The sequence below is a fragment of the Pholcus phalangioides genome, unplaced genomic scaffold (genome assembly GCF_987345545.1).
Source record: "Pholcus phalangioides strain wild (caught in Gottingen) unplaced genomic scaffold, Ppha-v1.0 ptg000027l_1, whole genome shotgun sequence".
In the NCBI taxonomy this organism is placed as follows: Eukaryota; Metazoa; Arthropoda; class Arachnida; order Araneae; family Pholcidae; genus Pholcus; species Pholcus phalangioides.
Window position 1 is genome coordinate 5,931,673 of NW_028301617.1, and position 72,089 is coordinate 6,003,761.

The 72,089-nt window shown below is 39.6% G+C and overlaps 2 protein-coding genes across 2 annotated transcripts; both read left to right on the forward strand.

The window, feature by feature from the left end:
* The first annotated feature begins 6,861 nt into the window (after positions 1-6,861).
* Positions 6,862-30,417, forward strand: LOC149068260 (uncharacterized). The gene is made up of 2 exons (XM_089251805.1): positions 6,862-7,029; positions 25,701-30,417. The coding sequence occupies exon 2, from the start codon at positions 26,311-26,313 to the stop codon at positions 27,370-27,372; it is 1,062 nt and encodes a 353-aa protein (XP_089107931.1). The 5' UTR covers positions 6,862-7,029; positions 25,701-26,310; the 3' UTR covers positions 27,373-30,417.
* A 4,755-nt stretch (positions 30,418-35,172) lies between these two features.
* LOC149068261 (uncharacterized) lies at positions 35,173-36,539 on the forward strand. The gene has a single exon (XM_089251809.1). It carries the CDS (start codon positions 35,287-35,289, stop codon positions 36,457-36,459), a length of 1,173 nt encoding a protein of 390 aa, XP_089107935.1. The 5' UTR covers positions 35,173-35,286; the 3' UTR covers positions 36,460-36,539.
* Positions 36,540-72,089: the final 35,550 nt, after the last annotated feature.

A 72,089-nucleotide genomic window follows, 5' to 3' on the forward strand; every position in this document is an offset into this window, starting at 1 on the left:
AAGAGTTGTTGCAAGTGGCGGTCGCTGACGTCTCGTGCGGATGTTTGGTCCTCGGAGCTCAAGTGTGTCCGAGTAGTGTTGTTACCGCCGTTCCAGAAGCATGGCTGCTAAATTTCATCTGATCAATTCGTAGTTCAATAAAGTTTTTTGTTTCCTTCATACCTAGAATTCTTCTATTCTGTCGCAGACGCGAACAGAACATTTTATTGGGTGCTCGGCCGGGGTTCCGAATCTGAATCAGATCATCTTGCCTGAAAATGCCGACTCAGACGGAAATCGTCAAGCTACGAGAATGAGAAAAGACCGCTCTCACCCGCATTGCCAGTTTCGCCGCATCACTGGAGGGCCCTACATCAACGGAAGCAGTCCTGGTGAGACTAGAACGGATTGACGATGCCTTCAAAAAGTTCATGGAGTATGACCAAGCCCTTATCCTTAAGTTATCGGAGATAGGTGAAGTCGAAGATCAGTATTTCGACGTCAAATCGAAGATAAACCGATTCATCAATTCCAAGAAGATGGTGGTGTTGGACTCCAACTACACATCTCAAGTCCAGAACCCAGTAGGTGGAACAAGTGGGTTCAAATTCCCGAAGCTGAACATTCCCGCGTTCAGCGGAGAATACATGGGATGGCCTAGCTTCAAGGACATGTATCTAGGAGTTGTACATAATAACCAAACTCTCGGCCCGATACAAAAGTTTCATTATTTGAAAGGACTCCTCGAGAAAGCTCCAGTCAATATCATCTGCCACATTCCGATCTCAGAGGCTAGCTATCAAGAAGCTTGGGGAAGGCTGGTCGAGCGCTACAGCAAGAAAAGGCAAATAGCCAGCTCGTTAGTTTCTACTTTCTTGAATCAGCCCAGGATCACCAGTGTGAAATATAACTTGCGATGAATAGCCGACACTTCCGAACAAGTCGTGCGAGGCTTGAAAACTCTTGGTGATGGGGCTGTCAGCCCAGACGTGTGATTGATACATCTGCTTCTCGAAAAGGTTGACGCCGATACTCGCCGATTGTGGTTCGAGAGGACCCTCGAGAAAGACTTTCCAGAGTTTCATCGATTTCCCTCTGTTGAAGATGTTATTAATTTATTATCATTATTATTATAACGAGTCGCGGAATGGTAACAGTATGGCATTCGAATGTCAGCTCGGTTGTTATGGCAACATGTCTCTGCTGGATTATTAAAGTTTAGTTATGTTCTCTCTCGTTCGTAATCGATGTAGCATCGTATCACTAAATATGGTGGCAGCGGTGTTGTAACTGCATCTTACAGCAGAGAAGAAGCCGAATTGCTTGGGCATGAACAAAGTAGCCTGGCGTGAACCGATCAGCCGACGGCCGCCACCTGTCCATGGTTTGCAATTACCAAGTCTCGCATTCGGAGCCGGAACCGTATCGAGTAGCGCTTTTCCTCTCGTGCTTAGATGACGACACCATGCGACCCTACGATGGTCTGGATTTCGTGTGATGATCGAAATGTGTCCGAGATCTTGGAGAAGTTCGAAGCTTTCGCGATCGGCCAGACAAACGAGACTTATGAGAGGACCCTCTTCAATAAGAGAAGCCAAAACGAAGGTGAGTCGTTCGATAACTTTCAACTTTTTTGGCGGCTCTTAGAAGCCAGATTAAAATATGCGGCTACGGCGACAAATGTATGAACTCGCTACTTAGAGATAGAATCGTTGTCGGAATCCGAGATTCGAATACTTATGCAGAGCTCGTTAAGCACAGGTCTCTATCGCTTGAGAAATGCATTGATCTTTATAGGACAGCAAACAAAGACACACGTGAGAGTGCAGTTCTGCGTTCACCTACTGAGGTGCATGCAGTCAAAAAAACCTAGTTCAGATCATCTTGCTCGGCACCGAATTCCTTGCACGCTCATCACAGACGGTGGTCCGCAATTCAAGAACAAACAGTTCCTAGATTTCGCGAATGGCTGGGGCTTCCGTCATCTCATGTCGAGCCCGGGGAACAGCCGCTCCAATGGTCAGGCAGAATCTGCTGTTAAAATTGTGAAATCTATCTTCAAAAAGTGTACTCGCTCAGGAGAGGACCTATACCTGAGCTTGACCTTCAGATATCACCTTGTATTCGTGTCCCAGTAGCTGGATTGGTATCTTTTCAGCCGACCACTACTCAAGGAACTGTCAGTTTGTGAATAACATCAAAATACGATCAACGGGAAATGTTTAACATGGATGCTTTTGTGCTAAAGAGTTTGACTGCTCCTCAACCATCTCCGGTGATCAAGTTCAAAGATCGTGACATGCTTGATAGTCTAAAGCTGGCTGATCCAACATTTTCCACTCCAAGTGATATTGATTTAATCATAGGGGCCGATCACTTCTCGATAATTCTTCCTGGTCAGGTGATGAATGCAAACAAGGAGCACATTGTCCAGAATTCGAGATTAGGATGGGTCGTTACTGGCAAAATCGACAATGTCTCTTCGGTTGTTGGGCTGACAGTGACAAATCTCAGCATGAACGACGAGCTGAAACGGTTTGGTGGGAGGTCGAATCAATGCCTTGTGTAAAGGTTCCTGAACCAACTCCTCAGGAGGAATTCTGTGAAAGACATTGCAAAGAAAATGTCGCGATCAACAAGAATGGACGTTTTGTCGTGAAGCAAACCGTTCCAATTGTGCAAATTGTTCCAATCTACAAACCTGATGTGAAATTGGGAAATTCTTTGACTCTGCATTTTCGCGTCTGCAGTCGCTGCAAAGAAAATTCAAGCACGACCCAGAATTTTCAATGGAATAAAGATCGTTTATGCAAGAATACGCGGATATGAATCACATGCACTTGGCTGATGATGACTGCCCGATGATCAGAAATTTTTTTCTCCCTCACCATGCTGTGCATAAACATTCTAGTTCAACCACAAAGTTGAGAGTCGTTTTGAGATGGATCGTGTGCTAGTAAGAATTCTATCTCTTTGAATTCCATTCTTGGTATTGGTCCCAAACTATAACGTGATATATTTGAAATATTGCTGACTTTTCAAGTTCATAAAATTGCATTTTCGGCAGATATTGCTAAAATGTACAGATACTTGTGTCTCCTGATCAATCATATCAACTTATTTTATGGCGCGACAATTCCTCTGATTCTGTCGCTGTGTACAAGTTAAAAACTGTCACCTACGGTTTGTCTTGCTCGTCGTTCCTGGCTACCAGATGCTTAACAATAATAAGCATTAACAGTCAAGGCGATTATCCGGATGCAGCGAGAATCATTTCTAATTACTTCTACGTAGATGATTTGGTATCCGGTGCAGATACTACGGAAGATGCCAAGCTGTTGTGCTTTTAAAAGATTAAATGTTTGCATTCTCTAGCATATGTTTGTTTCCTCTCTTTCGTTCTGCGTGCTGATGTAATTTTACTCTTGGCAATGTGTCGTATTTTTATTTGTGTTCAGATTTCAGATGATTCCTTCAACCCCTCGCACCTTTAACTCTCATCTCCGTTTCTCAAATTCGGAACCCTCTCGCCTCAAATGTTATCCCTCGTTCGTCAAATGTGTACCCCTCACCGTATACCATTACCAGATAAGAGGGTTTAAAAACTCTGCGGTACACCATGATAACACCTCACTCTTACAGTCGAGTTTGAGTCTAGTACTGCGATATTTTTCCTCTCTTAGTTAGTTTGGTTTTTTTTTTTCACTTAGATTTTACCGTTCATGATGTCTTTCATCAATTTTGGACTAAGTGAGGATGAACTCAACGCTGTGTTGCAGCTGTCAATACACCAACTGTCGTTAATTTTGACCGAAGCTGAATTAAATTAAATGTTTGAAAATGGGTGGATGTCTTTTAATGGCCGAATGCCCGATTCTTTAGAAGAGTTTTTCGAAAGAGGAAATCAATTGTTCGGCGTGAAGAGACCGTTGAAAGATTGTTATTCAACGGCAAAGAAAGCGAAAGTCGCTGTGAGTACTCTTTCTTTTAATTTAATTTCATATGATTATTTTCATAACCGTAACGTGTCCTCGCTCAGGATAACTGAGCTTGTAAAGAATTGATAATTTAATTCTCCCGTGAGACGTAGTTAATTCTAAGTACTCATTTTTCCAGGAATGTGAAGGGGGCTGGATTTCCCCGTTTAGAGCAACCCAAAAAGAACACGTGCGTTCTGCGAGAAGAATTTTCTCAAACCAATGTGACCTCGTTCGTCACCTTAAACTCCACACAGGGGAAAATATGTTATCGAGCGGGAAGTGCAATATAAGCACTTCTCCAGGAAAGACAACATGCGGAGGCACGAACTTACGTGTTCGAGCATCCAACGGGGTGAGGGTAGTAGGTCCGTTGACGCATCGCACATTTGTGAGGTTTGCGGAAAAAAGTTTCCGAAACAAATATCACCTTAACAGGCATGTCAAGCAGCACACATGTATAAAATGTGGAAGGTGTTTCGCACGAGATGACAGTAGGAAGGGAAATGAACTAACATGCATCTGCGAACCTCCAGTTATAGAACAACCAACCTCCTGCAGTAGTGGAACCTCCGCTTTCTGTAAGCGGAGGTAGAACCACAACAAGATGCGTTAAATACATTTTGCGTTATTACGATATAGAATCATCACCTGATAACGAGTTTAATTTGATGACATTTTTAAACAATACCCGGGATCAGTTGCGGGATATCTTGATCCGAAAATTAGAAGAAAGGAAGGGTGTAAAGTTTTACATAGTGGTTAATGTTTTATTTTCGAGACAATCCGAGTTGGGGGAAATAGAATGTTGGGGTTGTACTTTCAGAAGATGGGCTTGATAAGATAGACACCGCATTCAACAAGACCTTATCCTCATTCGACGAATACATCAATATGAATAGCGGAAGGATCTTCGAAAAAGTGTTGAACGTGTGTGTCCGTGCGCGCGATCGGCTCTTTTCCCCCTGTGTGAAGGTTGGGGGTTGCTCTATATCAGAGGAGAAGTCGTGGATGATGGTGGTTTTAAGAGCGACCCTTTTCCACCTTAAAAAAAAGTGGCTTTGAGTTGCGAAAGGGTACGGTGAGTAATCCGGCCGATTACTCTCTCACCCACATTATTTGCCGTGGTTGTAGAGTGCCAGGCCACGTGCAGCTCGGAAACGTAGGTGGCCCTCCGGCTAACACCCTCGAACAATTGCTAAACTTAACAAATAAGAAATTCGTTTTCTTAGGAAGAGGGAATTGTATTAAAAAACAATGTATTTTCTTTCAAACCGTTGCTGTGGTAAAGCCGATAGTTGTGTTCACTAGGATGAGGGTTATTCCGGAGCCATCTTTATCACCAGAACCATCCGTTGATCTTTAACCTTCCCCCCACTCATAGAGATGATGATGATGTACCGTGGTCGCAACGCTTTTTATAGTCAGAGGTGTCAATCGACTTTTGGCCCCCCTCCTCGCCAGAGAGATGATGATGCTGATGCACGATGGTCGCCTCCTCAACATGATGACGACGTATCTACGGAGCTATTTCCTAATAACGGAGAAACCTCAAGCTCCGAATTGGACAGATACCGAAGGATCTCATAGCGCAGATTGTCGCCGCTGCGTCAAACATCAAAAGCATACTTGGTATCTTCGATCGCGTCCGGGAATGGATTTTTACGTCGTTGTAGACTGTGCAATGACGTCAGCGACCACTACTTGCAACAACTCTTGTAGTGATTAATGAAATAAATCTTTTTTTGTAGTTATTATTGCCCTTTTTTGACGTTCCAGCGTGACGTCGGAACCTGCATGCGTTTTTCGCGATTTTCACCCTCTCAACGTGGTTTCCGATACCATGATCCATTTCAAATTTTGTTCCTCTCGATGCCTACTAACAGCCCTCTGAGTTTATCGGTCTATTTTAACGGAACACCTTGTATTTTTTTTTCTAACGTGTGGTTAGGTTAGTAAATGTAATCATATTTATCACTAATTCGTTAAAAAATAGGTAATCAGGATTTCTTAGCAGAAAGCCGTGATGACGTCAGTTTGTTGAGCCGGGCTCTGGATTTACTGCCACTTCTACGGGGGGGAATAGCCTCCGCACGATGACGTTTCACCTTTACTAAAAGCGTAAAGATAGAATCTTGGACCAATAGTCCTGGTGCTGAATCCACTGCCACTTCTACGGTAGAAGGACCTCCGCACGAGACGTTTGACCTTTAACAAAAGCGTAAAGAGAGAATTTTGGACCAATAGTTCGTTTTTTTTGGAGCACACTGTATGTATCTCAAATAGTTCTCATGTTTTTTTTTTATTGCAATTTCAAGTGGCGCTTCATTTCCCACCATTGGCGACTATGCTGCGATTTTAATACGACTTGGCAACTTTACTTACTTTTGGCGATAATTGACATCGTCCCGTATTTTGCTCGAGCGAATATGATCAGCAGAGCCGCAACTAGGGGGGGGGGGATCAGGCGGTTTTCATGCCCCGGGTGCTAGACCTGAAGGGGCGCAAATTTCATTCCGAAACTTCTATTTCAACATTAAAAGGGGGCGTCAAAATGCGATTGCCCCGGGTGACGAAGCATCTAGTTGTGGCCCTGATGGTCAGCATTGTAGTAATAGAATTTCTTAGTTGAGAAATTATTTTAATGGTCGATTTTTAAAGAACAAACGTGACGTTGCCTCTGTTGAAAAACCTGAACATTTTTGCAAGAAAGTTGGGACAGCTAAAAAAAACCAAAAAAAAACAAAAACCGGGTGTGTGTGTGTGTGTGTGTCCCGGTAATTGCGGGATGTATGGTTATAGGTTATGCATTTTTCGGGGGAGTTGTAGAAGAAATGCATCAGAAAAATCCGGTCTTTCCATTTTGTGTTCTTTATGGCATTCAGCCTTGGTTGCCAATAGCCCTGTATAATTATGGTAATTGTATATTTCAGCTTTTGATGTTTAACTACCGTGAGTTTTGGCATTGTTTATAAACATATAAATTAATAATCAGGCGTATGTAATTGATTATCGTGATGTGATAATCGATTCACGTGATTGTTTACGTTGCAGCAGAAAGAGAAAATATCAGGTCAGTTTCTTTGTTTTTGCGCATCAATTATCCCTTATCTCCCACACTCTTCTTGGCGACCAGGTTATTGTGGGTCACATTACCTTGGCGACCGATATTTTTTAGTTTTGAATTAATTAATTTTGTTAATTATCTGCCTTTAAAATTGGTTAAAATTCAATTAAATTTATTTTACGTCCTTGATTTTTTTTACCTAATTTTATTTTTTTCCTTTTGGGCCAACAGCAAATTATATTAATAGGTTTTGTCGCCAATGGGGTAGTGCGGTGTGATAAGGGGGTAAGTATAGTGACTGTGCGTGCCCCCCTCCCTACCAATATACTGCAGCAAGGTCCCTAGGTTGTGATATTTGGTGCCCCCCTTGCATTAATCTTCATGGAAGGGGCCCTGTATAGTTAATTTGTAAGGCGAAAAATAGGCATCAGTTCGGCAACGGATTGTAAAAGCTACCAATAGAGTGTCAAACCATATGAGCGATCAAAAAGATTGTCGAGAGAAAGCAAGCATGAGTGACCTAGAGAGTGTGACAAAAAGCAGGGTTGGATGTTTTGCCGGCAGAAAGGTATTTTTTCCCGGGACAGTGATAAAAACCACGGCGAAAAATGACAAAAATGTTTTTTAATAAAAAAAATTTGCCAAAATGCGCATTATATGTAATCATTACAGCAATCAACTTTATACTGTTGCATCGTGAAGACATTTTCAAATAAATAAATAGAGATATATAGTTATAATATGTTATAATGACCCCCACGTTATAACAATCATTCATTACAACGCCCTTAGAAAAAGTCACTTATGTTTTCTTACAGATGAAGGGTCATTATGTATAACAATATACAATTCTTTTCCATCGATTTTTTTAAATTGATACTAGGTATAAATAACTGTGGGAAGTATCGATTTGTTGTTATTCTTGGCAGAAAGATATTTTTGTTGTAGGACTTTTTACTCTGCTTTTTTCCACCTATATCAAAAAACTTAACAACCCTGATACAGTGAAATCTTGATATAATGATATTCTGTGGATGAAGAAAAAAATATTGTTTTAGAGGGATTTATTCATGGGCAGAAATATGGGGAGGGGGGGGCAATGCCCCTGTATCTCCGCCCATGAATAAATCCCTCTATATGGGAGGGCCCAGCGTCAAAGGTGAAGTCAACTGATCTAATGCATATATGTATAGATGAATTGACATCATGATCGTGCCCCCCCCCCCAGACTTCCAAGTCTATCTCCACCTATGGCTTTATTGCTATATCAAACATCATTGTAGTGAGGTTTCACTGTACAGTAATGCCCCAACTTACATGTGGCCCCCCACAAGGGGTGGGGTGACAAGGCTTCAGCCCTGGAGCCCGGGATGATTTTCATCATTTTTTTGTTTTTTCACGCTATAAATTCTATAAAGGGGCCCGTGAAAGTCTGGTCGGGGGCCCGTAAAATATCCCAACCTAGGCGCCCTGCTTCAGGATGTGGGAGCCATGAACTTACGTTACCCTGAGTTATGCGATTTCAGAATTACACGATTTTTGTGAAAAATTAACATTTCTGAAACTCAAGCGCCCCAAAGCAGAATGTTTAGCACTGTTCTGCGACGAGCCCTCTGCTGACTGGAAATGTTCTGTGGTAAAAATCCCCATACACGTAATAGTGGTTTTCTTGCACTTTTTCTTAAAATTCTTCCAAATTGTTCTGCAGCAGCGCTAACTGTTCTGTGACATACGTCACAGATTTTGGCACATTCTGCTTTGGGACTCAAGCGTAATCACTGGATTACTGCAGAGATAGTGGAGATCATTAAGTGATAATCAAGTAAAAAATGTGTTTTAGTCACATTGTATCTCTTGCGAAAGAAAAAAAAGTGTATGTATGTGGGGTCACATTCTTTACCACTGATAAAAGTCGGGCCTTTCTTTCTGCCATTAAAGAATAACAGGGTTATATTTACAAAGGGAAAAGAAACGCTTAGGGCATCAAACGGAAAGGGATATCGCAAAAGAAATCTAGTAATTTTTTCCCCTTGAAAGCCCCCCCCCCCTCTCGTTTGAGTTACCATCTGGTCTGGAGGGCAATACCAATAGTGCACACAAGGTGATTAGGCCTAGCCAGTGTGCTTCCCCCTATTGATAGCCTCTAGCATGGACATCTCTAAATGATGACTGCCCCGGAGTGAGGCAACTTCCACTGCTCTTTGGAATGTTAATCTGCATGCCTTCCTAGAAATCTGTCATGTTTCCCTTAGGAGGGGCTTGAGAACCTCTTCGAAATTTTCAAACACCACCATCTGAATCATTCTCTCATATAATCTGGAAGATGAATATACAATGTATAAATTCGGAATTTTGACAGTTTTTACTACTGAACTTCGAAAAAAAAGGTAAGACGCTCTCTCTGATTTTTTTCCCTCAATCTAATTACTAATTACACTACCGACATTAGCGGTATTTCGTTTCATGAACAGAGATTCATGCATAGAAACATTTAAGAGCGCAAAGGTCTGAAAATTTAGGATGTGGGCTAAGTTGCGTAGTAGTTCATTCTTTGATTAAGACAATGTGTTTGCGTACTATTAAATAAATTATATCTGAGGTTTAGACTGATTGCAGTTAGTGTTGTTAATATTCTGCGACCTATGTATATACACCAGGGTGTTTTTTTTTTATTTTAAAATTCAAATTTTTAGATTGCAATCTTGGATTTTATTTGTGGCAAGAAACTCTCGGTTTTAAACAATAAATATTGAAGAGCTCATATACAGTGAGTTCCACTTATAGTGTTTTTCACAAACTTGTCATAAAAAACGTTGTAGGCAGGAAAACGCCTTAAATGTGTGGGAGATTTCGATAAGGTTTAGTAAAAGTTTGGATTCCAAATTAGTACATTTTAAGAACGTTAAGCAGAATGTACTGTAGTAATTAATCTGCATTTTCAAATATAGTTCTAATGTATTTCAGAATGTTTTTCTTTATTTTTGGGAATCCCAGTATTTTATTCCTTTACTTCTATTATTTACATTAATTAAACAAAAACAGCAATAAAAGATTCGAAAAATGATCAAAGTTATCGAATTGCAACAGATATTTGATGAAGATGATGAAACACATAGGCGGAGATAGACTTGGAAGTCTGGGGGGGTGGGCACGGTCACTATTGCTGGAGGAAGCAAGATGATGATGATGTTGATTCATCTATACATGTATGCATTAGATCCCCCCCCCCCATATCTCCGCCCATGATGAAACACTTTGAAGTATATGTCAGAAATGTATTTGTGTTTTTTTAATATGATTCGAGCCACGACGTGTAAGCAGGTGGATTATGCTAATTATTATTAATGATTAATCACTTATAAATTTTGTCAAATTAATTAAAAGGCAATTCCCTTGTTATTTTTCCTTCCTTCCATAAATTATGCCTCTCTTTAGTACATATTTTAACCATTTTTAGTGCCTAAACTTTCAGGCTCTATTGATTATGATCTCAATTATCAATGTGTTCTGGAACTAATGAAAAAGATGAATGCAACAAAATGCGTTCTTTTCTGACCAATTTTTCCCCCTTCAAGGTTTATGTTCGCAAGTCAAAAAATTTATAAGTTGGGAGCAACTGCATACAATTTTTTTGGAGGGGCAGCAAAAACGTTTTGCACCGGGTTCAATTCCTAAGCTTGGCCCTGTCTGTAACTTTCAGTTAACTTCAGCTCATTGTTAAAATTTGTTTTCTTTCCCCCGAGCACGAGCAGGTCATTTCTTTTGATTGGTGAAGGTGTTATCAAAACATTCAAAGTATTTTCTCGTTTGCGCAAATTTCAAAGTACAAATACAACTGTCTTTTTTACCAGACTGGATTTCAGTTACAATACAAGTTAAATTTTTGAAGCCCCCATAGAAGAGTACCATAGCATTATAGTCGTAGTAAGAAAGAAAAAGACAGTTGTTCTTTCTATAATTTGGTCCCAAATAACTAACATGTATATGTATTTGTATTTAAAACTATATCTCGATTTACGCAGTTGTCCCACCCTATTGCATAACTTTGGAGTATTACTGTGCCATGTGTTTATTTTAAAAATTGGTTTGCTTTAGACAAAATTTGCTACTTTCATTGCAAACGCAATTGCGTGAACAGTAGAAGTATTAGATGTTTCAAACGCTTTTGTAAAACAATTTACACTCATTCTTTTGATTGATAAAATTACTATAAATGTATATCGTTGTTAATGTAATTCTTAAACCAGATTTTGTGTGTTTCAAACAATTTTTTTTTTTTTTGTATTAAACACTGAAATGATACTAGATATAAATAAATGGAAAATATTAATTTTTGATGCTTGACAAAAACCCATTATTGCCAGAACATTTTGTGCTGTAGTTTTATCAAGCAATGGCAAAAACTCAACAACTCAAAAATTTATTAATTCTTATATTGAAGTTTGTGTTCAAAACTATCTTGTTTGCATTTAGAAGAATAATCAAATGTACAATAATGCTTCACATGCATATTTGGGGGAAAAATCAATTTATGCCAAAAACACTGGTAAAAATATATTTTTGCCTGGACGGTTTTTACCACCTATTGCAAAAACTTTCCAACCCTGAAAAAAGTGACATAGATAGTGGGCAAACCATGTGAATGGCTTGGAGAATGAGCAAGGCAAGTGGGCAAAGGCGAGAATGACCAGGGCCGGCCGTTGAATCCTGTGTAAGGAGCCATTCAAGTATTACGTCAGCAAATTTTTAGCTATTTTGGACCCCCCCCCCCTGTTAGCAAAATTTTGCTAGCACTGCCCCTACCTCCTAACACATATTGGTGGGATCAGAAATGTACGCAGGAGAGGGAGCATAGGGGGCTCTTGAGCCTCCTTCCCCTCAGAGGAAAAAAAAATATTTTTTAATGTAAAAAACATTTTCAAAAATTTTAAATTTCAAAAGAAATTACTTTTATACATTGCAACCCACCCTTTAAGCCATATATAGTAAACCCTTGGCCACGGACAAAATGTGGCCCTGAAGGTTATCTGATGTGGCTTGTCACCCCCCCCCCCCATACCTAATTTTGTAAAAATTAATCAAGTGGTTCGTGGCACATTTTCAGATCACTGAAATTGGCCTCAAAGATCACTCCCACATTCAAAGATCACTTAAGTAACCCGCGACACAGTTCCAGAACACTTAAACGATCTGTGGCACATTTAGAGATCCCTTGAGTGCCATCTGGCACAGTTTTAGAGCACTTAAGCAGCCCTCAGTGCCATTCTACATCACTCAAGTTACTCACGGAACATTCCCAGATAACTGAAGTGATCTGTGGCATAATTACAGATCCCTTGAGTGATGTGTGTCACTGTTCCAGAGCCCTGACACATTTCCAGAGCACTTGAAGGATTAATGAAACATTTAGAGATCACTAAAGTGGCTCTTTAGGGAACTTATCAATGGGCAAAATGTTAGTTCAGGTGCCCAATTTTAACTATCCAAAGGTTTTTTTCCGCACCGAATAAGATGCTATTAAGAATATTTCATGTTTCCATAAAAAGTGGTTGATGACGTAAGCATCATCCAAACCCCCCCCCCCTGTCAGCAAATCAGAAACCCCCTCCCCATCGATGCTGACGTAATACTTGAATGATCCCTAACTACTCAGCCACTGAAGGTGGGGGAGCTATTGAGAGATGGGCAGGGTACCAAAATGTCTGGAACTGGGGCACTGAGAGTAATCTAGTAAGTGAGTCACTCAGTGGCATCACAATGCCACTGAGTGACCTCAGGGAGTGTGCAAGACAGGGTTGGCAGGTTTTATCATCCATGACAGTTTAAATCAGTGATTCCCAACGTGGGCGTTAACGCCCCCCCCCCTGGGGGGGCGATGGAATGTTCCAGTGGTAGAAGCTACGGGTATAACATAGTATCCTATGGGTTAGATTGCGTTGGGGGGGGGGCAATGGGAGTAAGGCTAGTAAAGTGAATAGAGTAAGATGCCAGTAAAAATATTTCATAAAGGGTGGTTGATGACGTAAGCGTCATCTAAACCTCCCTTATCATCATCTAAACCTCCCTTATCATCATATGTCAGCAAATAGGAAACTCTGTAAAAAAAATAAAAAATATAAACTATAAATAACAATAAATCGAAATAGTAAATTGCAGTGAGACTAAAATGTCTTTTAATTTAGAAGTTCTGGCTTGTATATGATGCTTACGAAACTCCTGTAACTTATTCTTAGTAGAAAAGTAAGAGTAACTAAGTTTGACTGCTAAACTGCTCATGCACTTCGTTCATATTCCTCTTTGGAACTTCTAACGAACTGATACATGTTGGAATATATGTGTGTATGTATAGTGAACCTTCAGTGAAGTTTATTTCTGTGTAATGCTGCCATAAATTTTTCTAACTATGAGTGAAGTGTAGTGATTAGGCCTAGCCAGTGTGCTTCCCCCTATTGATAGCCTCTAGCATGGACATCTCTAAATGATGACTGCCCCGGAGTGAGGCAACTTCCACTGCTCTTTGGAATGTTAATCTGCATGCCTTCCTAGAAATCTGTCATGTTTCCCTTAGGAGGGGCTTGAGAACCTCTTCGAAATTTTCAAACACCACCATCTGAATCATTCTCTCATATAATCTGGAAGATGAATATACAATGTATAAATTCGGAATTTTGACAGTTTTTACTACTGAACTTCGAAAAAAAAGGTAAGACGCTCTCTCTGATTTTTTTCCCTCAATCTAATTACTAATTACACTACCGACATTAGCGGTATTTCGTTTCATGAACAGAGATTCATGCATAGAAACATTTAAGAGCGCAAAGGTCTGAAAATTTAGGATGTGGGCTAAGTTGCGTAGTAGTTCATTCTTTGATTAAGACAATGTGTTTGCGTACTATTAAATAAATTATATCTGAGGTTTAGACTGATTGCAGTTAGTGTTGTTAATATTCTGCGACCTATGTATATACACCAGGGTGTTTTTTTTTTATTTTAAAATTCAAATTTTTAGATTGCAATCTTGGATTTTATTTGTGGCAAGAAACTCTCGGTTTTAAACAATAAATATTGAAGAGCTCATATACAGTGAGTTCCACTTATAGTGTTTTTCACAAACTTGTCATAAAAAACGTTGTAGGCAGGAAAACGCCTTAAATGTGTGGGAGATTTCGATAAGGTTTAGTAAAAGTTTGGATTCCAAATTAGTACATTTTAAGAACGTTAAGCAGAATGTACTGTAGTAATTAATCTGCATTTTCAAATATAGTTCTAATGTATTTCAGAATGTTTTTCTTTATTTTTGGGAATCCCAGTATTTTATTCCTTTACTTCTATTATTTACATTAATTAAACAAAAACAGCAATAAAAGATTCGAAAAATGATCAAAGTTATCGAATTGCAACAGATATTTGATGAAGATGATGAAACACATAGGCGGAGATAGACTTGGAAGTCTGGGGGGGTGGGCACGGTCACTATTGCTGGAGGAAGCAAGATGATGATGATGATGATGTTGATTCATCTATACATGTATGCATTAGATCCCCCCCCCCCCATATCTCCGCCCATGATGAAACACTTTGAAGTATATGTCAGAAATGTATTTGTGTTTTTTTAATATGATTCGAGCCACGACGTGTAAGCAGGTGGATTATGCTAATTATTATTAATGATTAATCACTTATAAATTTTGTCAAATTAATTAAAAGGCAATTCCCTTGTTATTTTTCCTTCCTTCCATAAATTATGCCTCTCTTTAGTACATATTTTAACCATTTTTAGTGCCTAAACTTTCAGGCTCTATTGATTATGATCTCAATTATCAATGTGTTCTGGAACTAATGAAAAAGATGAATGCAACAAAATGCGTTCTTTTCTGACCAATTTTTCCCCCTTCAAGGTTTATGTTCGCAAGTCAAAAAATTTATAAGTTGGGAGCAACTGCATACAATTTTTTTGGAGGGGCAGCAAAAACGTTTTGCACCGGGTTCAATTCCTAAGCTTGGCCCTGTCTGTAACTTTCAGTTAACTTCAGCTCATTGTTAAAATTTGTTTTCTTTCCCCCGAGCACGAGCAGGTCATTTCTTTTGATTGGTGAAGGTGTTATCAAAACATTCAAAGTATTTTCTCGTTTGCGCAAATTTCAAAGTACAAATACAACTGTCTTTTTTACCAGACTGGATTTCAGTTACAATACAAGTTAAATTTTTGAAGCCCCCATAGAAGAGTACCATAGCATTATAGTCGTAGTAAGAAAGAAAAAGACAGTTGTTCTTTCTATAATTTGGTCCCAAATAACTAACATGTATATGTATTTGTATTTAAAACTATATCTCGATTTACGCAGTTGTCCCACCCTATTGCATAACTTTGGAGTATTACTGTGCCATGTGTTTATTTTAAAAATTGGTTTGCTTTAGACAAAATTTGCTACTTTCATTGCAAACGCAATTGCGTGAACAGTAGAAGTATTAGATGTTTCAAACGCTTTTGTAAAACAATTTACACTCATTCTTTTGATTGATAAAATTACTATAAATGTATATCGTTGTTAATGTAATTCTTAAACCAGATTTTGTGTGTTTCAAACAATTTTTTTTTTTTTTGTATTAAACACTGAAATGATACTAGATATAAATAAATGGAAAATATTAATTTTTGATGCTTGACAAAAACCCATTATTGCCAGAACATTTTGTGCTGTAGTTTTATCAAGCAATGGCAAAAACTCAACAACTCAAAAATTTATTAATTCTTATATTGAAGTTTGTGTTCAAAACTATCTTGTTTGCATTTAGAAGAATAATCAAATGTACAATAATGCTTCACATGCATATTTGGGGGAAAAATCAATTTATGCCAAAAACACTGGTAAAAATATATTTTTGCCTGGACGGTTTTTACCACCTATTGCAAAAACTTTCCAACCCTGAAAAAAGTGACATAGATAGTGGGCAAACCATGTGAATGGCTTGGAGAATGAGCAAGGCAAGTGGGCAAAGGCGAGAATGACCAGGGCCGGCCGTTGAATCCTGTGTAAGGAGCCATTCAAGTATTACGTCAGCAAATTTTTAGCCATTTTGGACCCCCCCCCCCCCCTGTTAGCAAAATTTTGCTAGCACTGCCCCTACCTCCTAACACATATTGGTGGGATCAGAAATGTACGCAGGAGAGGGAGCATAGGGGGCTCTTGAGCCTCCTTCCCCTCAGAGGAAAAAAAAATATTTTTTAATGTAAAAAACATTTTCAAAAATTTTAAATTTCAAAAGAAATTACTTTTATACATTGCAACCCACCCTTTAAGCCATATATAGTAAACCCTTGGCCACGGACAAAATGTGGCCCTGAAGGTTATCTGATGTGGCTTGTCACCCCCCCCCCCCCATACCTAATTTTGTAAAAATTAATCAAGTGGTTCGTGGCACATTTTCAGATCACTGAAATTGGCCTCAAAGATCACTCTCACATTCAAAGATCACTTAAGTAACCCGCGACACAGTTCCAGAACACTTAAACGATCTGTGGCACATTTAGAGATCCCTTGAGTGCCATCTGGCACAGTTTTAGAGCACTTAAGCAGCCCTCAGTGCCATTCTACATCACTCAAGTTACTCACGGAACATTCCCAGATAACTGAAGTGATCTGTGGCATAATTACAGATCCCTTGAGTGATGTGTGTCACTGTTCCAGAGCCCTGACACATTTCCAGAGCACTTGAAGGATTAATGAAACATTTAGAGATCACTAAAGTGGCTCTTTAGGGAACTTATCAATGGGCAAAATGTTAGTTCAGGTGCCCAATTTTAACTATCCAAAGGTTTTTTTCCGCACCGAATAAGATGCTATTAAGAATATTTCATGTTTCCATAAAAAGTGGTTGATGACGTAAGCATCATCCAAACCCCCCCCCCACTGTCAGCAAATCAGAAACCCCCTCCCCATCGATGCTGACGTAATACTTGAATGATCCCTAACTACTCAGCCACTGAAGGTGGGGGAGCTATTGAGAGATGGGCAGGGTACCAAAATGTCTGGAACTGGGGCACTGAGAGTAATCTAGTAAGTGAGTCACTCAGTGGCATCACAATGCCACTGAGTGACCTCAGGGAGTGTGCAAGACAGGGTTGGCAGGTTTTATCATCCATGACAGTTTAAATCAGTGATTCCCAACGTGGGCGTTAACGCCCCCCCCCCTGGGGGGGCGATGGAATGTTCCAGTGGTAGAAGCTACGGGTATAACATAGTATCCTATGGGTTAGATTGCGTTGGGGGGGGGGCAATGGGAGTAAGGCTAGTAAAGTGAATAGAGTAAGATGCCAGTAAAAATATTTCATAAAGGGTGGTTGATGACGTAAGCGTCATCTAAACCTCCCTTATCATCATCTAAACCTCCCTTATCATCATATGTCAGCAAATAGGAAACTCTGTAAAAAAAATAAAAAATATAAACTATAAATAACAATAAATCGAAATAGTAAATTGCAGTGAGACTAAAATGTCTTTTAATTTAGAAGTTCTGGCTTGTATATGATGCTTACGAAACTCCTGTAACTTATTCTTAGTAGAAAAGTAAGAGTAACTAAGTTTGACTGCTAAACTGCTCATGCACTTCGTTCATATTCCTCTTTGGAACTTCTAACGAACTGATACATGTTGGAATATATGTGTGTATGTATAGTGAACCTTCAGTGAAGTTTATTTCTGTGTAATGCTGCCATAAATTTTTCTAACTATGAGTGAAGTGTAGTGATTAGGCCTAGCCAGTGTGCTTCCCCCTATTGATAGCCTCTAGCATGGACATCTCTAAATGATGACTGCCCCGGAGTGAGGCAACTTCCACTGCTCTTTGGAATGTTAATCTGCATGCCTTCCTAGAAATCTGTCATGTTTCCCTTAGGAGGGGCTTGAGAACCTCTTCGAAATTTTCAAACACCACCATCTGAATCATTCTCTCATATAATCTGGAAGATGAATATACAATGTATAAATTCGGAATTTTGACAGTTTTTACTACTGAACTTCGAAAAAAAAGGTAAGACGCTCTCTCTGATTTTTTTCCCTCAATCTAATTACTAATTACACTACCGACATTAGCGGTATTTCGTTTCATGAACAGAGATTCATGCATAGAAACATTTAAGAGCGCAAAGGTCTGAAAATTTAGGATGTGGGCTAAGTTGCGTAGTAGTTCATTCTTTGATTAAGACAATGTGTTTGCGTACTATTAAATAAATTATATCTGAGGTTTAGACTGATTGCAGTTAGTGTTGTTAATATTCTGCGACCTATGTATATACACCAGGGTGTTTTTTTTTTATTTTAAAATTCAAATTTTTAGATTGCAATCTTGGATTTTATTTGTGGCAAGAAACTCTCGGTTTTAAACAATAAATATTGAAGAGCTCATATACAGTGAGTTCCACTTATAGTGTTTTTCACAAACTTGTCATAAAAAACGTTGTAGGCAGGAAAACGCCTTAAATGTGTGGGAGATTTCGATAAGGTTTAGTAAAAGTTTGGATTCCAAATTAGTACATTTTAAGAACGTTAAGCAGAATGTACTGTAGTAATTAATCTGCATTTTCAAATATAGTTCTAATGTATTTCAGAATGTTTTTCTTTATTTTTGGGAATCCCAGTATTTTATTCCTTTACTTCTATTATTTACATTAATTAAACAAAAACAGCAATAAAAGATTCGAAAAATGATCAAAGTTATCGAATTGCAACAGATATTTGATGAAGATGATGAAACACATAGGCGGAGATAGACTTGGAAGTCTGGGGGGGTGGGCACGGTCACTATTGCTGGAGGAAGCAAGATGATGATGATGATGATGTTGATTCATCTATACATGTATGCATTAGATCCCCCCCCCCCCCATATCTCCGCCCATGATGAAACACTTTGAAGTATATGTCAGAAATGTATTTGTGTTTTTTTAATATGATTCGAGCCACGACGTGTAAGCAGGTGGATTATGCTAATTATTATTAATGATTAATCACTTATAAATTTTGTCAAATTAATTAAAAGGCAATTCCCTTGTTATTTTTCCTTCCTTCCATAAATTATGCCTCTCTTTAGTACATATTTTAACCATTTTTAGTGCCTAAACTTTCAGGCTCTATTGATTATGATCTCAATTATCAATGTGTTCTGGAACTAATGAAAAAGATGAATGCAACAAAATGCGTTCTTTTCTGACCAATTTTTCCCCCTTCAAGGTTTATGTTCGCAAGTCAAAAAATTTATAAGTTGGGAGCAACTGCATACAATTTTTTTGGAGGGGCAGCAAAAACGTTTTGCACCGGGTTCAATTCCTAAGCTTGGCCCTGTCTGTAACTTTCAGTTAACTTCAGCTCATTGTTAAAATTTGTTTTCTTTCCCCCGAGCACGAGCAGGTCATTTCTTTTGATTGGTGAAGGTGTTATCAAAACATTCAAAGTATTTTCTCGTTTGCGCAAATTTCAAAGTACAAATACAACTGTCTTTTTTACCAGACTGGATTTCAGTTACAATACAAGTTAAATTTTTGAAGCCCCCATAGAAGAGTACCATAGCATTATAGTCGTAGTAAGAAAGAAAAAGACAGTTGTTCTTTCTATAATTTGGTCCCAAATAACTAACATGTATATGTATTTGTATTTAAAACTATATCTCGATTTACGCAGTTGTCCCACCCTATTGCATAACTTTGGAGTATTACTGTGCCATGTGTTTATTTTAAAAATTGGTTTGCTTTAGACAAAATTTGCTACTTTCATTGCAAACGCAATTGCGTGAACAGTAGAAGTATTAGATGTTTCAAACGCTTTTGTAAAACAATTTACACTCATTCTTTTGATTGATAAAATTACTATAAATGTATATCGTTGTTAATGTAATTCTTAAACCAGATTTTGTGTGTTTCAAACAATTTTTTTTTTTTTTGTATTAAACACTGAAATGATACTAGATATAAATAAATGGAAAATATTAATTTTTGATGCTTGACAAAAACCCATTATTGCCAGAACATTTTGTGCTGTAGTTTTATCAAGCAATGGCAAAAACTCAACAACTCAAAAATTTATTAATTCTTATATTGAAGTTTGTGTTCAAAACTATCTTGTTTGCATTTAGAAGAATAATCAAATGTACAATAATGCTTCACATGCATATTTGGGGGAAAAATCAATTTATGCCAAAAACACTGGTAAAAATATATTTTTGCCTGGACGGTTTTTACCACCTATTGCAAAAACTTTCCAACCCTGAAAAAAGTGACATAGATAGTGGGCAAACCATGTGAATGGCTTGGAGAATGAGCAAGGCAAGTGGGCAAAGGCGAGAATGACCAGGGCCGGCCGTTGAATCCTGTGTAAGGAGCCATTCAAGTATTACGTCAGCAAATTTTTAGCTATTTTGGACCCCCCCCCCCTGTTAGCAAAATTTTGCTAGCACTGCCCCTACCTCCTAACACATATTGGTGGGATCAGAAATGTACGCAGGAGAGGGAGCATAGGGGGCTCTTGAGCCTCCTTCCCCTCAGAGGAAAAAAAAATATTTTTTAATGTAAAAAACATTTTCAAAAATTTTAAATTTCAAAAGAAATTACTTTTATACATTGCAACCCACCCTTTAAGCCATATATAGTAAACCCTTGGCCACGGACAAAATGTGGCCCTGAAGGTTATCTGATGTGGCTTGTCACCCCCCCCCCCCCATACCTAATTTTGTAAAAATTAATCAAGTGGTTCGTGGCACATTTTCAGATCACTGAAATTGGCCTCAAAGATCACTCCCACATTCAAAGATCACTTAAGTAACCCGCGACACAGTTCCAGAACACTTAAACGATCTGTGGCACATTTAGAGATCCCTTGAGTGCCATCTGGCACAGTTTTAGAGCACTTAAGCAGCCCTCAGTGCCATTCTACATCACTCAAGTTACTCACGGAACATTCCCAGATAACTGAAGTGATCTGTGGCATAATTACAGATCCCTTGAGTGATGTGTGTCACTGTTCCAGAGCCCTGACACATTTCCAGAGCACTTGAAGGATTAATGAAACATTTAGAGATCACTAAAGTGGCTCTTTAGGGAACTTATCAATGGGCAAAATGTTAGTTCAGGTGCCCAATTTTAACTATCCAAAGGTTTTTTTCCGCACCGAATAAGATGCTATTAAGAATATTTCATGTTTCCATAAAAAGTGGTTGATGACGTAAGCATCATCCAACCCCCCCCCCCCTGTCAGCAAATCAGAAACCCCCTCCCCATCGATGCTGACGTAATACTTGAATGATCCCTAACTACTCAGCCACTGAAGGTGGGGGAGCTATTGAGAGATGGGCAGGGTACCAAAATGTCTGGAACTGGGGCCCTGAGAGTAATCTAGTAAGTGAGTCACTCAGTGGCATCACAATGCCACTGAGTGACCTCAGGGAGTGTGCAAGACAGGGTTGGCAGGTTTTATCATCCATGACAGTTTAAATCAGTGATTCCCAACGTGGGCGTTAACGCCCCCCCCCCCCTGGGGGGGCGATGGAATGTTCCAGTGGTAGAAGCTACGGGTATAACATAGTATCCTATGGGTTAGATTGCGTTGGGGGGGGGGGCAATGGGAGTAAGGCTAGTAAAGTGAATAGAGTAAGATGCCAGTAAAAATATTTCATAAAGGGTGGTTGATGACGTAAGCGTCATCTAAACCTCCCTTATCATCATATGTCAGCAAATAGGAAACTCTGTAAAAAAAATATAAAATATAAACTATAAATAACAATAAATCGAAATAGTAAATTGCAGTGAGACTAAAACGTCTTTTAATTTAGAAGTTCTGGCTTGTATATGATGCTTACGAAACTCCTGTAACTTATTCTTAGTAGAAAAGTAAGAGTAACTAAGTTTGACTGCTAAACTGCTCATGCACTTCGTTCATATTCCTCTTTGGAACTTCTAACGAACTGATACATGTTGGAATATATGTGTGTATGTATAGTGAACCTTCAGTGAAGTTTATTTCTGTGTAATGCTGCCATAAATTTTTCTAACTATGAGTGAAGTGTAATGATTGAAGAATTGTACCGTTGTAGGCCTGATTCTCTCTGTAGTGAGACTTTTAACTGAAGAGATTGGTTCACATTCCCACTTTAAAGGTGGGAACAACAGAAAAACAACTTCAGCTGACCACACTGTGGGGCTCGAACCAGGCCCGTCATTTGGGAGAAGGGGTCAGGGAGGGCCGTTGCCCCCTGGCTTTGGAAAATACTCTAGAAATGATATATATATACACACATACATTGAGTACATGTTCTTTGCCCCCTTCCCTGGAAAAGTTGAAGTGATGGCCCTGGCTCAAACCTGGGTCCTCCCAGTGCGAGTCCGTCAATATGACCACTCAACCACCACTGCAGCAACAAGTTTGACTGTGATATAGTATACACTCTTTTACCTGTGGCTTTGCTTGCGTTGATTTAGTAATCTGAAAATTGCTTGGCGATGATTCCCTCCATAACATTTGAACCCCTAATGACCAGCTTCCCCCCCCCCCCTTCACATGGGGGGGGGGAATTTTGAGAAATCCTGTCTTAATGCATATGTATTGTAAAATATAATATTGACCAATATTTAATATATATTTATTATATAATAATATTTGATCAGCTTTAGTGGTTTATGCTCAGCGAGTGCCCCTTTTACCCCCCCCCCCCCATGACCCTCTTAGAAGTTAGACTTTGAAGCACCCCCCTTACTGAGGCTTTACATCATGAAGTAAAACAACTATTGACCAAATTTCATATTTATAACTTCAGTGTTTCTCCATACAACCTTTGACTCCCACCTTCCCATGATCCTCTTAAGCACTGAATTTTGAAGGGGGAAAACCCCTCTAAATGAACCTTTACATCATAAAATAAAACTGATCAAATTTCATATTTGTAGCTCGTGCGGTTTCAGCTCAATGATGATGAATCAGTCAGTCATCACACTTATAAACAAACCCCACATTCTTAGCTACATTATATAAATTTAGCGCATAGTGATTGACTGAAAGGAGTGATGAACCACTACGTTACTCATAGTGAAATCTTTGCTGGCAACATTTAACAATAGATATACTTTGTTTTTAAATCCGATATCCACAGTTAGAGCAGTAGCTAGAACACAGGACACACGTATCGAAAGTTGTGTGTCTGATTCCCTCTCAAATCCATTGGAGATTTTCTTTTTCCTCTCCCATCTATCTTTGCTATCATTTACTGATTCACTAATGCTTTCATTTTCGGTAATGAACTTCGAAATTAAGTTCGCCAAAAACTCTTTCCCTCGTGACGTTTTGTTCTCTTTCTTGCTCATAGTAACCAATCGCTGGTGTGCTAATGCCCCTTGTGTTACTAAGAATGTAGGGATTGTAATTACGCAGCCAGTACATGTCATTATACAAGGTTGATTCACTACCAGTGCGACAAACTTGCAGGAGGCATAGGGGGCACAAAGATGATTCAGAATCATATAGCATTGCAGGCTTGGAAATGCCTTCTTCATGCAGTAGAGGGCGTTGTACAGGAGTTCGACTGCACAACAAACCAGCTGGAAATTGAGAACTGGTCGCTCAGGTTTTAGGATAGACTCGAGATGTGAGGTGAGAATATTCTCTCTGGATGTAAAAATTGAAGAATAATCGAGAATATTAATTTTTCTTTTAAATAATTTAATTTTTTTTACTAATTTTGTTTATATTGTGAAATATAAATCAGTTTTCATTGCCTGAAACATTTACAACAAAGCAATTTTTGGTATACTCACTCCCAATGGCAACTTTTAGTTCGAAAATATTTGCATAATATTTTCTTTGTCATGATGAGAGGTTTTAAAAGTTTGGTTATGAAGATTTTGGGAACCTTCAGATTAAAACCTTTAAAATATTATTTTAATATTAGATAAATTTTCAGAAATAAGTTCAAAGCAAAGCGCAAAAGTTGACGGGAAGAGGGACAGAATATTCTTCAAAAGACTACTATTATAAATTACTAGAGAATATTCTTATCAAAAATAATTATTATTCTCAAGTTATTTATCGAGATTATTTATTATAATACATGTTATTGCATATATTCTTGATAATACTCTCTGGAAAGATTTTGGTAACTGAAGAATATTCTTATCGAGGAGAATATTCAGAATAATTCTTATTATTTTCTATAGGAATATTCCCCAGTAATTTATGAAAGTAGTCCTTCCACATAGAAAATTCTCAAGGATATTATATGTAACTATATTATAAATAGCAGGAAAATATTCTTATCCAGAACTTATAAGAATATTCTCAAGTTATTTATAATAGCAGTCCTACCAGACTTATAATAGTAGTCTATTCTCGAGAATTTTACATCTCTACGATAGACAAATACTCAAACATTGAATTGGCTGATATGCGCCTCACATATAGAGCTGTGTACTTTAACAGGCTTTGTTCTTGTACCAAGAACGTTTCCCGAACAGGCATGCTTCATTTGCTGCATCTGTTTTGTTTGCGGATAAGGCAAGCTTTACGAGCAAGGGAACCTTCAATCCACGTTATGCCCATTTATGGGCTTTAGAAAACCCCATGGTACACAAACGCGTGCATTTCAAAACCGTTTCTTTTGTAATTCTCTGTTTCTCTGTAAATGTTTGGGGTGGCATTGTCAGAGACCACCTCATTGGACCTTAACTATTTCTCCTTCATCTGGGCGGTAGGGAATACGTGAGCTTCCTGCAGCCAGTTCTGCCGGAGCCTATCAATGAAACAAATGTTCATCAGTTGTTGCGCTGCTCAATGTGTTTCCTGCATGATGGGCTCCACCTATCACACTAATGATGTCCAGCCTGAACGTTACATTTCAACATCATTGGATCGGTTGTGGTGGTCCAGTTCATTGGCCTGATAGATCAGTGGACCTATCATGCCTGGACTTCTGCTGCGGTCATATGATGTCATTAGTGTACGAGACCCCCCCCCCCCCCCCCGTTGAATCAGTTGAAGACCTAGTCGCTCATATCTCTGCAGCTGCCGGGGAAGATCCGAGGAATCTACCAAAATGTTGGGAATTCCATGCAAGATCACACAGACACATTCCACCAATGTGAAGCCTGTGTGAATGATTGTGGTCAAAATTCCAAACACCTGTAGCAGAGTTGTTTGGTTTAAACCACGGTTTTAACCAAGTGGTTTTTAAAAAAAAAAACAGTTTGGTTTTTTGGCTGAGTGGATGGCAAGTAAATTATCACTGATAAGAAAGCCATGTGAGCCTGAAGGGTGAGAACCTCTGCCCTAAAGAATAAGATAGTTTCATAAATATTTTTATTATTCTGTGGTAAAGTCATGGCAGAAATCAATTTCTAAATTATAATCGGAAATGATAGGTCAACATATATAGAGTTGTGTACATAATCAGCTTATTGAATTAGAGTATTTTGTTGCTATTTTATGTATCTAGAATTATTCATAGTGTTCATACCTGCTGTTGAAGAAAATTCACTCAAATAATCAAAAAATAATTGAATTTAAATTCTCACCGAATTTTACTAATCATGGCTTTTGTCGTACCTATATACTAAGTGCCAATGGAAACAATCAGAACTTATTCATTATTGAATTTATATCATCAACTGGCTGGAATGCTGATGGTAATTTTTGTTTCCTCTACAGGCACTTGAATGAAGAACTCCATGGGAAACTGCACCAAAAAGATCTGACAAGTTAGTTCGCACAAACAAGGGTATGATGAGAATTATGAGAAAAAAAAGATAGATTGTTTGCCGTGCTCTTTGTCAGAGTCTGATCCTTTTATATTGACATCACGAATGATATAAATCATCTTTGATGATAATCTGCAAGTGATTCTCCTGAAGAGATCTCATGCATGACAAATACAGTCTCACCAGAACAGCACAACCTCTGGAAGGAACAATTGCGCCGAAGATAAAAATTTAATTCATTCAAGCTCCCAGCACTAAAGCCTTAATTCGATCAAAAACTCAGGACTAAAACTTCTATTCACTCGGGACTAAAGCTTAAACTCACTCAAATAATCGGGACTGAAACTTCAATTCACCCAAGTAATCTGGACTAAAGCTTCAAATCACTCACGTCTTCGGGCTTAAAGCTTCAATTTATTCAACTGCTCAGTACTCGGGACTAAAACCTTGTTTCACTCAAAAACTCAGGACTAAAGCCTTGTTTCACTCAAAAACTCAGGACTGAAACTTTCATTCAATCAAGCAATCAGGATTAACGCTTCAATTCACTCAAGCTCACAATGTCTCAAGCTGGAGAAAAGGCATATAAGTGTGATGTTTGTGACAAAAGATTCTCATCCAGTTCCTATTTGACTATCCATAGTCGGGTTCACACGGGAGAAAAAGCACACGAGTGTCCCCACTGTGGTGAAAAGTTCTTGAATTGGTATTATTTGCAATATCATAAGAGCACTCATGAAGGAGAAGAGACATTCGAATGTGACGTTTGTGGCAAAAGATTTACATGCAGATCAAATTTAAGTGACCACAAAATTTGTCACTCAGGAGAGCAGCCTTATCAGTGTGACATTTGTGGCAAAACATTTTCACGGAACCAAAACTTGCTGGTTCATAAACAACTCCACTCTGGGGAAAAGACGCATGAGTGTCCTCACTGTGGTGAAAAGTTTTTGACATTCTCTCGTCTGAAAGTGCACAAGAAAGTTCACAATGGAGAAAAGCCATTTCAGTGTGCTTGTTGTTCCAAAAGGTTTTCGTCAATGTACGAATTAAGTTCCCACGAAAAGACCCATTCCGGAGAGAAACCACACGAATGCGACATTTGCGGCAAAAGATTCTCTTTCCTCGCTTATTTGAAAAAGCACAACAAAGTACACACTGGAGAAAAACCATTCGAATGCGAGATTTGTAGCAAGAAATTTTCGCGTAGCGGTCATTTGAGCAAACACAGAATAACGCACACTGGAGAGAAACCACACGAATGTGACGTTTGCGGTAGAAGATTTTCGTGTATCTTCATCTTGAAAAACCACAAAAGAGTACACACTGGTGAGAAACCGTACAAGTGTGAGGTTTGTGGTAAAAGATTTTCACGTGCTGAACATTTAAGTGGTCACAGCAGGATACATACAAACGATAGACCGTACCAGTGCGAAGTCTGCGATAGAAGTTTTCGTGGAATCTCTCAATTGAACACGCACAAAATAGTACACACCGGAGAAAAACTTTATGAATGTGATGTTTGTAACAAAAAATACTCAACGAAACATTATTTGACCTTGCACAAGAAGAAGCACTCAAAAACAAATCAGTCCAATTCTGAGAGCTCTTTGCCTTCATGAAAAGAAAAAGATTATATTACTGTGTTTATATATATACTGGAGAAGAACGAGAATTTTAAACACATTTACTCTGGGGCGGTCAGTCTCTTTAATGTTTCAGAAACTTACAGCATTTACTTGTTCTTATTCTACAAGATTTTCTATAAGTATGTGATCAAAAATTCGAAAAATGCTTCTGGTAAAGCAATTCTGTAAAAAATACCTAGAAACTCATCATCGCCTAAATCCAGGGCGGAGTGGACTAAAAGTTTTCGGATGTATGAAGAAGTTCATTACAGCTTCCGCCGGTTACTTTGATTAATCGTCAATCCATTTTTCGTAAATTTTCATGAGTGATAGAGTGAAAGCCATGAAATAATCAGGGGAAAAAATCTGAAATCGTCAATCAGCAAGAAAGGGGGAAAAAAAGCTTGCCAAGTCTGATGTGGAAATGTCCTAACATTCAAAGCTGTCTAGATGCTAACAGAGATTTTTAATTTAAAAAAAGTGCTGCTGAAATCAGAAGCATGGATAAGAACTCCAGACTACCATCAATACACTGGGCTCCCACTCGTCCTACTTTTCCTACTTTTTGGTAAAATTACCTACTTTCTAGTTTTTGTCCTACTTTTTTTACCAAAACCTATCAACGAAATTCATATAATTGATTTTAAATGAGGAGGGAATCATCGATATAATTCCAGATAATAAAATATAGTAGATTGCAATTAATGATTTTGCCAAAGCAGAAATTATATCATTTTTAACCTGCATGTTTCTTTATTTTCTTCTTTTTTCAATGGAATGCATCTTTTTCTTTCCATAGTGAAAATTCACCTATAGTGGAAGATTAGCGATCATATCGAGCGAAGAAGAAAAGAGATTATTCTCGATTTTTAAAAAAAAATATATTCCTGGTTTTGGAACAGGTTTTTGAGACGGTTTGCTAAATAGAAATGGGGGAATTATATATATATATATATATATATGAGTGTATATATTCGCCATTACAGTAGCCTGCTCCCCACCTTGAAATCTGACTATCAGTTTTACTTGTTTTTATTATTGCCTGTGTAGTTTGTATTTGTATTCTTCGTGTATTATAGTGGTATCAGTTTCAACAGAGTTTTCGCAAGAAATGAAATAATTGATTAGGAGTGATGAACACATAAATTTACGAACAAAGTAATTTATAAAAAAATGAATATGCACGAGTGTATATTTACATAATTATTTAAATTGGTTTTACTGTACTGTGTCGTATATGTATATATGTTGTTAATTACATAAACACCATTAGCCTTCTACAGTTAAGTGGCACAGCATGAAATATAGGCACAGATACAAAAAATAATTCAATCATTTATGCTATATATATACACAGTCGAACCCCGTTATAGTGAACCATCTGCGGACCCCATAAAAAGTTCGCTATATTCAAATTTGTTGAAGCATTGATATTTTTTAGCATTTGATAGTTTTGTTGGAAACATTCATTACGATAACAAGCAATTTGCTAATAAATTATTAATCACTTGAATAGACAGTTAGTCAAACATTAGTAAGGAAAAATTTTGAAGTAGTATTACTTTTATTTATACATTGTATGGAAAAAATTTATTATTTTTGATTGAATACATTTCGATTTTAATTGAGTAAAGCTCATCAATTTCCTTATCGACGATTAGGAAAGAGTCCAAATTTTCTTTTGTGCACATTTTCCATAGAAAATAAAAAATTATTCGAAATGTTTGCAGCCTCTTACACTTCATACCAACGTAGCTTCTTTGCTCCATCTAGATTTTTTTTGTTTTTCATGAGCAGCTATGGTCACGCTGCGATTTTTCCAAATGTTGTAAACTAGATTTCAATAAGGATAATTCATTGCATATTGCAGATTACTGGCTGCAGGGCCGCAACTACGCTGGGGCAATGAGCCAAATGGGGGGAATGTTGCTACAGTTATTTTGCATTATTTGTTCCTTTTTAAAGGGCTACAAGAAGGTACGCTACGACCCTGATTGGCTGCATCTTCAATACATTTGATTATTTTATCAATTGAAAATGTGCTTTCTTCTTTGGGACCGTTCAAGTATTAAGTCACCAAATTTTTAGCCATTTTTGACCCCCCTTGTCAGCTTTGCCCCTCTGAATCCTAACGCGTACTGTTGGGATCAGAGTCGTACACGGGGGGGGGGGCGATGAAAAATTTATTTTTTTAATTGAAATTTGCGGGAGAAAATACGTCTGTATGTTGTTATAATCAATTTTTGTTGATTTCAATGCTATTTGAAGGCTAAGAACACAAAATTTATCTTTAATAAATTCATTGCGACCCACTTTCTAAGCCATATATGGTAAATCGCATAAAGGCCCTTGGCTCATAGACAAAATATGGCCTTGGGGGGGTTATCTGATGAGGCCCCTGCCCTCCTCAAACCTAATTTTGTAAAAATGAACTAAGCGGCACATTTTTACAGATCGTGTAAGTGACCCGTGGTACAATTCCAGAGAACTTTACCATTGTCGAAGATAGTTGACAGACTGGACTGTGGAAGAAGACTCCAAGTAAAAGTATGTAATACATATTGTGAAGAGAGACAAAGGAATTATCTCTGTGGTTGTGCTAGTACACTGTTTTGGCAAAAAATTGTTTTGTAACTAAGTCATTTTGCTTTGGCTCGAGTCAATCTTGCAAGATACTTAAATAGTGCTATGAAAAAAAAAGTCAATTTAAAAAATTTTCAAAAAAATTTTTTTTAGGGTTTTTTTTTTAATTATGCTATGATTATGTTGTCTGGGGGGGGGGGATACCTTTTCCTGTCCTGGTCTTTCTAATTTTTTGAGTGGAAGCCCTGAATACAACAAAGTGCTTAAAATAAGCTTGGCCTCTCTAAAAAAAATCTAGATCTGGTGCCTTAATAACTTTTTTTTTCATTTGTGTACTGTATTAGAACCCAGCTGTAAGATCCATACAATCAAATTTTTATGTTCTTCATGAACAACGAAGGAACTGTATGAAATTGCTGTAGAAATTGAATTAGATTAAAGAATGAGTTGATTGTGAAATAATGGAATTTGAACTTTATTAATTTGCATATAATCTCATGGAGACATCATACAAAAAAAGGAAAAAGCAACTAAATTGTCTAAATAAAAAAATAGGGATAGATGCCCCCCGGTAGTCATAAAAACATTTAAGTTAACAGAAATTAATTAAAATAACTGATATATTTTAAAAAAACATTTTAAATTTTTGATCATCTTGAGCTGGACATTATCTCCTACGGCCCTCGCGTACACATCTGATCAGCCCCAATTTTATATGAAGTGCTGGCAGCAAAACTTATTTGGAACATTAATGCATCTGTGACATTTGCTTATAGCTTCATTTTTTAACTAAAGGGTTGTACATAAACCATGTGTGTTTCTCTTTCAATTTAAAAAGCTGAGAATCCGGTTGTAGGTAGAGATAAAATCAGTGTAGCCAGTCCCCAAGTTTTAGCAAAAAAATAGAGACATGATTTCTAATATAATTTTACACACCCCAATGCAGAATATGCTGAAATCAGCGCCGTACGTCGCAAAACAATCAGTGCTACAACATAACAATCTCATGAAAATTGTTAAGAAAAGAGAATTTTTTACATGGAAAACACTATAAATGAATTTTTACCGCAGAGCATTTTCATTCAGCTGAGGGCTCGTTGCAGACTGATGCAAAACATTCTCCTTTGGGGTTTACACATATAGCCTAAATATGTAAATTTTGAAAGACGTTCATTTAATTAAATACCATTAAAAAAATCTAGGCATGATAGACATTTTTCAAGGTCAGATTTGGAATCAGCACCCAAAAATTAAGAACAGCTGAAATTTTCCATGTTAGGAAAACCTTGTAGACCAGTGTTATTTACGTACAGAGGCGTCACAAGTATTTTAGACCTGTCTATGCTCTAGATTTTTATTTCTAAGTTAAAATTGCAATATGTCGACCAAGGATCCTTCAGGTTCATTAAATTTCTTGTTTAGACCCCCAACGACCGCTCGGACCGGAAATCACCCTAGGTACCCACTGGCATCCTGGTCGAGCCCCAAAAAATATATGTACCGTTTGTCTCGGTACATTCCCGGTTTATTTTTAGTTTCCCAACACTGGTTCATTTAAACGGATCACAACGATGAAAAACAAACAACTTTTCCACTTGTAACATTTATTCAAGGAAGATTCTGAGTTTTACATAACTTTTCTAACTTGATTTATCACAGAAAGTCAATTTTTCGTTAAAGTTATTAGCAATGAAAGTTCACCAAAATGGTTAGTTCTCACTAGTGTAGTCTATCGAAACACCCTTTACATTCCCTCCATCACGAGAACCACAACTTCATGTTATGAATGTTCAGCTAAGCATCTCCCGCCGATTCCCTTTCGGCGTGTATTCGAGAAGAATAAACCCTGGAACAGCGTCAACAGAACTCAGTTGTCAGCGGCAAGCTCTCGCCGTATTACAGGAAGACATAAATTCCGATTAGGTAATGATGCGGAAGCCAGATGAAGAGGTCGGACGACTCAAGCAGTGCTAATGCACGCCACCAAAATCAATGTTGCGTGGTCACGGAAGAGCTGTTACCCAGCACACACCTCACTGAGCAGAGCACCTTAGTAATTTGCTCAAATTCGAAGTATTTCAAGTGCGAATGTTCCCAGTACACCGCTGGTATTTGAGAGAAATAATTCCCATCATCCACCGTCTCAACAACCAATCAGGAAGCGGGATGGGCAGTCCCGCAAAACTAGGATATTCTGACAAATACTTATTTACATAATCATATAGTGTAAAACAATATTGTCCAATAATGCTATATGGAATCTGACAACAACTCAGAATGAAAACATTGCCAGGGTCTACAATACTAGGCCTATTGCACATTGACGAATCTCCATGGGCGGAGATACGCCCCCCCCCCCGAAGCATCAAAGATAAAGCTGACTGATGTAATGTATTTGCGCATATATGAATTGACATCATCATCATGCCCCCAGACTTTCAAGTCTATCTCCGCCTATGCGAATCTCGTGATGTTATTGACCGTAAAGGTGGTCCATGGCCCACCGACGGCATGGAGGTGAATATCGCGATTAAGTATTATCACATTTACAAACATATTTCTAAATTAAATTTATATTGCGCAAATATATTATCACATTATCTGAGGTCAACGATGGCCCTCTGCGGGTTCCCACCTGTGATCCACGGGACCTCCCCTATCGTCATATCAGCAATTTGCAGGTCCATCATTTTACAAAATCTCCTAGATGTCACTGTTTACATAGCTCTACTGATCACTCACCCGGGGTTCCCATGCGTTCTATTCGCCTTGGTAATCATTCGCTTTTGGCTTTCTCTTCCTAATTTTCATAGGGCATCTGCCCTTCCGGGGAAAGCCCTTTGAATTGGCCGCAATAACTTTTAAAACAACAGCCGTAATGAGTCGCTACATCAATACTGAAAACCCACAGTGTTTGTAATTACTATAGTCATTCGGAAAAGTGACAATAAAATAATACTATTGTCTGTTTGTTAAGTTTGTAGTGAAGAAAAAGTTAGTGACGATATACTTTCACAGCAGAATATAGTCCCTGCATATCGGAGGTTGTTAAATAGCATGTATACAGAAATTTTCAGTGTTTTCAATGATTCTGGGGGGGGGGGGGGTTACTGAAAAGCAGAGCAACTGCATTCATATTTTAACTACTCTTCCACTGTTTTTTGCCTACTTTCCTTTTCGCAATTTCAACTTCACGGGAAAGTTTGTGCTTGCTAGTAGTTCAAAAAAAAAAGATTTTAAAAGAAATAATGTGCAAATTCTTACTAAGGCCGGAATTACACTATAAAAGTTTTCTAAAAGTTCTTTTATAAAATTTGAAAAATTCAACCAATAAGATTATCGGTTGCATTTGCTCGAATGTAACCTATGAGCAAAAGTGGGGAGCAAATGTCCTTCAAGCCTAAGTTAAAGTCGTGCATCCTATTCTTATACCCCCTAGTACCTCTGCAGTATTAGATCATTGCCACATCTGAACCCCCCTCCCGAACGAATAATAAGTCCTGGTACTGACAGGCTCATTAATATCCGCTCATAACTGATTTTTTCCCACGCACACACATTATTACACGCTCAGGGTGCTTTTGTCTACGAACAATGTCTCGAACGTTGTTAGTCTTCTCCCAGGAAGAAAACAGCGCTTGAAACCCCGAAAATCCCTACACACCCTGTTCGGAAGTTCCATAACCATAGAATCGCCGATAGTTGAACCCCCATCACTATCCCCCTCTGCCTCATCCTCGACCACCCATTCACCCCTCTAAACTGTATTTGTTCATGGAGATTGCTTCTTCGACGACAGGTGGCTCCGTTATACCCGGGTCCTTTAAAACCCTCTCTCCCGTAACGCTGCGACCTCGAGTTCCAACCTTGCCCTATCCAAACACCCACGCGCACACACTAGAAACTACCAGTTGCTCTTCCTAGACCACGGAAACCTTCCAAGTCCTACACAACACTAATCGAGGTCGAGGCATACTAACACTGTTGCTAAAAACTAGATAATAAAACTTTAAAATAGAAGAATGAGACGTTAACAGGAAATTAAAACAACCTGAAATATAATGCAATGCGCAAAGATTGCACGAAAAAAATAATCACTTCGCTTACAAGGTACTGGCGAGAAATTTGGATTCTCTATTTGTCGAATGGGCGAAAAATATGGTAACCGCATCCAACCTCACCGCACGTTGGAGAAAGGTGAAAGGGGGGAAAAACAAATGAAAAGCAAACAGTATAATACAAAAGTGCAGATTAGAGATAAGAGAGAGCAATTATATGAAGTAGATTTCTCTTTTCACCCACCCAACCACTTTTTTGCTCTTATACGTATATAATAGAAGTATACATCGATAAAATGCGGGGGGGGGGGGAGTTACTAATAATTGTACAGAGGTAAAAAGAACAACTTTGTAGGGTTACATCAAAGCCTTACGGTGCTGAGAAGAGAGGAAAGAAAATAGAGTTAACTTTATTCCACTGGTATTTGGACGCAATATTACGTCCTTGATCGTAAAGCAGTTAAGTAAAAAAAGCCCCCCCCCCCCTTATCAAGTTTGTGGTAGTTGTGGCTTTGAAGTAGTACGCCTAGAGAGAATTTATAGTATTAAAGATCACTGCTAGCCTTTCGAACAGAACAACTCTTGCGATGAAAATTGCCGTAATGAAGACCAGCACTTCTAAGCTCCTCCTAAATGGTGTTAGGACCAATAGAGCACACAGGAATATTCACTATCTGGAATGACTACGCGGCAGGTTAAATTTCTCCGAGTAGTAATTTGTTGTATTCATACCTGCCGTTGGAAGAATCGCATCTATTCGTAAGTGAATTTAATATGATAAGTTATGGTGGTCATAGCTTTTTTGTGTGGCGACAGAGACGATAATTCATAACTGAATGTATATCTTCGGCTTGGATAATGATGAAAAATTTTGTTTCCTCTACAGGGACTGAAGAACATGTGAAAAGTTAGTGAAGGATTCAGAAACGATTATGAACACTATGGATTGTTTCCAGTGCTCCATCAGAGTCTGTTCATTTTGACATCACCATATGTAGATATCTGCATACAATCATCTTTGATGAGCTGGAAACGATAGTCTTAAAGAATTGTCGTACATGAAAAATACAGTGTTCATGAATTAGAAAAACAAAGAATCTGAACAAGGAACGAAAGCAATGGGGATAAGGACTCGTTTCATGGTGTAAGTGGAGACGCGTTGTTTCAGTTACATTATAATAACAGAATATACAACATAGTGAAACCTTTTGAATGTAACTTTTTCACCGGAACGTTTTCATCGTGTTTCATTTCACAAGAGCATACAATGTCTCAATCAGTAAAAAAGACGTATAAATGTGATGTTTGCGATGGAAGATTCACATCTAGTTCCTATTTAACCGTCCATAGTCGGATCCACACTGGAGAGAAGCCTTACGAGTGTTCCCATTGTGATGCAAAGTTTTCAAAGAAGTACTATTTACTGCATCATAAAAAGAATCACGACGGTGAAGAAGCATTTGAATGTGACGTTTGCAATAAAAAATTTTCATCAAATCACCATTTACGCAATCACCGATTGACTCACACTGAAGAGAAGCTATATGAATGCGATTTTTGTAGTAAAAGATTTAAGCGTGAACCGGCATTAAAGAGGCACACGCTGATACACGCTGGAGAGAAACTTCACGAGTGCGAGATATGCAGTAAAATATTGTCGAGTGTCTATAACTTGAAAGCGCATAGAAGAATACACACGGGAGAGAACCCGTACGAGTGTGAAGTTTGCGGTAAAAAATTTCATTGCAATTCTCGTTTAAGCAGGCACAAGAAATCACATGCTGGGGAGAAACCACACGAATGTGAGATTTGCGGCAAAAGATTTATGAGTCAGTCGGAAATAAAGAGACACGGGCTGGTACACACGGGAGAGAAACCGTACGAATGTGATGTTTGCGGTAAAAGGTTTTCCTTGAAGTCTACTTTAATTATTCACCGAAGAACACACACGGAAGAGCGACCATATCAGTGTGAGCTATGCGATAAACGATTCCGACGAAGATATCTCTTGAACGGGCACCGCATCACACACACCGGAGAGAAACCGTACGAATGCAATGTCTGCGGCAAAAGGTTTTCGTTTGTCTGGAAATTAAACAGTCACAAAGAAGAACACACTGGAGAGAAACCGCTCGAGTGTGAGGCTTGCGGTAAAAGATTTTCACAAAAGGATCGTTTCAACCGTCACAGAAAAACACACACTGCAGACAGACCGTATCAGTGCGAGGTCTGCGCTAGAAGTTTTCGGGAAATATCTCAATTAAATAAGCACAAAATAGTTCATAGTGGAAAACTTTATGAATGTGACATTTGTAGTAAAAAATTTTCGACGAAGCGTTATTTAAACGTGCATAGGAATACACACAAAGACGAGGTTTCCAGTGAAAAGCCGGGTACATACTTGGCCGATACGATAAGCGATATAACCGCAACATCGTGAAGGATTGGTTGAAAACCTGAATTTTTCAGGTTTTTCAAACGAGGCGTGTTGTTATCACGGATTGTATTGTAGTATCGAACCAGTTGGCAATGAGCCAACTTTTGTTCAGGCGCAAGAAATCACGCATTAAAGAGAAGCCACATGAATGCGAGGTATGAAGCAAAAGATATAGAAGTCGATTCGAAATGAGGCCGAGCTGGTACGAGCTTCTCGTACACACGGAAGAGAAACCGTACAAATATGAGGTGTTTGGCGTAAAAGCTTTTCGTTCGACGAAGTCTTATTTAGTTAATACACACGGAAAGGTGCCATATCAGTGTGAGTTCTGTGATGAATGATTCCTGCAAAACTCTCAGCTGAACGCGCGTAGAATAACAAACTGTGGAGCGAAACTGCACGAGTGTGAGGTTTGTGGTAAATATTTTTCGCCCAAGGATCACTTCAAACTTCACAGAAAGACACGCGCACAGCAGATAGATCGTATCAGTGCAAAGTCTACGATAGAAGTTTTCAGACTCTCCATCAAATTCCACAGAATATAGTTCACAGTAGAAAATAACATGAATGAGACGTTTCAAGGTTTCGCCAGCTGGCTGATGAATCGCCATTTGGTGGTAGTGTCAGCAATGTGAGCTTTGTCCATATACAGTCCCGTTTAGTACACACGAGCTCTAAGAAAAGAGGATTGTTGCCTTTGTAGCATAGTGGTCAAGCGCGCTCATCCGGTAAGTGAGAGGACGTGGATTCGGTTTTCCACTCCTAGGCAGTTGCATTTTCTTTCCTGAGTTCATTGTATCAGCCAGCTATTGAAGCCTTCATCCTAAAATCATTCAATACTAACATCAAGAACGTATTTCCAATTATTATTTTTACATTAATTCCGAAATTATTTTCATGTATTTCTTGAATTATTTCTTTCAGTGGGCAGTGTGTTGAATATTTATTTTCAATTTCTAAATTTCCATTTATTCCGGAAATAAAAAAAAGGTATAATTGAATTATTAACATTAATATTGGGGATTGCTTTTCATTCGTTGAGAAATTTGGGTTTTTTTTTTTTGTTCTGAATTTTTATTATTTCTGTGATTAATAATTTTTCCTACTGTTCGAGATAATTCCTCTCAAATGAGCAGAGATCCTGACGGAGCGTGACCTATGAATAGAGTGCGATCGACAAATGAGGTCTCTCTTCCCGATACAATTTCAACAGCTGGACATTGTTCCGTTTTTGTGGCTCCACTTATATAGGCAAAAGAATCCTTCTGGAATAACCTCCACGATTCACGTAACACGTTTACACTTCTCCTTTGGCATCATGACATCTCTAACTTATAGCCGTTGCCGAACGTGCCAATTTAGCGGTATTTGCAGAGAACACACAGTAATATATGATAAATAATGATTTGCATAATTTACGTAACACTGTCCTCCTTTAAAATTGTTCGTCCCGACAATTCAGTCGGCGGGTCGCGCTATGTCACTCACTGTGGTAAGGAGCCAGTCTGTTGAGGTGAACTACCTTGCATTTTGACGATGGAGTCTTTTGAATCCGAACTACGACATCGTTCAGTTTCTTCACGTTTCTCCAGAGGTCATGACAAAGACCTTACAGTTTCGAGTACAGTCCTTTCTATCGCTTCAAATTCCAGAGCCAGACGAGGTCTCCTTCCTTGAAGTCGTGAGACGTGACCTTCGTATCATAGCGGTTCTTCATCTTCTCGGAGCCGATGTTGAACCTGTTTCTGGCGATTCGATGCACATCCTCGAGGCGCTTATATATTCTTCCGACGTATTCTTCCAGTGGAAGAGGAGCATCTGGCGGTCGCCCGAACAGCAGGTCATCGGGCAGCCGATCTCTTCCCATAAGCATCTGCGACGGCATGAATCCGGTGCTCGCGTGGGCGGTTCTCGGTCTCAAGACGTCCATGGTGATTCTCTCGAATGACGCTCCAACGTTGTGGTGTTGAAGGCGGACCCGGGTGTGGTCGGAGGTCCTTTGCTAGCGGCGCAGGCGGCGCGATTCTTGCCCCATCCTTCCACATCGGTCCTGGACTTGTCCCAATAGGATGGATTATCTGAAGTGTCTTGCAGGAATGCAAAAGCCAAGCTGCGCCGAAACGGTTCTCTTGCTACCTGGTGTGCCAAGGTACCGAATCCCTGCTCATCAATGTCTATTTAGGTTTGTGGTGTGCAGAGATTCCACTGACGCACTGTAGCGCGTCAAATACCCGGAATTTAAGAAAAGAACGCGTATAAATTTTGTGCAAACAAGGAACGCGGTCTTTCCGAGTCAAGGAGAAAATGGTACGGAGGGGATATTCATACAAATTTTTTCTTTTTTCTCTTACCATCTACCACAATCGCGCTATCTCGACCATGGAAAATAGTTACACTGTTTTGATATACAAAGAACAACCTGTACTGTTATTGGTATAATCCACGCTGGCTATCGAAAAATAGGCTGACGAAATGCAGTATGCCTACTTGAGTCCATGAAATTACTAGGAAATATTCTTATTGAAAATAAATAATTATTCTCAAGTTATTTATAATAGCCTTTTCAGAGAATATTTTCAAGAATATTTGTAATAACATGTATTAAAATGAATAATCTCTATAAATAACTCGAGACTGTTCTCATTCAGGAAAATATACTTTGGAAGGACTATTACAAATAATAATTATTTGTAATAGATAATAATAATTATAATAATAAATAATAATAATTATAATAATAAATAATAATTATTTGTAATAGATAATAATAATTATAATAATAAATAATAATTATTTGTAATAGATAATAATAATTATAATAATAAATAATAATTATAATAATAAATAATAATTATTTGTAATTAGATATAATAATACGATGGGAATATTCTCCAGTTATTTGTACACTGGTGAAATAAATTAAGAGAATTTGCATATTCTATCGAATTTCATGAAAAGAACTGAACTGAATGTAAAACCACTGCTTCTAGACAAAAATGCAAATCTTGTACGTCAAATACGTAAGCGTACACGTGTGTGTAGGCGGAGCCAGTAGAGAAACAGGCTTCATAAGCGCGGGTAAGTTAAGACGCATTTCGTTCGCTAGCACACCTCGGCGAATTTCTTGGTGTTATTTTGCAGCAATCGGTTAATTTCAAATCGTAACGGTAAAAATAGTAACCACCAACGTTTAGATGATGGAATGAGGTGGCGAATTGTGAGGAGGCTAGAAGCAGGCCAATCTCAAGTCCAGATTTGTAGAGAGTTCAATTTAACGCCCAGCGTCGTGTGTAACTTATGGAAATAGTTCCAGGATACCGGATCCATCGAGAGAAAGCCTGGGCAAGGTCGTCCGAGAGCCACGACGGCCAGAGAAGATCGCCATTTGTCGATTATAGCGAGGCGTAACAGGAGTGCTACAGCTTCTCAGCTCTCTCGTGACTTGTATGCAGCCACAGGAACCCGTGTATCAAGGGTGACTGTTTCCAAAAGACTTCGTGAGAAAGGGTTGTTTGCAAGAAGACCTGCTGTTTGCGTCCCGCTCACTTCTACGGACAGGAGAATCCGTTTATCATGGTGCAGAGAGCATAGAGATTGGAGTATGGATTAATAGGCGACCGTTCTCTTCACTGATGAGTCCCCTAAGCACCGATTCTCGCCGTACGTTCATATGGAGAGAACCAGGGACTCGCTACCTACCCTGCATTGTCCGCGAAATCGACCATTATGGCGGAGGAGGTTTAATGGTCTGGGCAGGCATCATGTTGGATGGCCGCACACCTCTCCATGTCTTTGAAAGAGGCACTGTGACTGGTGTGAGTTATAGGGATGAGGTCTTGGAGCCCTATGTTCGTCTTTTCAGGGGTGCAGTTGGCCCTGAGTTCATTTTAATGGACGATAACGTGAGGCCACATAGAGCTCTTCTGCTCAACGATTTTCTAGAGAGTGGGGATATTCGCCGGATAGAATGGCCAGCCAGATCTCCAGACCTTAACCCTATAGAGCATGTCTGGGACGCTCTGGGGAGAGCAATTGCAACTCGCAACCCCCCCTCCGGGAACCATCCAGGGAATGAAAGCAGCGTTGGTGAACGAGTGGGACCAATTGCCACAGGAAATGATAAACTGCCTTATTTCAAGTATGAAATCACGCTGCGAGACCTGTATATCTGTAAGAGGGGACCATACCCCCTATTACTCCATTTTCTTGTTTATTCTGCAACCGCTGTTTCATACCTTCCGACTCCAACGAGTGTTACGCACGATCATGCGTGTGTATTACAATTATTGAATGGTTACTTGTTTTGTATTGTATCAATGTATGTACATATAAAATTTCATTAAAATCGGTACAGTAGTTATAGAGATAATCCACCAAGTCTCTTAATTTCTTACACCAGTGTAGTTTCAAATTTGCCATTAGTGGCGAGTTCATTCATTATTATTGTTTCGCGCTTTTATGTATTTGAGCATTTTCCAACATTCCTGCAAATTCTGTCTTGCTTTTTCGGATGCTGAAAATATTTCTACTAAAATATGGACACACATTGACGAAAAGATGATTACAATAATTAGTCAAAGATGACAGATTGATGGCAATTTCAAATTAATAAATGGTTCTAAAACTAGTAAAAATGCCCAGTTAATGAAAAATAATTGAAGAATGAAACTATTTGATAATACTGTATGGATGTTGATGATGTTAGTATTAAATGAAATTTCAAATGAGACTGCAAACTTCTTTCCATGACAATGTTTATTTTTTAAATATTTCATATTTGAGTACCTACTAAACCCCACACATCTGTTTCGTACACATTCCCCTGCAGAACTTCTAACGAATTGGTACGTGTTGGAATGTGCGTTCATGTAAGTGTTGTGAACCTAATGTGACGTTTGTTTCTGTGTAATGCTTGTTATAGTGCTGCACTATATTGTTCGAAATATGAGTGACGTGTAATGAATGATTTCAGGCTTGTATTATTGTAGGCCTGATGCTCTCAGTGGCGAGTCTTTTTAACGGGGAGATCGGCTGGCGTTCACTCCTTGACGTAGGGAACCACAGAACACCGCCTTCAGCTTACGGGCTGGCACTGTGGCGCCGGTAGGATTCTAACCCGGGTCCTCGCGATGCGAGTCCGTCTCTATGACCACTCACCCACAGCGCCATATAAAAATATCTGCTGAATACGACAAGTCACGTACGGGAGGCACGAGAAACTGTGTCCCGTCGTGTTTTCAATTTGCGTCCTCTGTCTTTTTTATTTCCGTTGGATACGGATTAGCGCTCGAAGTATTTCGCGTTCCACTGCCTAAATTAGCACTTACCCCAAATGTCACGTTTACTGCAAAAGTGGGAGACTTCGAAGGAATTGGCTTGTTCCAGTGGGGCGGTAGACGCTACGGTATAACATAGGACCCTATGGGTTGGGGGATCTTGTGGCGAGAAAACATTCTTAACGCATGGGCCCAGCCGGGGACCTCAAGAGAAGAGGAAGGCGCTCACAAAAAGAGAACTGATTGAAATTTTCAAGAATGTGCCAGGTAGGGCCTCAAAAAAATCACTTGTGCCGCGGACCTATGATGCTCGGCCCTGTTCCAAACAGGTTTCTGTCTGTAGACAACGAGCGGCGGTGTCTAGCGTCGTGTTTCAATTTGCGTTTTCCTTTAGATTTCTTTTGAATACTTGGAAGGGCTCTTCAAGTATGTCGCTTTAGAAGGTGGTTATAATGGAGTGAGGAGATGAGTTAAATTATTTGCGACTAGGAAGGAAAAAATGCACAGGGGTGGGGGAAGAGATGTCTGCACATGGTAAACGAGACGGAGGAGAACGAAAATGACCGGATGGGTTCTAAAATGTAATTATGTGATGATGATGCTGATATATACACAGAAGAGGGAGAGAAAAAGGGAAAAAACGGACCAGAGCAGATAGTGAAAATCCTCACCTCGCGATAAAAACAAACCGGATTGTTCAAGTCGCGCATCTCGTTGAGTAGGCTCATTCACTTCTTTGTCTCTTTCTCTCGCTGCTCCAGTATGTGAGGTGTATGTAGAACAAAACAGTAAATGTGTTTCATCGCTCGCATAGGCGGAGATAGACTTGGAAGTCTGGAGGGAGCACTATGATGATGATATCAATTCATATATGCATATATACATTAGATCAGTCGACTTCACCTTTGAGGGGGAGCGTATCTCCGCTCGTGGTCGCGTGACTGTGTGTTCGGACGTACACGCGTCTCAATTCGCGCCCACTCTAAAGCCATGTTTACTACAAAAGTAGTAGCCTTTCGAAAGAACTTGCTTTGGCTAGGCCTCTAAAAATACAGAATCTTGTGGCACATGAACTTTTATTTTATTAACGTTTTATTTTTTAAGATTCTTTATTAGGGGATCATAAACTCGCATTAGTAATGTGGGAAAAGACTAAATGATCTCACTGAGAAGTGTTTAGCAGTAGAAAAAGGTCTGAAGCAGAAGTCATTATGGTGTGCGCGAAAAAGGATATGAAATGCTTCAATACAGCTTCCAGTGAAACCTCTATTTAACGTACGACCATCTTTTGCATCATTATAATGCGTATTTGAGTCCTGACGTGTGGTCTACATCTGAAGATACACCGGAATATTTGGGAAATCTCAATTTGCGATTCAGTCAGACTCGCTTACAATGAGCATGGATGTAACAAATTTTCACATATTTTTCCATTTCCTATAATGAATTCCGTAATGCTTATTTATGCTTATCAAACCAGTACGGTTACAACGAAGTTCTCCTGTAATAAATATTTCCGCTGTTTTTCCGACTTCATTTGTGTATATGTATATGGTACTGCCAAAGCCCAAACTCTCGGCTAATTCGCGAACTGGACAATATAATATTTCGGGCTTTTTTAGTAACATACATTTATTACGAAGACACCAACGAATAAGGCAAATACACGAAAATGCAAAAAGTCCTAATGCATTTCAACACCAATGGGTGCCGCCTTCAGAGGAAAATTTAACCACTAGTCACGCTGACCGAGTTTCCCATTTGGATTGAATACCAAATCGTAACGCTCGGTTGCTCAGCGGAAGAAGTACGTCTGTTCACTTCAAACGTCGTGGTCAGAATGAAGCTGTGAGCCTGCGTGAGATACTAATGCAGCGTCCTGATTAGACGCTTGCGGGATAGTGCTACCTGATTGGTCTATTCGAAATTTTCTTATAATTCCCGCTCGCAATGAATTTAAGCCATGGTGTTGCGATCGGAGGTGTATCTTTGAAGGCCCGAACAGACGTACTTCTTCCGCTGAGCAACCTAGCGTTAAGATTTGGTATTCAACCCAAGTGGGAAACTCGGTCAGCGTGACTGGTGGTTAAATTTTCCTCTGAATACGGCACCCATTGGTGTTGAAATGCATTAGGACTTTTCGTATTTTCGTGTATTTTCCTTATTCGTTGGTGTGTCCTTAATAGTCTTGGACAAAGTTGATCAACTCTTCCATATACATTTATTCCTGGTCAATGCTGTACGATTGTATAACATATACATTCATTCCTGGTCAATGCTGTACGATTGTATAAGATATGCATTCATTCCTGGTCAATGCTGTACGATTGTATAAGATATACATTCATTCCTGGTCAATGCTATACGATTGTATAAGATATACATTTATTCCATTCCTGGTCAATGCTGTACGATTGTATAGCATATACATTTATTCCTGGTCAATGCTATACGATTGTAGACTACGTTTGTGTGTAATAAAGAACGTACGGATTAAAATTAAAAAGCTCAATTTGTTTTTTTAGTTTCTTTTACACAATGTTTTTCATTGACCACAATACTATTACTATCACTAAGGCGCACATGGTGTACCACGTATAAACATTCCTCAGGGTAATTTTTAGCAAATTGGTTGTGTGCCGGAGTGTATTTTTCGTGTCAGAGTTATGAGTGTTTCTTACATATTAGAAGTGAAAGTGGCAGGTGCCTGAATTTTCGTGCTTTTGTGAGTATCGTATTGAAATTCTGCCTGCTCTCTCAGTGGGCAGAATGGCCCTTCAGTTTTTGAATTCCTTATAAAATAGCCTGTGATGATAGTAATTTTTTGTTTCCTCTGCAGGCACTATCGTGCTGGAAGACACCATATAAAAGAGCCATTCGAATGTTACGATCGTAGCAAAACGATCATCAAGTTTCATTCTGTGCAAGAATAAGATGGCTGAATCCAAGGAGAAGACATACAAGTGTCGTGTTTGCTGCGAAGAGTTCGTGGAGCGTAGCATCCTGATTGTTCACAAGCGGATCCACGCTGTTGAAAATAAACAACATGTGTGCACAGTTTGCTCCAAGTGCTTCCGGGAAAAATACGATTTGAACCTCCACATGAGAGTCCACACTGGTGAAAAACCATATGAATGTGATATTTGCCACAAGACATTCTCACGGCGTTCGAATTTGGTCATGCATCAGCGGACCCACACCGGAGAAAAACCATACGAGTGCGCTCGCTGCAATAAAACATTTTCACAGCGTAATCACTTGGTTGTTCACAGTGCGACCCACAACGATGACAACCCGCACGAGTGCGACGTTTGCGGTAAAACGTACACGTATAACTCAGATTTAAAAAGGCACAGAACAACAGTACACTACGGACTGAAGATGTATGACTGTGAGGATTGCGACAAGAAATTTTCGAATCTATCCAGCTTAAAAACGCACAGAAATTTACACACGGGAGCGAAACCGCACGAATGCGAGGTTTGCGGTAAGAGATTCCTGACCAGGTCTAATTTGAACAAACACATAAGAACACACACCGGAGAAAAACCCTATGAATGTGAGGTTTGCGGTAAAAGATTCGCGCGTATGGATGAACTGAAGAGCCATCGAATAGTTCACACCCCAGAGAAACCGTACGAATGTGACTTATGCGATGGAAAATTTTCTCTCGCCGCTTATTTGAGGAAACACAAGAAATCGGTGCATTCTAAAGAAAAACCACTCTGAATTTGTTTCACCAGAGTCCGTTCTCACTTGAACAATTATAGTGTGGCCATCTCTTCGGTGAAGGGCTAATATCTCGGAAGGGACAGAGCCCAGACCTTGTCTGGTCTGACAAATATTACTACTTAACCGTACATACTTCGACGGAATTTCTAACGAATTGGTACATGCCGGGATATGTATGTGTTTGCGTGTTGTGAACCTAACGTGAAGTTCCTTTGTAATGCTGCCATCTGCCATTAATTTTTCTAACTATGAGTATAGCGTAATGATTGAATAATTGTACGTTGTAGGTCTGTTTGCTCTCTGTGGTGTGACTTGAACTAAATCTTTGTCTTAGACCAGTGGTTCCCAAACATTTTAGACATCGGAGCACTTTTGTTTTCAAATTAAAAAAAATGAAACCAAAAATACCTTTAATAAAAATTGTCTACAAGTTTGTGTTTCTGTCGCAATGCATGGGACCCGGGAGCCTCGTGATTATGAGATTGGTACTATGATTTTTCGAGAGTAAGTACAGTAACTGGCACGCATAGCCCCACATCCTGGAGAAGGGGATCTTTGGCGAGCTCCTATAGTGAATTTGTAACATGAAAAAAAAGGATGGGTAATTGTCCCGGGCCCCTGGGCTGGAGCCCTGCCAGCCCCATCTTTGTAGGGACCATATCGGTAAGTAAATATTTGGTGTTTCTTTCGAAGGGTGGGCTGATAGGGATAGAAATGCCACGGTACAATTTCAGCTGCGCGTAAACGTAAAAAATTATCAGCTGAAATTCAGTAGTGATAATTTCACCACCGTTAAATGAAAATTGTGGAGACATTTACCATGTTCCCCAATCAACAAGTGGTCACTAGGTAAAAATTTGCGTGCTATTTTTTTTTATACTGAAAGAACTTCGGTATAAAAAAACTGTCGAACTTTCTTCGATAAGGAAACGATTCATCATCGAGACAATGATAAAATTAAATCTATTCATATCTACTGCTTTTTCACGTAAAAAAAATTGCATAAATCTTTTATATAAATATACCATCCTCCCCACCAAGCAACACTAGGAGGATTGATTTTCCAATAGATCCTTTGAATAGCCATTGCAGCAGAAGTCTCATCCCACAGTTAAGGTTTAAGAAGGCCTTATTCGCTCCAACGAAGTTCGTTCCATTGTCCAAATATATTATTGTTCCGGATAACTTGTCACAAGTTCTTGAAAAAAGCAGAGACCGAAACAGTTTGCAGGACGGCGCAGGTTTATTCACGAAAAACAGCTATTTGACACGTATTTACAAGCAGACTGAACGCAATCGACAAATGAGGATCTCGCACTGAGCTTAAAATCCTATAACTCTGACTCTCCTCTTGTGTTAGCATCGCCTTTATAGGTACGATCGAAACGAGAAAAACCATGTTCCAGGGAATTCTTTTTCATAGTAACAATTTGGTTGCGCTACTTGACGAACAGGAAATTTACTTATCCAGAAAGATCTGGATGTCTCGGGCTGCACCTTCACATTTCTCCGTTGGCAACAGGAGATTAGTGTTCCGAGGGGTTTTCAACAAATTGTGCTACACCTAATTTTCGTAACAATGCTCCCCTTTTTTCGTCCCAACAATTCAGTCTTCAAGTCGTCGGCTCGGACTTCGTCACTCACTGCGGTAGGGAACCAGTCTGTTGAGGTGGACCACCTTGCATTTTGACGATGAAGTCTTTTGAATCCAAATCACCACATTCGAAGGACCTGACTCTGTAGGGGTCCTTCTCAAGACGTCTGGAGTTTAAGGCAAAGTCATTTCCGGTGCTTCGGGTTCCAAAGCCGGACGAGATCTTTTTCCTTGAAATCGAGTCGTGAGACGTGGCCTTTGCATCGTAGTGGTTTCTTCATCTTTTCGGAACCGATGTTGATCCTGTCTGGCGATTCGATACACATTCTCGAGGTGCTCCTGGAGTCCCTCGATGCATTCTTCGGGTGGAAGAGGAGAAGCTGGCGGTCGCCCAAACAACAGGTCACCTGGCAGAGGAAGATCTCGTCCCATGAGCATGGTAAATTGAGCGCTGGTGAAAATCCAGTGCTCTCGTTGACGGCAGTTCGGTAGGCGAGCAAGAAAAATGGTAACTTCGAGACCCAATCTCTTCGCTCTGCGACACGAAAAGCGAGAGATGGTTCATGATTGTCCTGTTGAATCTCCCGACCATCCCGTCAGATTCCGGATGAAATGGCGTAGTTTGCGTCTTCTCTATTCCTAGAAGCTTGCACATACCGCCGACTGGGGACTCAGAATCGAAACACCTAATTTCGCACCAGCGTCAAAGGTGAAGTCAACTGATCTAAATGCATATATGTATAGATGAATTGACACCATCATCATCGTGCCCCCTCCAGCAATAATGACCTTGCCCTCCGCTATGCGGCCACTTGGTAAAATAGTCTATCACAGTTGTGGTGAGTTCTGGGTAACGGTCCGAGGATGTCCTGGGCGAACTGCACAACAACGATCTAGCGTTGAAGGCGGGCCTGCGTGCGTTTCGGAGGACCTTTGCGAGCGACGCAACTCTTGCATCATTTTTCCACATCGGTCCTTGACTTGTCCAGTAGAATCGTTCACGGACCTTCTGGAGAGTCTTGGTTATGCAGAAATGTCCATTGGTCGGGCTCCCGTGCAACTTGTTCAATACCTCTATCACACGGCCTCTGGATAGGATGAGCTGCTGCCATCTGAACGTCTTTCCGTCCTCCTACTCCCATTTGCGATACAGCACGCCATCTCTCATTTCCAGGCCGGTTCTTCGGTTGGTTTCCTGACGAACCACACACGTGACGGGAACGCACGTAGTGATCTCTTCACCCTTCCGAACTTCCTTCGGCTTGTCGCTGATATTGACTAATCTGACAGGGACGACGTCTTTCGATGAATCCATCAGAGCGGCAGCAATCAGTAGGCCATTCTTGTTTTCGCTAGGAGAATCTACCAGTCCGAGCTGGAATTCCCTGGCCTCCCCAGCTGTGCCGTGGATGATGCTCTCCACTCTAGGCGGAAGCGTGAAGTCCTGGGCAGCCAATATCTTTCGGGAAAATATCTCTTCGTGGTCACATCAGAATAGCGTGACGTGCTCTCTTGGTGTGCGTAGCCGGTAATTTTTTCAAGTTCAGGGAGAATACTTATTTTCTCAGAAAGTCCGATCCAATGATGTGTAGAGCCTCAATATATATTCTTATGTGTATTATTATTATTATTATACTTTGCACATTGGCTCTCTTTCTTAACAAGCACGCTCTGGTCACGTGAAAGAATCTCAGTACATTCTGTACTGAAACACGAGATGATCACGGGACCGGATGCCCCTTCGGAGGGTCCGAAGGGCCATGTGTGTGTGAACATCAGTTCAGCTCCAGCTCTCGCACGAGATGCACCAACGTCGTCTTTCTCTCTCTTAATATATGTACCATGTAAATAATATCTTCTATATAGCATCATAATTAAAGATAATGTATCTACAACTACGTCTATATGGAGTCAGATGCAATTGCGCTACCGTCAACCACTTAGCATTTCAGCATTGGTGACCACAGACGTTTAAACGCAAATAATGATGCCTTCTGAATATTCTTCAAAAGACGCCATTACGGTGAGAGCAGCAGCAGAGGATTTTTCTCCCAGCAACAGTGGACAACGGAGCATCCTCCCTCGTAAGGTCACTTCCGCTTGACCTCTTGGCTCTCTTCTCTCTCAAGCAACAGGATGATCGCAGCAGAAGGGGACAATACCGTTCCCCAAGTTTCCAGTGTCACTCTCCGCCTTCCCCCATTTTGGAAGACAAACGTTTCTCTCTGGGTGAAGCAATGCGAGCAAGCTTTCCTCCTCAGCCTCATTACAAGTGATGATACCAAATTCGCCGCTCTCGTCGCTAATATCGACTCAGAAACACTACATGCGGTTGCCGATATTGTCGTCAATCCTCCTGAGACCGGGAAATTCCAGGCTCTTTCGGACCGGCTGATACAGGAGTTTGCAGAAACCGAATCGGCCAAAATCAAGAAGTTGCTCACAGAAATTCAACTCGGAGATGATAAACCATCACAGCTGCTACGAAAAATGCGCCAACTCTCGGGATCTCGACTAACCGATGATTTTTTAAAGACATTGTGGCTGCAACGTCTTCCCACTCAAATCCAAACTGTCCTCTCAATATCGAGTGATGGACTGGATAAACTCGCGGAACTTGCTGACAAAATCGCGGAAATAAGCCAAAATACATCCGTTTGTGCTGTTTCTCCACCGCCGGATCAAGAGGACTTGCGTGCACAAATCGCAATGCTCACCAAAAAACTGGATGAACTTTACTCTCAACAACGTGGACGTTCACCACATCTCGGGCGAAACTTCTTCAAGAAGCGTTCCAGATCCAGAAACAGGAAAAATTCCTCCGGAATGTGCTACTACCATCATCGATTCGGTAAAAATGCTCGGCGCTGTACTACACCGTGCAACTTCAGCGCACCAAAAAACGAAGGAGCTCCGTCATAGCTGGCATGGCGAACATGAGCTCAGAGACCAGCAGGTTGTTCATCCATGATCGTAAAACGGGAATAAAATATCTCGTTGACACGGGCAGTGAAATTAGTGTCGTTCCGCCGTCAGCGATTGCTTCCACAACTCCCTGCTCTACATTTCGTCTCTACGCAGCAAACCAGACGTCAATACCGGCCTACGGTACCAAAAATATTGTTCTAGATCTGGGTTTGCGACAAAATTTTCCATGGACATTCGTCGTCGCCAAGGTTTCGTGCCCTATCATCGGAGCAGATTTTCTGCGCAATTTCAATCTCATGGTAGATTTGAAAAAGCGTCGTCTCATTAGCTCTAGCACATCACTTCATTCCCTGGGATCAGTGCATCAAACGGCTCATCTCTCAATTTCCACAGTGGGCCCATCTCAGTACGAGAATATTCTTTCTGAATTCCCAGACATCACAAATCCGTGCTTAATAGGCGAACCTGCATCGCACGACACAGTTCACCACATAGTGACTAAAGGTCCTCCAATATGTTCTCGACCGAGACGGCTTCACCCTCAACACTTTGAGAAGGTGAAGACGGAATTCAATTTTTTGTTACAACAAGGAATAATTCGTCCTTCAAAAAGTTCATGGTCTTCACCATTGCATATTGTTCCGAAGTCGGAAACATCTATACGACCAGTGGGAGATTATCGAAAATTAAATTCTGTCACAGAATTCGATTCCTATCCCATCCCATACCTAAGTGATTTCAGTAATGCACTTCATGGTAAGTCAATTTTTTCAAAATTAGATATTTTCAAAGCGTACCATCAGATCCCTATTTTTGAACCTGATATTCCTAAAACAGAGGTGACAACACCATGGGGTCTGTTCGAATATATAAGGCTTTGTTTTGGCTTAGTAAATGCGCCTCAAACATTTATGCGTTTCATGCACGAGGTGTTAAGAGGTTTATCTTTCTGTTACGCATATTTAGATGATATCCTCGTATATTCATCATCTGTTGAAGAGCACGAAAATCACCTGAGGCAAATATTTGAGCGTTTGCACAAGTATGGCTTGAAACTTAATATTTCTAAATGTGTATTAGGTGTAGATAATTTGGAATTTTTAGGTCATTTAATCAGTCCTCTTGGCATTAAACCATTACCTAGCAAAGTGCAAGTAATATTAGATTTCAAGAGACCTGACACAATTTCTGAGTTGAGAAAATTTCTTGGTCTCATAAATTTCTATAGAAGGTTCATAAAACATGCTGCTGAGTCACAAATACTCTTACACGATTTTCTAAAGGGCTCCCGCCGTAAAAAAGATAATCGTAAAATTGAATGGACCGATTCTGCACTCGCAGCATTCAATCAATGCAAAGAGCAACTAGCTAATGTCACTCTATTAGCTCATCCTTCCACATCTGCAAAACTTGCACTTCACGTTGATGCATCTGATTTTTCAATTGGTGGTGCATTACACCAGGTAGTGGACAATTCTTTGCAACCGCTAGGATTTTTCTCTCGCAGACTCACTCCAGCGGAAACACGCTATAGCGCATATGACAGAGAACTATTGGCTGCATACTCTTCTATCAAATATTTTCGACACATGCTCGAAGCACGTCAGTTCACTCTATTTACAGATCAAAAACCTTTGGTCTATGCTTTTCGGCAGAAGCATGACAAATGCTCGCATCGCCAAACCAGACATTTGGATTTCATTTCCCAATTCACGAGTGATATTTGTCATATTCCTGGCTCAGAAAACATAGCAGCCGATATAATGTCCCGCATATGTGCTATTTCAATGCCAAGCCCAATTAATTACAATGAAATCGCTGAAGCTCAAGCAACAGATGATGAATTATCAAAATTGATGGGTGATTCAAATTGTGGCTTACAATTGAAAAAAATTAAACTTCCCGAATCTGACATAGATTTAATTTGTGATATCTCCACTGGAAGTGCGCGTCCTTACATTCCTGTGCAGTATAGGAAAACGGTGTTTGATCACGTTCATAACTTAGCGCACCCAGGCATCAGAAGAACGATCCACCAAATCCGTTCTCGCTTTGTTTGGCCTGGAATCAATAACAAAATGGGCAAAAACTTGCATGGCTTGTCAAAAAAGTGAAATTCACAGACATGTCAAATCTCCTTTGAAAGAATTTCCTATGCCATCTGCAAGATTTGACCACATTCATCTGGACATAGTGGGTCCATTAACTCCATCAAATGGTTATTCTTATTGTTTGACCATGATCGATCGTTTTTCCCGCTGGCCAGAAGCACAACCGATAAAAGACATCACAGCTCCAACTGTAGCGGAAGCCTTTTATAACTGTTGGGTATCCCGTTATGGTGCTCCATCAGTTATAACAACTGATCAAGGTCGACAATTTGAGTCCCACCTTTTCCGCTCTCTCCTACAACTTCTAGGCACCGAACGAGCTAGAACTACCGCTTTCCATCCTCAAGCGAATGGTTTGATTGAGGAATTTCATCGACCACTAAAAACGGCCATTAAATGCCATAACACCGAACGTTGGACCGAAGTATTACCAACTATACTTCTGGGCTACCGAGCCGCTCTAAAAGCCGACCTGCAGTGTACGCCAGCCGAACTCGTGTTTGGTGCACCCTTGCGTCTTCCCGGCCAATTTTTCGACTCAACGAATGTCAACATTGACCCTTGTGACTACGTAAATAAGTTACGGGGCCACACGCAGCAGCTCCGTCCAACGCCAACAAAACATCATGGAAAACGTGCTACATTTGTGTATCCAGAACTGATGAATGCTACTCGCGTATTACTACGTCGTGATAGTGTCCGTCGACCCCTCCAGAGACCATATGATGGTCCCTTTCTTGTCATTGACAAAAATGAAAAAGTGTTCAAACTTGACATCAATGGCAAAACAGTTTCGGTTTCCATCGACCGCTTAAAACCAGCATTCTCCCTCTCGGAAGATACAACGCCGCTGGTGGCGAAAACGCAAACTAACGACTCTACGTCAGAGAACTCGACCACGAAATCGAAACCACCAATGACCACACGATCTGGACGTCGAGTCCGGTTCACGGATTTTTATCGTGTCCAACATTGACACTGGGGAGGGGGTACTGTAGAGCCTCAATATATATTCTTATGTGTATTATTATTATTATTATACTTTGCACATTGGCTCTCTTTCTTAACAAGCACGCTCTGGTCACGTGAAAGAATCTCAGTACATTCTGTACTGAAACACGAGATGATCACGTGACCGGATGCCCCTTCGGAGGGTCCGAAGGGCCATGTGTGTGTGAACATCAGTTCAGCTCCAGCTCTCGCACGAGATGCACCAACGTCGTCTTTCTCTCTCTTAATATATGTACCATGTAAATAATATCTTCTATATAGCATCATAATTAAAGATAATGTATCTACAACTACGTCTCATTCATACGGAGTCAGAGTCAATTGCGCTACCGTCACCACCTAGCATTTAGCATTTCAGCAGATGCATGGGTCTTGAATATCAGCTACGAAGGCTGTGTGACGGTAGGGGACAACAGTGAATTTCACAGGAACTTCTATCTTTCCATACACGGTCATCTTGTCCCCGGAAACGGTCTGTAGCGTCAGTGAAGGTGCCACGTACAGGAGTCCTTGTTGGAATTTCTGAGCCAAATCAGTCCGGACGATTCTCACATTACCTCCATTGTCGATGACCATCCGACAAGAAAATCCGTCAATTTCACCTTCCACATATATTCCATGGTCTCCGCCGCTCAGCTGTGAGATATGGTAGACACTTGATGGGGCATCTCCCCCTTGCAGCGACCTCCACCCCGCGAGGTGGCCGCTTGTCAGTTTAATGGCTCGGAGCTTCGGAAGGTGTCCCCTCTCTTGGGAACTGTCAAGGGGCCAAGATCTTCGTAGGTGACCCACCTCATTGCACCTCCAGCACACAAAGAGCCTGTCTTACCGATTTTCCCGGTCGTTCTTGGCACTTTTCAGGAGTTCTTTCAACTCTTTGATTATGTCTGACATAGCGTCCTCTGCAACAGCACCACGAACCAATCGTCGCTTCGAAGCTTGATGGGCTGCTTCGAACTTCATGGCGTAGCCAAGAGCACTCTTGACGTCCTTGTATTCTCCCAGCCGCAACACCTGCTGAATGTCGGAGTCCTTGACGGAATTGACGAAGCATTGCAGGGTCAGTCCTTCCCTGAGGTCCGGTGGGTAATCAGCAGGCCCGTCATTTGGGAGGGTCAGGGGGGGGCCGTTGCCCCCCCTGGCTTTTGAAAATACACTAAAAATTATATATATATACATACATTGAGTACAAGTTCTTTGCCTCCCCCCCCCCCCAGAAAAAGTTGAAATGACGGCCCTGTGGCAATCAGGATACGACTACTGCGAGAATTTATATGTCATACATGCATAAGCGGCGCACGATTTTGGGTTCTTTGTACTATCTGCACATGTGGGTTTTTTTTTAAATATATCTGTAGTATTTTTTGATGTGGCACATGTGCATTTCTCTACACATGACTTTTGGCAAATTGCGGCTTTGCCTGTCGCACCCGTATGTGGCTCCTCAAGTGAAAAGAGACCAGACCGTTCGGAGGTGCAGGAAAGAACAAGGAGAACAGGATTGAATGTCGACAAATCAAATAACTTGCGATAACCCAGCATAACTACCCAGGATTCTGATCTGGTGAAATCGGTGGAATCCGTACACAGTAAGAGAGAGACAAATGATTTCAAGAGAATTTCTAGATTTGAACGTAAGTAAATTTATTAATACTTTTAACAATTAAGTAGGTTACAATTAACAGAATTATCACAAAATTATTTCTCAAATTCATACCAGTCCCCATGCAAGTCCGTTGTCTCATCAATATAGTCCGGTGACTGAAGTTTGACAATCTTGAATTACACGACCCGTGACATCATTGACCTTGACGGGAGCGAACGAAGGTCACGAGCCGAGACTCCACGTGGCGGCGAGAACTGCAGGCTCAACAGCTAGAGCCGAGGTGACGATCAGGCGGTCGGAAACGACGAGCGATGACAGAAACCGGGAGGACGGTAGTGACAACGGATGACTAGAGAGAAGGCATGATGGATCCGGAACCAGCCGGCGATGTGCCGAGCACCAGTGAGACTGTTTCATACTATGGACGATTCACCAAAAGGCAAAGCCGCTTGAAAGATCTTAATCACTCTTAATGCAGCTTTGCCAAAAGGCGACCGTCTTCACTGTAGCGCTTAGAAATTCTGACAATCTTAACACCAGCCAATCGGAGTCTAGTCAACTGTGACGTCGTAGAAACGTCACAGCAGACCGCGAGACCTACTGCAACTTTTGATCCATTTGGCGCCACTTAATAACTTCCTGGCGACATTTAATAATGGATACACTAAATTCAACTGCAGCTCGGCAACCACGATTGGTACCGTGGGAAGTTCACGGGACTCTTAAAACGAAGGTTATGAATTCGAGTCCCTTCGAACCCATCAATTTTTTTTTTCCTAACATCTTCGTTTGAAAAATTCAATTTCTTATTACATATAATTTCTTTTAACCGTTGCACATAAATATGATTTATTATATTATAATTCACCACAAATTGTCAGATGCACGGGAATGGGTGGACGTTGTTCCCAAACAACTTGGCGATACAGGGGAATGGGGAGCCACGATCGTATAATAAGTTATCGTTTATTGAATCACTATAAAAAATGTTTTCCTTTTTTTCTGATTTAATCCAAATGTGATTCAGTTGCAACAAGTTGGCAATAATAACGGCTCGCGAAGCGAGCGCCCAGGCCCCGCTATCAATTATTGATTCATAATGATGTTAGATTCATTAGAAAACCAAACATAGAACTTGTGTTTCGGCAAGCCGCTGTATTTATTGCATGTCAATATAATTATTATTATATAATGTATGATCGTTATATTATAGTATTGTGAAATTATATCATTGTAATATTATCGTGTGAGCAAATGAGACGAAATGACAAAATAATAGCGAAATCGTTAATAGACGCTGGGTTTGACGATAAGTTGCCAAACATAGTAGCAGGAGGTAAACGTCACAGATGCTTGACTCTGATTGGCTGTAACGAGGATCATCAGAATTTCTAAGCGTTAGTCACCTTCACCTTAAGTGATGTATACTCAGTTGAAAGCGAGATTAAATGCGAAATGACTCCGGAAATTTATACCTAAAAAGGAAGTGCGGAACGATCCAACTCCTGGGACCGACCATCTCAAAATAATACACATCTGAGCACGACCAATAGGAAAATACAACATCTAATTTGCAGAAAGAAATGACAATCGATTTTTTTATAGGAACTTTCACAAAATAAAAATGGCAACAACAATTTAAAATGGCGATGTGATCAGGATCGCACATTTTTCCGGACTATGTGCAATAAAAATATCACAGACTAATTTAATCAACTGTGCACGGTTATAAAAGGTAAGAAAACGTAACAAACTCTATTAAAAATTATACAATTAAAACTATATAGATGTTTCAAAAATAAGAGATAGAGGCAGGTTTGGCAAATTCCCCAAAGGTTCCCAACTATTGTGTCAAACTTCATACGTCAAGAATAACGCGCCGATTGAGGCCCTTGTCGCGAGGCGTTTCATGTTTTCCTTGATGAGGAGCGATGTTCCCGTCCTGTAACAAATTGTTCTCTCATATCCACAATAGCAGTTCTTGGGGGTGGGGATGGTAGGATTGGTCGGTGGTCTTCCTTCGCGAGGCGTGTTGGGGCACTGTGGATCACGCCGGCGGGGCTTTGTCGCAGGTGTCGGGACGGAGGGGGAATCACACTCGCGGTACTGTCCTGATTTTGTCGAGCGGTGATGTGCTCGGGGATTAGGGGTGCTTTCCCGGCCGGCTTGCCGGTTTGAGTTTTCTCCGGCACGCCCACGATCTCACGATCAATGAGCTTATATCGCAAAAGCGACAGAGCCTGGCTGTGCTCGGTTCTACACTAAACCAAACCAACTACAGCCGATCACCACTGCGGTGACAGTGGGGTTTGAATCCGGATCATCGCGATGCGAGTCCGTCACTATGACCACGCGACCACCACAGCGACAACTCACAAATACCGTATGATGATTGGATGTGGGGGCGTAGAACCCGCCAATTCTGAGCCTGATCATTTCTTTTCTGCACAACAATGATACTAGCACGAGCAGGAAATTTTTTTGCTCTGAATATTCTGAGAGAAAATGGACTACGGCACGAGCAGCGTGTGGAGGCAAGACCGTCATTTCAACTTTTTCTGGGGTTTAGGCAAAAGGGCATATGTCCATGTATGTATATATATACTATTTCTAGTGTATTTTTCAAAGCCAGTGCCGTCTTAAGGCATGAGCCCGGCACGGCCAGAGGCCTCAACGCAAGTAGTCGCCTGACGTCAAATATTACGTGGAAATTTGATCATTTCTCTGCGTCAATCAAAAAAATCGTCATTTCAAAGTCATTTAATGACCACGAACAGTAAATGTTAGGAAATAATGTGATACTTGATGACCTTAATGAAATATCAGGTCATTTCATGACCTTCAATAACAGTGCAGGTCATGAAATGACGTGATATTAAATGGTGTAGATGATTTTGCGTCATAAAAATCCCGAATTTCTTTTGAACTGATAAAAATTCTGTCCCGGATGAAAATTATCCAAAATGTTTGTTAATGAACCTTCAGAGGGTGTTTCAAAATTACCCTAGATGTATTTTCGTTTCTGGTTGTCACAAGGTAACAAGGAAGTACATTTAATTGCGATTTTGTTTGAATGGAAATGTAAAACTTATTTTCAATGAGTAATTACTAATTTATCAACACGTTAAAAAAATTATAATTGCATCCATATCATGTTTCTTACGGAAGATCAGAGGATCTGTGAAATCTGTCAACAATTGAAAAAGATGCAAGAGTACATTGAACTAAAAAAATTAACTTTTAAAATCGTTTTCTTTTCGATAATTATAAATAACGCAAATAATTATCTTATTATATTTTTCAAAGATAAAAAAATAAAAGGAAACGAAGAAAAATAACTGCTATCGGCTAAACTCAGCAGGAGATTATTCAACAGAAATTGTAATATAACTAATCAATACTTGTGAAGTCTTTATAAAGTAACACCCGTTGGATACTGCTACGATAGCGTGATCGTTCAAGGAATGGCGTGAGATATGAAGGGGCAATTCTCGAACGGCTAAGGTTCGAATACGAGCTACGCCATGGTATCGTACTTTTTCCCCCCGTCTCATCGAACAGCACCATCTATCTTTTGAAAGTCAAACTATTTGCAAATGGTCTTTTTTTGACGTTTCAAAAATGGACATGACATGACCATTTTACCATTTTATCACGTTTGTGGTACTTTGAGATGTTCGACTTTATGACTCCCAAAAAACGTTTTTATTGACGTCAGGCGGCAACTTGGGAGAGCACCCCTTAATTCTTATCTTCATTTCATTAAACAGCGAGATAGCACAGATTGTACCGCTTGCAAGGTTCCAGAATCCTCAGTCCATTTTCTCTTCACTTGCTCCCGTTTTACACTCATCCGTGACGGTACCTTCAACAAAAGATATCCAAAGATTAAGGATTGGACTGACTTTTGCTCACACGATCCTATTGAAAGCATAAAACCTTCCGAAGAATATATAACTAAATGTAAACGTTTCTAGTCTTCAATTTTTGCTCACAGTTTCTCTAATTTCTTCTTTTCCAGTTTTTTTTTCCATTTTTCACACACTCGTTAAGGAACTACATGTCATTATCATATAAGTGACCAAGCATCGTCTCCTTGTTCTGAAGGCTTCTTCTCCATTTCATCCTCATTTGTTGTCATTATACATTTCTTGATTTTTTTTTTACTACTACTACTCAATTTTGTGGAAGATGAGTATATCTCCTCTGATATTTAGGTTTCTACTTTCCTCTTACCATGTTTCATTCCAGGGTATGGCCATGGATGTATCACTGAGCTAAAAGTAAACCTTTCTTTATAGCACAGTTGGATGCATAAAGCCCTGAATAATATTCTAGTCAAGTCAAGTTATTATCCTAATGCTCAATGTGACCATACGTCCCATATTTCCCGGGAAGTCCCGGTTTTTTCTGTTTTTTTGGTCGTCCCTACTTTTTAGCGAAAATATCCCAGTGTTTCCCGTTTTTCACACGAAGATTACTTGAATTTTTATTCTTTATTGAAGTCAAAGAATAAAATTATTTTCTCACTCATATATAAATTATATTATGATAATTACAATTATAAATAAGAATTTTCATCTCTCACATTTGTCTTGGTGAACGTTTTATTTCGTGGAATTCATTTAAATCCACTGCAATTTGAAGTAATGCTTTATTTCCCGCCATTTTGAGTTTTACATAATCTCACCAATATTTGTCAACTTTCTTTACTTTTGGCGTCATATTTGGTGATAATTGGCAATGTCCCGTATTTGGAATCCCAATTTCCGTATTTCTATCGAGTAAATATGGTCAGCCTACAATATCGGCCAACAATATATATATATCCCGGCGTACCAATCGGCGGCTAGCTTTCAGGGACTTGGGGACCTTCAGGCTGGCTATAGACAAGGCAGCAGATTGGAAGATCACGTCTTTTGCTTGATGACAGCTATCGAAATTTCAAGGTAAGCAAAGAACGACCTTTTCCTGGCTTTTTTAGACATCAAAGGTGCCTATGACAACATTCAACGAATTAATATTTACAGAAAACTTTTAGCATGCCAAGTTCCTCATGAGATGGTATTACTCAATGCAAACATATACACTAACGATAAAATAAAAGTACGATGGAATGATATTGTGACAGACGAGATAACTTGTCAAAAAGGAGTCCGACAGGGATGCGTGTTGTCACCTCTGCTTTTCATCCTTATAATGTCTGACCTGGAAAAGCTTCTACTAAGATCAGGTTGTAGTTTCAAATTCGATGATTTCACCAATAATGACCCGAGACCTATGAGGATGCCAGCTCTGCTTTTTGCCGATGATATTGTGCTCATTGCCGACAATGCTGAGGAGATGCAGCGGATGCTAGACGTAACATATGCATTTGCCGAAACAATCTCGCTCCCAGATCCAATGAAACAACCTTCCACCTTGGCGACATCACTGTAGATCCCTGCAATGAATACAAATATCTTGGAGTTAAGATCAGTGCTGGCCCAGGAATATGGAAGAACCACAACCGGGATCTGACCACAAAAGCCTTAAAATTCCAGGGGCTCATCAAAAGTAGAGCACTCTACTCCTACAACCGATATGAGGTTGCCAGACTTTTATGGAAGGCCGTGGCGGTACCATCTCTTTCTTGTGCAGATACGGTTCTGGTCTTGGACCAAACAACCAGAAGGGCTCTGGAAGCTGCTCAGACCTCGGTTTGTAGATTCGCCCTCGGAGCGACCTCACTCACAGCAACGTGCGTAATTCAGGGTGAAGTTGATATCTCCACCTCTGAAGCAAGAGAAGCAAGATCAAAACTATCATACGTCGCCCGACTTTGGTCACTGGATGATCGTAGAGTGGTGAAAAAACTCTTCATCTATTCTTTCTATTGCTTCCAATGTACCTTCTGGTGGCGTAGGACCAAACTTCCTCGATAAAAAGTATCTTAACACGCCAGTGCTACAAAGCATCCAGAGACCAGGTCCAGCAATTAAAACATCGATTCGCAAAAAGGCCCACGAATTGTGGAGGCAAGGAGTACTAAAGAAATCATCATTGAACTACTGTTGCAGGAATATAAGCAGTGCCGTCTTAACGCATGGGCCTACCCGGGCACCTCACAAAAAGGAGATTTGGTTGAAATTTTCTATAATTTACCTGGTAGGGCCTCAGAAAAACCGCTTGGCCCGGGGGCCCATGGTGCTCTTAAGACGGCCATGAATATAAGTGATATATGGTGGCAGGTTAGCCTATTCTTGGGAGAGCGCGTATGATGGATCTCTTCCATCAACACTCTTCTTCAAAGCTCGAACTCGCTCACTGGAGACAAACCACCGTCTTGCTATGTTCACCGTGAACATGAACGCTACATGCCCTCTCTGCAGGATGAACGAGGAAACCATAGAACACATCCTATTACACAGTCCTGGAATTGCCACGCTGCCAAATGTACCTGCACGAGCCTCCAGATGTAGATGACCGTGTTAGACTCGGTCTAAACATAGGAAGACCATCTGACAAAGAAAAAATCGTGAATGACACGAAAGCACTGCTAATGCAGTGGCATAGCAAAAGAAGTGAACTACGATAAGAAGAGGCACCGGTGTTGCGATGATAGCCGTTATAAAGGCATCCTTAATCCGGAGCAAAAGCCTTGTATACATTATCATTGTTTGCATTGTATTGTACTGATGGGGCTGCATTGTGTCGGCAAAAGCGCTTTGGCTTCGGGTAGGAAGCGTCTTTTTGTTCCCATCCCGGCGCCATTCGTTTACTCTGGCGGAACCAAAGCTGCATTAGAAGAGTTCAGTCATGACAACAACGATAGAAGATTTGTGTCCGGAGCTGTTGGTGGAGATTTTCTCGCATTACATCGAATCCGAGGGACACGAGGCATTCTTAAGGAACGTCTCACTCGTGTGCAAATCTTGGCGGAACCTTTCGTCGGTGCGTTCGCTCTGGAAGAGCATCGAAGGGGAAAATTGTCATTATGTAATGTTTCTCAGCCAGAGAGGATTACTCTATCATACCCAGAGACTAAAGTTACCCTTCTGTATTAATAATCCTCAATGTAATGTCAGCACGATTGCACCAGGCTATCTATCGGCTGTGCTCTCTAACATCCGTGACCTCAAATCCCTCGAAATAAGAAAAGTCGGAATAACCGCAGACATGATGGCGGTCGTGGCTCAACACTGCCCGAATCTGGAACGTTTGATCTTGCACAAAGTGAGTCAGCCAGTAACTCTCAAAGATCTGGACCCGATCTTCACCGTATGTGGACCGAAATTGAAAGTTCTCGACTTTACACGTTGTAGCATAGAGGACAGTGAACTGCTGATTACAGAAATCGCTGCTAAATGCCCATCACTTGAAGTATTTGTGTATTGGATCGAGGGTAAGTTTCCGATTTATAAACTTTTGGCTGGGTGCCCCCGATTACGGAAACTGTATGTATCGAAATGCGAGTTTGTTACTACTGGCGGAAATGATTGCTCAGGATTCAAAGATCTGACATTGTTCAAGGCCATTAATTGTAATTTCTGCGGATTGGACGTGTGCAGTTTATTAGAGAACTCAAGTAATTTGGAACAATTAGGATTAGTTTGGAGTGAAAATTTGATTTTCAGTGACGTTTGGAAGATCCCATCCAACAAAGTCAGATTTCTTAACATAAGCAAGCAAGATAATATCGATGTGGATGCTATGTTGAACAAATGGTGGTACAGCTTGTCGCTTCTCAGATTTTTTGTGAAGAGATGTGATATCCCCAATGTACTCAAAATGTGTTCCGAACCTGAAATTTTGGACAAGACCCAAGGAAATGGTGATAATTGGATTGCCATCACCATATTCGTATATAATTGTAAGAATCTAAAAAGACCAAGTATTCATCTGGGTTTGAGGACTTCTCTTATGGATGAAATCACGAAGGAATTGTGAAGTTTTACAACTCCCTATGAAAAGATGTATCTCCTGTATTGGTTCGACAAATCTTAGGTCACTGTGGTGACAAAAAAAAAAAAATTTGCATTGCCCCTTAAAATAATATATGTATAATCTTTGCTTTGTCATACATAAGAGAGGTTTGGCCTAAGAACCTCTTCCCCCTCTTGTTCCTTTGAGATTTTGAAATTTCACTTCAACATTTCATCAATTGTACATTTTGCCTCCTGGAAATTTGACCCCTGACTGAGTGAGTGACTGATCAAGGTCACTCGCTCATTCAATTGGTCTCTCATATACTTGCCCATTCATATGATCACTCAACCCTTTCGATTGGTCACTCACACAGTCAGGGCATGTGAAATGTACCGGGAACGAAACATGCTATTGGTAAATTTTCCATAAACCTCCTTCCTTAGCTGAGATTATAGCGCTATTTTGCAGGGAAAAAACAAAAATCCCTCATTCAGCAGAAAAGAGATTAAGAAATTCTTGTGTACACCTACGTGTGTAAGTAGAATCCTGGGGACAACACAAAATTTTCAATAAACATGTGCCATCTTTGGAAAAACAGTCCTATGAAAGTTGAAGTGAGCATGATTTTAGGCTGTTTTACTTTAAAAAGTTGTTATTTGCTGGTAAATTCCTAATGTATATTGGTGAAATAGGTGAATAATTTTTTATCGCCAGACCAGATTTTGCACTACCAGCTATGGTTACCACTCAGCCGGCGTTGGAAGTGTTTTAAACGTGGTTACTTATTTTTATTTTTTTATGAAATTTCAATTTCCGAATTAATTGCGGAGTGCTCAGAATTTAAATTACCATTGCCCCTCAAGCACTCCCAGCTCTGATATCACTGTTACTGGGAGAATGATAGGAACTCCGAATAATGTTAAAAATTGTGCCAGAGAGGACGGTGTTTGAGAAATATCACTGTTTTGACGTATTTGAAAACTTGATGACGAAAAGGCATATTAAATGAAATTATGATGATTGTGACCACTGAATCGTCAGCTTCTGGCAACATGTATATTAGAGTAACGCCAAATCACATGCATTACTTTTTTTGGTAGTGGTGTTACATTTTGGTTTTTCAGCTGAAGATGTCTGCCTTGGCTCATGCACGAATCCAGAGTCGTCCTTCCGAAGAGCCAAAAACAAAGGAAAATTTATGTCCCATAAAATATGGGGCGATTTAATCAGCTGACCAATAAATCGCCCCTCCAAACACAATTTATCAAAGTGACTGCTTCAGCCCAAGGTTCGCTGATGACATTTTAGTGGCCTGTCAAGACACCAGTTGGTGTAAAATGAAATCAGCATCCCACTATTTGAAACTGATCATAATTCTCATTCATTTTGAATATTATTTCTAATCCTGCGAACAGTTGCTATGTGTTCAGAAAAATCTAATCTTGACTTTTTTAAACGTCAAATCAATAAGAGAAAATAATTTATTGAAATTTTCCTACTTTCATCAAGAAATTTTTTATTAGTAGTGGTCGAGGGTGAAACCTTGGAATAAATTTGTTGAAGGATTCCTTATTCCGAGATTAAAGTTGGTATTGCTTTTTGAAGTCACTCCTGGGCATTATCGTAAACTCTATACATATAATTACTAGAGCCCAGATTATATGCAAATGCACATATGCATTTGCATCTTTTGGCCTTTTTTAACATTAATGCATATAAATGCATAAAATCAAAGAATTTCCAGTATAAGTGAATATTTTTGAAGGTTTATTTAAGCTCACTCAATTTTTTTTATATTATATACATAATATTTTCATAGCATCGGTTTTTTCCCCCTGCATGTGAAATTTAATGAATTAATACATATTTATAAAGTATTTTACGACGACTACTAACTTTTTTAGTAAAATGTTAAATTTTTTTTAGAAATAGTGTGGAAATTCTTTTATTACTGCTATTTTTGTTATTGAGCAGCTGCAACAAACTGAAAACTAAAAAATGCCTGAATAAAAAATATGTAGAAGTTATTTGTATATGCGGTATATATACAGGGTGATTATAAAAAAAACTATCCCGACATATGGGCCCCTAACCATTCACAGAAACTGAATGAAATTTTGGCATAAGTTATTTTCATGTATGCACTCAAGAATGATATGGAAAACAACAGTGTCACTCTAACAGTTACGGCTACAGTGAGAAAATTTCGAAAATATCAAATGGCAACACCAAGTTTTTTGTATTGGAATGCGATCTCCATTGTGAAAAACCCTAAATAGCGTTCGAACGGCAACTGTAGCATGAAAATCACATGCGGTAGATAGGCTAAAAGTTGTGGACAACCAATAAGGACAGAGAAGCAGCATAAAATAAAGCATTTTATTGTGTTTCCACATGACCTTGTGGAGGACTAATCAGGCTGGGATCGAAGAAACGGTGTGACGAATGAAACGAACATTAATGCTCTGGTGCACGGCAAAGTCCTTTTTACTTTTTCCTTGCCTAGCTCCGGGGATTTTCGTGCTACAGTTGCCGTTCAAACGCTATTTAGGGTTTTTCACAATGGAGATCACATTCCAATACAAAAAACTTGGTGTTGCCATTTGATATTTTCGAAATTTTCTCACTGTAACCGTAACTGTTAGAGTGACACTGTTGTTTTCCATATCATTCTTGAGCGCATACATCAAAATACCTTATGCCAAAATTTCATTCAGTTTCTGTGAATGGTATGATAGTTAGGGGCCCATATGTCGGGATAGTTTTTTTTATAATCACCCCGTATATATGAGGGGATATTTTTTTGTAAAAATGAAATACGTATGCACTAATAGAAAACATATATTTTAAAAACACGTTCAGTTTTTTTTTGGCGTGGTGTATTTTTTTAATGCATATTTTCTCTTTTTTTAATACATATTTTGGAATTTGACTTTTTCAAGATTTCTAATGCATATTCTGAGGTGTTTAATGCATATTTTGGAATTTTCAGTGCACATTTTGTATTTTAAGTGCACATTTTTGCATTTTTAAGTGCATATTTGCATATTTTTAGAGCATATTTTGCCACTTTTTCAGTGCATATAATCCGAGCTCTAATAATTACTATATTAAACTCTCATAGTGAGCGAGCTTTAAATTTGTCAAATAAATAATTAGGTAATGATTGATTGTTTATTAATAAATTATTGATAATTATAATTTATAAGTATTTTTTTATTTTTTGCAAAATAAACTAAGTTTTACCATAACTCGCATGTCACTAAGGGGGGGGGGGGCTGCCAGACCCCAGCGATTCAACCCTCCCATTAAATGTGACCTGCGTAACAATTATATGTTATCTGGAATAGAGATGTGAGGTGAGAATATTCTCCTGGATGTTAAGATTGGAGAATAATCGAGAATATTCATTTTTCTTTTAAATAATTTAAATTTTTTTACTAATTTTGTTGTGAAGTATAAATCAGTTTTCATTGCCTGAAACATTTACAACAAAACAATTTTTGGTGTGATCACCCCGAATGACAACTTTTAGTTCGAGAATATTCTCCAGGTCATGATGAGAGGTTTTAAAAGTTTGGTTATAAAGATTTTAGAAACCTTAAGATTAAAACCTTAACGGCCATATTCACAGACATGATTTAAACTATAGTCAGAATTTTTGGATAAGAGATCAACATAGATTGGTTAAAAACCTGAACTTAACCAATCCGTGTCGATCTCTTACCAAAAACTTATCGTGACTATAGTTTAAACCATGTTGGTGAATACCGCCCTAAAAAATTATTTTCAGGAATTAAGTTCAAAACAAAAAAAATTTAACCAAAGGTGATTGATAAAGGGAGCTATTCTTATATAATCACCTTCATTCTAAGATACAGAACTGTTGTTTTCTTCAATGCACATACACAAATATTCTGTATCACTCACATTTCTTTAAAAGTTGTGCAAATCAGCCATGTTGGTTTCATTTTCTTGCTTCAAAACTTTAATATTGTGGTCTACAAAAACTTCAATATTCCCATCTTATTGACGGGAAGAGAGACGGGCATAGAGAATATTCTCTCAAAGGACTACTATTATAAATTACTAGAGAATATTCTTATCGAAAATAATAATTATTCTCAAGTTATTTATCGAGATTATTATAACACATGTATTCTTGATAATACTGGAAAGATTTTGGTAACTGAAAAATATTCTCTAGAAGGACTATTATTAATAACTTCAGAATAATTCTTATTTTTTCTATAAGAATATTCCCCAGTAATTTATGAAAGTAGTCGTACCCCACAGAATTATTCTCCTTGATGAGATTATTCTCGAGAATTTTACATCTCTAATCTGGAAATATTGATGTGGCCCTCAGATCCAAAAAACGCTGAAGACCCCCCTACTTTAAAACATACATACTCAACCCATGGCCCTCTGAGTTATCTGATGTTGCCTGCGACCTCAAACCTAATTTTGTAAAAGCAGCCATTCAAGTATTATGTAAGCAGATTTTCAGCCATTTTTAACCCCTTCCCCCTGTCAGCACCTTAGAATATTGATGAATTAGAAGGTTGATGACCTTCAAACCCCCCCCCCCTTCCCCCTTGTCATCAAAAGTCAGGAAATCTGAAACATCCCCCCCGATGCTGACGTAATACTTGAATGACCCCAAAATGAGAAGCAGCACATTTATAGATCACTCAAGTCACTGGCACTACAGTTGCACATCACTCAAGTGGCCTACAGCCATTGTCCCCACATACAGGAGTAGGGCCCTTACGCTGGCCCTTCTATAGTTCATGTATAGTGTGAAAAAGCAAAAAAAAGGGAATTGTCCCTGGCCCGGTCGGCCCCAGCCTGTGGACACCATGCCTTCAGCACATTCCCAGATCACATAAGTGACCAGCGGTGCATTTGCAAAGCACAGGTTCTTTGCAGCGAAGTTCAATAGCATTCAAGCAGCATATTTTCAGATTTCTCAAGAGACCTTCGGTGAAGTTACACATCACTTAATCGACCCACAACACATTTTCAGATCACTCAAATGAGCTGCTGAACAGATCAATTCAGTGGCCTACCACACATTACCAGATCCTTGGCCCATTTATGTGGTCCACACTCTTGAAAATTGAGCGCAGGCAGTTTGCTTTGAAGCATTAATATTGCAGACAGGCGTAGAAAAACATTTTGTTCGGGGGGGGGGCAAAGTGATAGAACAACAGATTTGGCCATCTTTTTCCAGTCATTTTCTCACATTTCGGGTGACCAGACCCCCGCTATGCCCTTGTGACGATCGCTAACCACATTTTCACTACAATCGTCAGTTTTTCCTGAAAAATCAAAATGTTCAGGTTCAAAATTTAGAGAATTACTTTCACAATATTGCTTAATCTCATTTAAGCTTCTTAGTCTAACATTTGGCTCAGGGTAATAGTAAACGTCCTTTCTCCCTGCGGATTTTCCAGTTTTTCGGGTCATTATTTTTCGCACCCATTTAATTTTCACTGGATGAAGATCAAACAAGTCCATGTTCGAGTTTTCATCATCACATGTTTCATTTACATTTTTAATGTGTACTTCATTTGCAGAGTTTCCAGTCTTGTATTTGAATTTATTTTCATCAAATCTTACATGCTTGGTTTCTATCACTCTGCGTGCGCTAGGTTCCCAAATTCTGTATCCCTTCGTTCTCCGGGCATAACCAACCAGATATCCTATTTTCGCTGTTGGGTCTAATTTTCCCCTTCTCTGTTTTGGGACATGCATATACGCTATGCACCCGATTCTCTTGAAATGTTTAACAGAAAAACGTCTATTCAACCAGACATTCACGGGGGTTTTTTCCGTCTAGATTACTGTGAGGAAAACGATTCTTCAGATAATTTTGTGTATGCACAAATTCAGCCCACAAAAACATCGGCTACTCTGTTTCGTACAGAAAAGTCTGAACACCTTCCATGATTGTTCTATTAAATCTTTCTGCAACTCCGTTCATTTCCGGAGAATAAATGTTCGTTCGCTCAATCCTGATACCTTGCTCTTTTAAGTGCTTTTCAAAATAATCGGCGGTCAATTCTAAACCGTTATCACTACGAATAGATTTTATTTTCTTTACATGCAGTCTTTCAGCCTCAGCTTGAAAATCTTTAAAACACTCAAAAGCTTCATTTTTGTGTTTCATAAAATACACTGTTCCGTATCTAGAATAATCAGTTATACTAAGAAAATATCTGGAACCACCTAACGACTGCACTGGGGCTGGTCCCCACACATCTAAATGCAATAGTTCAAGCACATCATTTGTTACAATCCTGTTTATGCTTTTAAAGCTTTCTCTCGTCGATTTTGCTAAGTTACAAGCTTCACAAAATTCAAAATCTCCACTCAGATTTTTGATACCATAGCTAAAATTTTCTTCCGAAAATTGTTTCAAAGCCCTAGAGTTTTGATGGCCATATTTACAGTGCCATAACATTAAATCGTTTCTTTTAGCTGTATAGCTTTCTGATATCGAGTCTGCATTTCCCGCAGTCAAAATATATAAATTATCTTTTAAAGGTATTTCTAGAAAAAATCTGCCATTTGGCTTTCTGATCACTGCTTTACCATTCCTTATAAAAAGAGAATAACCAGCTTTGTCAATTAATCTACCAGAAATCAAGTTCCTAGTCATATTTGGGGCATACAAAACATTTTTGAGCAGTAAAATTTCTTTACCTTTACGTTGATGAACCTCCAGCTTGATATCTCCTCGCCCACATATCTCTGTTGTTCCCTCTGCAATTGTAGCCTTTGAATTTTTGAGATCCATAAAATTTTGGAACAATGTCTTGTTATTGCAGAAATGATCAGTTGCTGCTGTATCAACCGCAAATTCTACAGTGTTTGAGTCGATCGATAATGCACTAGCTAGAAATGAAGTTGCACTTGGACCAGTAGTACGATTCGATTCTTGAGGTTCACCGGCTTGCCGAGGTCTCATCTTCTTGAACTCACTCCCCCGTCTTGACGCTTTCCGCCGTTTTCCCGACTGTTGACAATGTCTTATAAAATGTCCTGGTTTACCACATCCAAAACAGGTTAATCTGAATTTCCGATTTTCCATCGGGAATGCTGTCTGCGAAGAGTCACTCGGAATATCTTGATTTCCACGATGTTGAAGACGGTCGTACTCCGATATCAATGCTTTGCGTACGTTTTCGGATGTAAAGTCCTTATCCGATAGTTGATACACTTGTATTACGACGTTGTCGCATTTTTCTGGCAAGTTGGATAACATTTGATACGCAATTTCGTCATCTGTTACAATCTTGCCCGCCGATTCCAATTCTTTAGCAGCTCTCAAAAGGCGACCCAAGAAAACAGACATGCTTTCGTCAGATTTCAGTCGATAGTTCATGAATTGAGTTCGTAGAGTGGCAATTCTAGCACGGGTCGTTGGAGCAAAAGCACCACACAAAATGTCCCAGGCATCTTTAGCTGTTGTGGCTTCACTCACCAAGTTCTTTAAATCATCGTCAATGAGGAAACATGTCGTTGACAATGCTTTCGAGTCCCGTTTTCTCCATACTCTGAGTTCTTTGTCATTTTCTTGAGGCTTGAGTTCGGATCCATCCACAAGGGTAAACACGTCATAGTTCATGAGAAGCATCTTCATGTTGAATTTCCATTCCTTGAAATTATCACGATTTAATCTTCGAAATTTGAACACACTCGTTTCTTCCGCCGACGCCATTCACTTTCCAAGATCAGCTTTGCTTCCGAGAAGTAAAGGATTTTCGGAAAAACAGTTTTCACATTTACAATTTAAGTACAGATTACTTTAGTACTTCTAACCACGAAAACCACGCCCTGCTACCAATTTGTCGAGGATCGACCACTTTCATGGTTCGTAACTATCAGTAAAAACAACTACAAAAACCGATCCAGAGTCAAAAACCGAATGGGAGCAATGTAAATTAATTCAGTCTAAAAACAGGTATATATACACAAGGCTTGTGGGAAGAAAATAACGCCACTCTTGTGACGTAAAACTAAATTTGCATGAATCGACGAAAAATCACCAACACCTTGATTTCAGGCTACAAACTTTTCCATGTCTTTCTATTGACAATAAATTAATTTCTGCCCTATGTTATAAGCAGGGCTTAAATTTTTATGAAGCCATATTTATTTTTTTTGACAAGTCATATTTTGGTAATTTTTGATCTGTCATATTTTAAGTATTTTTGAGCAATTTGTCATATTTTCAACCAATGTTTTTGGTCATTTATCACAGAAAATTTGGCCTGCCTAAATTTGAGCACTTGAAGTGAAATGTTACAGAATACCCCCCCCCCCCGACTTTGGAGCGAATATTTTCAGCACCAATATTGGCTGCTGTCCATGTGCAATGTGCAGCATCGAGTTTATAGTACTGGAGAGAGCATCCAGACAGCAGTGACATCAAATGCAAGGAAATCACGTGTCTCGGCGAAAACGGTCCCGCCTGGCAATTTTGCTAGACGAAGTTACCATCACTTGCTCTGAATAATACAGTCAATTAGTTATTTAATATTTACAGTCAATTAGTTATTTAATATTTACAGTCAATTAGTTATTTAATATTTACAGTCAATTAGTTATTTAATATTTACAGTCAATTAGTTATTTAATATTTACAGTCAATTAGTTATTTAGTATTTACAGTCAATTATTTATTTAATATTTACAGTCAATTAGTTATGAATGCCATACAGTCATCGAGCTTATTACTGGAGGGAGTATCCAGTCGCTGCGACGGCAGCTATATCAAATGCATGGAAATCACGTGACTCGGTGAAAACAAAGTTCGTTCCTGGCAATTTCCCCATAGAAATGTACAGTAGGGTGGAACGAAAAAGGATGTTTTTTCACTTTTTTTGGAAATTATTGTTGCCGTAGTACTCAAAAGATGACTTTCAAGGTTTTAAGACGTTGTACCAAAATTTAGGAAAATATTTTAATATCTTGAGGTTCCTCACGGACCCTAAAGGTCGAGCAAAAAGACTTTTCTAAGTGCACATTATAAATGTTACAGAATTTTATATATCTATATATATAAAATTGGTTTTCTGTCTGTCTGTGTGTGTGTATGTTCTCTATACAAATCTACAATTTTAGATCGATCGTCGCCAAATTTTGCATATATACCAAATGGGACCCGACTTGAACGATAGGCTACTTTAAAATCAGCCCAGGGCAAATGCCCCAAATGGGCAAAAAACTGTCCGGCAACAATGGTTTTTGGGCCTCAACAATCACTTTCCGAATGTTTACTTTGGTTACCGTGGTTCCCTAGCAATGCGTTTCAGACGTGTTTATGCCTTTACAACGGTTTGTCACTTCTTTAATCCTGTTAGTATATGTATAATATTTATACAAAAATTGCCACGTTTTTAAGACAAATAAATTCGAATGGTCGACGCGTTTCGGCTCTTCAATGGAGAGCCGTC

What these genes read in the sequence shown, in the direction of transcription:
- LOC149068260 (XM_089251805.1), top strand. Translation starts at nt 26,311, where the DNA reads ATGTCTCAAGCTGGAGAAAAGGCATATAAGTGTGATGTTTGTGACAAA.
- LOC149068261 (XM_089251809.1), top strand. Translation starts at nt 35,287, where the DNA reads ATGTCTCAATCAGTAAAAAAGACGTATAAATGTGATGTTTGCGATGGA.